Genomic DNA, 72,089 nt, shown 5'->3' on the forward strand with positions numbered 1-72,089 from the left:
GATAGAGTGTGACATACTAACTATTGAATGAACGATATTGTACACTTACCTTTGTGTTTACGTTTACATAGATCCCTCTCTGCAGTTCTGAAACTGCATCATCTCAACAAATGTTTCCACTGGCTGGCTAAGGCAGGATTCTTTCCACATTTTCAACTTCAAAAATGTGTTATGCTTGTCTAAGCAATGTATATTGTACATCGTTCTTTTTTTTGATCGTGAATCATATGTAGTTGCACGTGTTGAACATTTTTAGGATTTAAAATCGGTGTCTCGGTGCGTATCATCAAACGTGAAAGAAAATATCACATGGCGTTTTATATTTTGTCAAAATAAATATTGATGTTATCACGCGTTACAGAGTTCATTGCACTTTCTGACTGGGTTATTTTACACCTCTATAACTGCTGGGAAAGCATGCAATGTTGGAGTGTGACTTTTTTGGAACGTAAAAAAATGATTAAATTTTGAATATGTAGTTGAGCCCCAAGTCTGGGTAATTTAAGTTGTTCGCTAACTCGAGTGCTAGAAAGCCGCAAGTGATGTGAGTGTAGCTCGGTCGATTCTAATTGCATACTTACTGGGCTGAAATGGCACTTTAGTATGTTGATATCATAAAAGCCCTGCAGTCTGTAATTTTTGAGAAACATTTTTTTTCAAATCACTCAGTTTTTCAGCAAGTTAATTTATAGTATGTACCTAGATACATGAGAGGGGTCAGGTGAAAGTGAATTTTCATCTGTACGGCATTAACATTTTTCAGCGGTACAATTTCCAACAATTCTAAAATAGACCCAGCAATCAAAGTGTCTTTAAAAATAACAAACGCTTAACTTGTGGTCACTGAAATACACTGCATGTGAAAAATGATTTGAGTTTGCATGATTAGTGAAGAATAAGTCCAGTATTCTTGCAAGATTATGAGTAGGCTTAATAATAAGCTGATGTAATTCATAGTGGCAAAATAAATCTGTTTCTTTTTTATTAGGATCATTGAGGTGAATATTAAAATCATCAGTAATGACAACAGTATCACAATTATTCTGAAGTTGAATTGTTTTACAGTCGTTCATCGACTGAGTTAGGTTTTCTTTTGTTCTAAACCAAGGTACACTTGGAGTGATATAGGCACATACAATTAGTGAATTTTCTACTACAATACCAACACATTCAAAATTATCATTTGCGAATTTGAAACAGTCAGCAACAGACTAATGCTGATTTGTTTATACTGATCATACTTCATCAAACTTAACCAATTCAAGGTCAGACCCACTTTTAAAATGGCTAAATATGGTTTACAAATGGCCAGGTTTGGGAGTCCAATTAGAACTCGTATCGCTAATCGTATATTCATAAGTACTACCTTGTGCGTTGTGGACAGTCATGCCCTATGCCAAACCACTGGCATATTGTGTTCTTTCTACCTTGACAGATTTTGCTGTCACTGAGCAGGAAAACGTTTCTGTGACTGTTTTTATTAGAACGGAATCTGGATATTTGCTAAATTTGTTGGCTTCTTTTCCAGTATTAAGAGTCAAATTTCACATATATTGTTCCTTTCAATTGATCATATGGATTAATTTCTGTGTGAGTAATTACTATAGCACCATTAACAAGGCCATTTCCAAGATCTGTATTCTTGGTATGCATGTATATGTCTGTATTTCATTTCTGAGTCCACCTGTTTAAGGTTTTTTGCTAGTTACAGCAATATTTGCTCTTCTTGTATGCAAATCCATTTGAGTATCTTTTGTTTGTATAGTGATAATTTCAGAACTTAATTTTTCAAGCTGTTTGTTATTATATGAAGTGGATTCTGCATATGTCATAAACAAAGCTACACAGTCAGAGGGAGCTGGATCATTATTTTCCAAAACTTTTAAGGTGCTAATATCTGATTGATTGTGTTCACGTAATTTTGAAAGAAGACTAGCAAATTCAGGATCATTTTGTTGTCTGACAATCTCATTAAAGTCATGCAATTTGAATAGATGTTGCCACTCTGATCCAGCCAGAACAGTAGTGCCTTTTCTATTGGGAGTTTGGAACACAGGTCTCTCCAACAGGGTTTAACTGCATTATGTCTCCAACTGCTAATATGGAAAGACCACCAAATGGAATGTCATTTTCAAATATGTCCTGAAGAGTTAAATGCAAGTAAGTCAAATTATGGCTACCAACTATTGATATTTCATCAATTACAATCATGGTTTTGGTACTGCATATTTAGATCTCAGGGAATTCAATACCTGGGCAGCAAGCTTCGTATATTCAGTTGAGTGATTATTTCTTCTAATAAGGAGTTTGAATTCACTATGTAGAGTTGTTCCTTCGTTGTTAACTGTAGCTTTACCCGTGGATGCTGTCAAACAAATTGTTGGAGTGTCAATAGTATGACCTTGTCTACGTAGCAATCTAATGGAACTTTGGTATATAGTATGTACTGTATGACTTTTCCCTACATCACCACCACCACCAATCAGAAAGACATGGAAAGGTACAGGGGGGTTATTACCAAGGATTCCTGCTATTCTATTTTCAGTACACCATACAAATATAAAATCATGTATAATATTTCGCTGCTCATTTAAATTTCTTATTGACTTGTAATACTCGCTATCAGTTATCAGTTTAGCTTGCAGTTTTAGAATATGTTTTGATTTAGACGTAGTTGGTAGATTAAGCAGTATATGCTCTGTGTTGATTTGATCAGGGTTCTAGTTTGATGGGTCTAATAACTCATAATCTGCCTGCTCCAAGCTTTCATATTTTCTGGTTTGCTCAACATGTATTGGTGCAACTTGATCCCATAATTCTTCATTCATTTCATCTGCATCTGGAGCATTTTCCCATGCTTCCTGCACTTCTTCAAGGTTCATATGATGTTATTGTCTCCTTTAGAGAATTTTTTACCAGCAAAAACCAGCAATTGTTTTGCTTTAATTCTAATTCTGTTCGCCAGGATAGATACAGTATGAGCAGTCTATGATAGTATTTTTCAGTAGTATCTTTTTGCTTTGATCACTGTAGGTTTTTCTCACTTGTGATTTGAACCCAAACCATTCACAAGTTTGTATGTTCTGCGCTTTTTGTTTGATTGGGGGTCTGTTATATCATGGGCGTGGACTAATATATCACAGTGTTGACTCATATCTTCATCCTTCATCCTATCTTCATTCATCTGCATCCTGATTTGTAATGTTTTTATATATGTGTACTGTGATGAAAATTCAGCAAGGCAAATATTCTCTAGTTCTCTGGGTATTGCTGTATACTTATCTAACATATTTGGCAAATATACATTCTCATTGCTATCTTCCATTTCTTCAAGCTGGGATACACTCTTTAACATTCTAGTCCTCTCCTCTTCATAACCTGTTGGAACATACTAAACTGTCGTGTATGTTTGTCTTAGTGGTAACCCAATCAATTGTACATATGGTTAGTGTTGTGACACTTCACGCGATTTCAGAAAAGTATTTCCAATAGATTTGAGTTTGTCTGTTACTGAATCAGCTTCTTTTTACAGCATTTCTCACAAGTTCAGACATTTCCCATTCAGGTTTACACATGTATGAAGTAATGTATGCAATACATGCCCATATGTCAGTTATATTTTTGATATCCATATTGGCTCGAAGCGCTTTCAGAATATATGGATTATATGGATTTATATTGGCCTCTGATGTTTTTTTTTTAAATAACCGTTGTACGTTTCAATGCAATTGACAATGCTCTGTCGTACTCTGTTACAGGAACATCTGCTTCTGAAATTAACTGAGAGGGTGTTGTATCAGGTCCAACTTTCTCTAACATCTTCATAACTGTTGGCATCATTTTTTGGCTGGTGTAATTGTATCCTGGTCAGTTTCTTTTCTGGCAATAACAGTTTTTGATGAGGGTGTTTTTTTTTAAAGTGAAAGCGATATTAAATACCTTTCCTCTTTTTGCAGGTTCGTGTGTGGTGGTGTGTTTGACGTGCTACAACCAGGTCATGAAGGACTGCATCATCTGATATATATTCATCAGCAAATGTAACAATCTCTTTATCAGTGTTTTTATCTAGAATTGGTGCATCTAAAATGTGACCAGAATAATGAAAATGTTCTGTACCTCTACTTTGCATCTCCTTTCTTATATCATAGTTCAGAATTTCTCTTTGCGTCCTAGTCCATATTCTGTATCTCTTGTAAAGTGTAATTTTCTCCGTACTATTTTGATATTACTCGTATATGTTCAGGACAATGAAAGTTCTCTTTGTGCTCGTCATATTAAAGCGGAGGGGTTCCAAGTGGCGTATACAACAAATTGTTTATTTACATCAAAACACGTGTTTCGTGTAGTAGTAACATGGCCAAAAAATAAAAACAGCCGTTGTTCGGCCATTTTTGATCTGATTATGAAACACACTGATATGTATGATGTATGTGCCAAATTCGAATGAAAATAAATTGTGGAAATATAGTAGTAAGGCCAAAAAGTCAGATGGCTGTCAATCGGCCATCCTTGACCAGATTTTGAAACAAATTTTCATGGACATGCATCCTAACATGTATAAAGTACATGTATGTGCCAAATTTGAATGAAAACTGACAGAGCACGTCCAAGATACCGCATAAAAAACAAAACAAGACGCCCGACAGTCTACCATCTTTGATCCAATTGCGAAATAAATCGTCATGGACATGTATCCTAACATGTATATTCTATGTACAAAATTTGAATGAAAACTGACAAAGCATGTCCAAAACACGACATTTTCAAAAAACAAGATGGCTGCTAGTCGGCCATCTTTGATCCAATTGTGAAATAAATCGTCATGGACATGTATCCTAACATGTATAATTTATGTACCAAGTTTGAATGAAAACTGACAAAGCATGTCCAAAATGCAACATTTTCAAAAAACAAGATGGCTGCCAGTCGGCCATTTTGAATCGAATCGCTAAACCACTGTATGTGCATATGTCCCACATAAAGTACTAGGAACATGCAAAGAATGAACGGAATCGGTCCAAAGGATTCTGAGATATGACTCCGGACGGACGCACGGACGCACAGACGCACGGACGCACGGACGGAGACCGAATTATAAGTTCCCGTTTTCGGACTTCGTCCGAACGGGGACTAAAAAACAGCAGATGTAGTGATCATGTAGTAAGTGAATGTCAAATTTCCCTTGAACTGGATTGCAGTGTTTACCCAGAAAATTGTCTCAGGTTGGCGGCTAATTTGCATATTAATTTGCATGCTAATTAACATATCGTAGTTGTATTTTTTAAATAAAGATTTACTGTATACAGTGAAATACATCTTAATAATCAAAATGGGATATATTGCCAAAAATGTATTAGTTAATATTGTTAACTGTTTACAATTATATACAATAATATCTGGAGTTTTGAAAAAATATTGGACTATTAAATCAACATAAAATCAACATTAAAATTGAGGATTACGTGAATTTGACCCCTCCCTAATTTTGTTTCACTGCTCTCTTAATAGCTTCGCGCGTGTGCTGGTAATTTACATAGTGCATTGTCAACATTAGAAAAAAAAATATGGCCGCTGTTAAGAACTATCCATCTCAATTGGGGTCCGTAATTTATTTTCCTGCTCATAATGGAAATTAATTATGGTAGCTAAACATTGAAATTGCCACCCTGACTTAATCAGTACGGAAATAAATAGGTTCGATTCATCGATAAACTTCAACACGGGTAGGTCCCAGTAGAATCCGGAAGTCATCCACGCTCAGTGGTCAACGGGTCACGGGTGTAGTGATTTATCCAGCACTCGGGTACCACTTTTACTTCAAAAGTAATTTAAAAGTGGTGATAGATTCATTGATATTGAATTACAGTACTTCTCAATTTCATCATTGCTCTCAAGCAGTCACGGTTGGCCGAACTTGACTTGTGTTTTCTTGATAATTCTAGTCAAATATGTCGTCATGAAACTAAGTTTCACAATTCCTTTCAATCTGCTAGCAAGTGCCAATGAACACCGGAAAAAGCAATCGTTCATAACAGATTCACAATAAAATTATTAGATTTGCCTAATCGAGAAGGGATTTCTTTAGCGTTGCGGTCAACTCATTAGCGTTGTGGGCAAGCTCTCAGATAGCCACATATTTTTGACTTCAGCTATAGCGTGATCAGTGGACTATGTAAACCAACACTTTCAATGAGTAAATGCCGACCCAAATAAACTTGTTTATGGCTGTTTATGAACAGAGAGAACGCATCTCATAGAACAATAGCTGTGGAAATCATAGACAAATGTAAATATGCAGAAATCAAGCATAGCGATAATGATTTTGAGCGTGGCAGAGTCTGGCAAGCGTGGCCGTGTCTCAGAGCAGCATTGCGGCAACGCCACCATGGCGTTTGAGCACTACAAGCCTCTTAAATCACGAGGTAAACTTTCAATTTACACAATACATAATCAGTTTTTACATCAATAATAGAAAGGCAGTTTTTCTGGCAAAGCTCTCACCACGTTAGCAAGAGTTTCTCACGATCACCAAACCCGAGACATAAACGATAATTCAAAGTGTATAAATATCATAATAAGCACAGTTTCTTACTTTTGAAATTGACGAGACAGAATTGTGTCCATATAAGCGTTGCACAAATGAAGATATAATTCCGGGATACTATATACTCACTCGAAAATTACGGTGATTTCCACCGAGACGAGAACTGCGAATGCGTCCTCAAAACTCAGATTAAACTCGGGTAATTTCGGGAAAAGTGGGATTTTCCAGCAATTTTGATGGTAAAATGTTAAAAATCATAGAACAACACAGCGAAACTTTGGAGAATCAAACAAATAACTTGATGTGCACTCATAACACCATCAATTCCTGTCTCTTTACAAACTCTGAACTGAATTGGATCACACATGTGTGAGAAAAGCTGGTAATGTATACATGCACATACGGATGCAAAGACACGACCCATATTATAAGCCCCCACCCGGATCGCAGACCCGGCGGGGGCTAAAAAGTATTCCGTGTAACCCTGGTAGACTCTTGTGTTAGCTTCGAGATAGAAACCAGTCGTTCTGCTGTTTTCAGCATGGTGAAACAGTGTGTTATTTTTAATGTGATGATATTGAAATACAAGTGCAAGATTTATACAATTTTTTAGAACGTCAATATAAACGTTAAAAATCAAAGAGAATGGACCTGAAGCAGAAGATGTGTAGATAATGTCCGGCAATGTGATTTGTGTATTTTGATTTACCGATCGAAGCACCTGATGGATTTTATTGTACGAACCACATCTAGTATGAAAATAAACGGGAGATTGTGATTCGGCATAATCATTTAAATTTGAATACAACCTCCTGGAAACAACTAAAAGCATTTCGAAAAAAATGTGTTTATTTTATTTGTATTCTATCCATTTATTTTATTCATACATAATATTTTACAAAGTTTAATTCCCTCTATAGTTCATAAATGTGTATGTATTTCCTGGATGGATGGACAATAGTGCCAGTAACTTACACTCGGCTACGTTTTGTTCAATCTATCTTACATTTAAATGATCGCGCTTCCTGTTTCTGAAACATCTGCCATTATTTATTATTTATAATTTCGAATATATATATATATATATATGTATCACTCATCAGACGCTTTACGCTTAACATATATACATGTATTATAAACTTTACAAATTAACATATTAATTAAAGGAAAGTAGAAACGTACAGGTTAGTTAAAGTGTTACATAATAAGGCTTTTGATCTGTGTCGGCGTGATGATACAATTTTTTGTTTATTGTGGGGTGGTGAAGTCTAAAAATTATGATAAATATTTCCTTCAAACATAGAATGCATCGTTTGCTGGAGCTACTGTACGGGCTACGGGCAAGAATTTTCCATGTTATTGTTTGCTCAATATTTTTTTCTTTGAGTGACCAAACATGCTTGCTCAGTTCTGTCGCAATTCTAGAGGCCTGATTACGAAATGAGAACGTGTGGTTTCTGTACCTTGTTTTGAATTCATTTCCAGTAAGTTCGACGTATGTTTCGCTAGTTTATTTGTCTAATCGTGTAATTTCCGCTTGGTATGTGACGCCGGAATGCAAAAACTTCCCGTCCAGTTGACATGCCGTTTATTTCTGGCAATTGCATAGCTTATTGACTTTCGTTTTAACAGTCGTAGTGTTCTTATCAGTCGCATATGCAAATTTTGTGTTTAGACCAATTAAAACGATGAATCCACGCCATCAATATTTAAATAATAACACATGTTTGTAAGAGTAATATCACGATTTGTCGCCTGCCCAAGGAGTGGTAGCCAAAGCCGAAGGAAATTGGCCACTCGCGAGATAGAAATTGTCATAGTGCCTTGAAAGTGACTGAAGTTACTTTCTCACGACAGTACCCCCACCTTATATTCACAAGTCCCTCAGCTAAGAGCGTTCTCGGTGAGTACCAGCGTGACACGCGTAGAAATGCTCACAGCGTAGAACGCGCCGCAGCGATCCCGGTTGCGACGTTTCAGTGGTGGATTTGCCGTACTTTTTTGCTTCATATAAAAGACGCCCTAAAAATCAAAAACAGAGTATCATAATTAATATCCATTATGGTACGTTCACTGTCTATTTCGGATGGCTGAAGCTCCTTCAAAACCTTGAAAGTAACCCCGTAAGCAACAGCGGTCGGGGAAACACCAGTGCAGCGAACGACACTTTGTTATGCGCAGTAGTTTCAGTGACGTCATCCATGTGATATACCCATGTAATATCCACTTGGCGGGCAATATACCGTATAATATCCATTTTTATTCAATGTCATGTGACAGAGTCTCAACCAATCACAGCATGCGTTACTACAGTGAGACGTGACAAACTGGTATAATATAATGCACAGCTAAACGAAGTAGCCCTGCAACATGAAATGACTACAGGTTTAATGCAAAAATACATAAACCGGTAGTATTTGATTTTTAGGGTAATTTAGTGTTGATTTTTAAAAGAATATTGGAAAAATAACTGAATTAAAAACATCTGAAAAGTTATATAACCATAATATTGTTTTTTGTTAATGGCGGATCCAAGTTGTGAGCGTCGGTCGTTGAGTGATCGTCGTTCGCCACACAAACCTAAACCAACGTTCCTCAACACCGGTGCCTAAACGAACGCTAGAACGCTGTGTTCCCCGAATTGTGACTTTGAAATGGATTGCGAACCTCAAACAAAGAAAACATGATCTTTATGTTTAACTGGTGACCAAGTAGACGAGGTTGAGTGATTAAGGAACGAAAAAAATGCAAAAAAAACTACTAGGCAAAGGAAAAAATGTATGCAACCAATAACAACCGGAGTCTCGTAACGGCGTTGAGTATACCAAGCCCTATTATTTCCACTGTGACAAAAATAGACAATACACAATAAAGAAATGCTTAGTTAAGTTTGGCTTTTATGCGCTCGCGATGATATATCAGGTGATTATATGTACGTTGTTGACACGCCTAGCGCTGTGTTGTTGGTGTGTGTAGACTGCTTGGCCACAGTTTAGTCAGTCGTTGCAAATTAGGTGGTACAGCTGTAAATCGGTGAGTGTATTTGATATGTTTTTGTTTTGTGTTCTCTGCATAAGTGGTTGATGGGTTTGTTTTTATTGGTGATATATATCAAATAACTGATATTTATGTTTCTCGAAATTGTAAATTTTACGAAAGTTGAAATTTAGTAATGCTATCGTATATGTTACAGTATCGTCAACTCGACCTCTACTGAAAAAAAACGTGTCAGAAACAGAGAGCAGCCACCTCGCAGTAGTACTATATTTTAACTGGTAAACATTCTTAATAAATTTGGTAGTCTACTCATACATTAGGGCATAATACATATCATGTACAATGCCATCCAGTATCACATTCTCTGCTGTTGTGTATTTTCTTCGTTATTACGCCGTTTTCATGGCAACGTGCTTGAGTTCGTAGAATTCGTGACTACACCTTGGACACACAATCACCCATTGTATTACACCATTCCTGAATGCTTTCTAGTATGTACTTGGCCCTAGACTAAAGTAACCCAACTCGTACACTGCTGGGTAAATCAGCTAACAAATCACGAGTTAGTACAGTTAAGGCGTGAGTTCGCGCAATAGGTAATGTTTGATGTTTTTCTGTGAAAGTATTTTCTTCAATTTGAATCGCCTAGTAATGATGAACACGGTTGGCCGATCAGGTCAGTTATATACTTTTATTTTGCTAGCATGGAATAAGTTCCTTGTACGGAAAGTCATCTTTGATCATGATGTTCTTCATCACATTGTTCGGGGCCAACGCATGCGCTAACATGTAGAAGTAAACTGATGTACTTATGTCACATGAAAGAGGCTGCGCACTCTGCTGTATTTTCTTAAGCCTCGTTTTTATGACAACATTTCATAGTTTGTAAATGCCCGGAATACATTTTGTATCATGCGAATATTCTTGTTAAATCCCGAAGTGACATTAATTGGCATGCAATCTCCTCTCATGCGTTGGATGAAAGGTTTTAGTTTGTATATTATTACATCATCGCGCAAATCCCTTCATCTAATCGGGTAAACACACACGAACGTAGTGGTCCGATATTGCAGAATTTATCACTAAATCGCTTAGAATGCATCAATACCCTTAGTATGAAGGTTTCTGTATCTTGTTTTAAATTTCCAGTATGTCCGACGTATATTTTTCTAGTTTTGTTGTCTAATCGCATAACTTTCGCTTGGCATATGACGCCATACAATAATTAATTCCAGACCAGTGGCCTTCCGTTTTCTTCTTTGTATAGCTTATTTACTTTCGTTTTGTCGTTCGTGGTGTTCTTATCGGTCGCAAGTTGGGTTTTGTTTTTACTGTTAATTGTATCTTTTATATTGTTCATACAACTATAGATGACTTTGATGATATTTCCATTGACAATTTCCCTGAGATTATTCCCGGCTGGGAAGCACTTGTCGATTGAATCAAAGAATCGCTTACTGATGTTGTTACTGTATATTTAGCTCAAACGCCAATGACCGCCGTTTTGTAGCAGGCGACTCAATGGGTAGAGTGACTGTCACATCGTCTTTTGAGTGACCTCCTAGTAATATTGGCGATCCGCTCCGCTTTGATTGACTTTAAAATCTTTGAAAAAAATGCTTGCCCATCGTTGTCATGACGACATCCAAACAACATAGTGTTGAATAGCTTCGCGTCAAATGTGTCTCCTCCTAAAATTCTAGGATTGAATAACTCTGACGTAGCTCATTCTACTTCCTTTGAGTGTGGGCACAAAGTCACTATTTTATTTTTGAGAAATTTGACATAACAGTTTGGGTAACGTTTCACCAGGAACGGGATTTTAACTTTTCTGTGATTTTTTACGCTGGGCCAATTTCCTTCATACTTGGTACGTAGGTAAAACTGTAATTTTAGTTGGGTGTTAAGTTTGAAAAAAAGATCTGATACATCGTTGCCATGGCAACAGTAACTCTGAAACTAAAAACCGAGGACATTACTCATTTTACTCAGTTTGAGTGTGGGTAAAAAGGTACTGTTTTTTTTAAATCTATTTTGATTACTGAGTAATATGATCACAAAGTTGGGGTAGCCTTTCGCCTGGAATGGCTGTTAACTCTTCTGTGATTTTTTTTGGCGGGGTTAATTTCGTTCATACCTAGAAAGCATGTCATACCTTCTCTCTAGTTGAGTGGTAAAATCTGTAAAAAGTCCTGCCCACTGTTGCCATGGCAATAGCCAACAAACTGATTTTTGAATACTTTTCCACCAAATTTAACCCCTTGCATGTCTCGTAATAGCAGTGTTCAAATGATCATGCTTTTTTATTATAACTAAGTTGATCACCGACGAGTGGCCACTGGCGCCAACATTGTTACACTGTACCAACATAAGTATGAACTTTGAATAAGCTGAAAATGGTGCATTCAATCCAAAAAATCATAGAAAATACAATCGCATATTCGCGTTTAAGCTTTTGTGATGTTGCCTCTGCACAATACAGACAGTAAAACTTGATCGGTGTTCCAAGTCGGTTTCACATGATCAGTAAAGGTCCCAGAATAATTTTGACATGAAAACCTTGGAAACAAAACGTTTAGTGTATATAATTCCCTGTCGAGTAGAGGGTACGTGAACACATATATTTTGCCAAACTATTTTGCACGAAATTTGTATGAGGAATCATGGTACCATGGTCATAATTTGAATGGTTTACACTGTACGAGTCCTCAACAATTTGCTACGCAATGCGTGAATGCGTGAGAGTTGATTTTTTTAATTTTGTGGTTATTATTTATTTTGCATACAGAAATAAAGGAAGGTGGACCGAATACTCAAAATCTGCGTAATGATAAACTCATGAATATTCATTCATTATAAAATGACAAAACCCCAAAGCTACTGTTCTACATCAAGTTCAAGATTCAATAAGTGTGTTTGTCAGATCAACCGTTGAGAAATCTCTTCTTAGCATATTAAAACATGGTCAGTATTACATATGTGATGCCACGTTATTTTTATAAAAATCACTGAGAAAACAGAGTCAAGGCAAAACACTTTAAAAAGTTGGATTGAAAACAGAGCATTTAGTGCATATGAATTCCCCATTGATGCCCAATAAAAGTACGCTTGGAAATAGACCATGCTTTACGAATGATTGCAACTTGGCATAATCATTTGATATTGAACACATTCTTGTGATATTGACCTGTGCTTGTGATATTGACCTGTGCTTGTGATATTGACCTGTGCTTGTGATGTGAGTTGTTATCCTCCTCAAAAGTGTTTAGTTTCGACCATAACCAGGACAATAGTTTGATTTATGTTAGGTGCCGAGAAAAGTCAGTGTAGGCTAACATGAAACCAGCAAATGTCATTCGATGAATTTAACCTATTGTTTCGGGCATTTACACACACCACGGCATAAATGCATGATATGTATTTACTAGCCACTCTTTATGTATATGCGATGTGACATGTCGTTACAGCTTGAACGAAGTGGTTAAAAATCGGTGAGTGTATTTAATATGCTTATGTTTTTGGCTCTCAGATTGGTAGGCTTGTTGTTTTTCACTTTTTGTATTTATAATTGTCGATGTTAGATTGAGATTTGAGGGTGAGGACTCGTAAATATTTGTTTTACCAAATCTAAATTTTAGTGGACTACTTGTAGCTTAACGGGATATATAAGCCTCTGAGCAACACAGACGTTGTTTTCATGACAACGAGTTGCTTTGTAAGCAACTTCTATTGTGTTACTTCAATGGAGCTCAACTCGTAGTATGTACACTGCACTAGAAGACTAACCCTGTCAGCGTTGATGTCCTCGGTTATTATGCCAAAAACCCAGCTATAGTTAAAAACATGAACTGACTATCAGTGGAGTTTGAAAGAAACTCTTTTCAGCATCTAGACAGATAAATACTATTCGAGAATAGTCAACAAAACTGAGAGGTGTGTATGGGGACTAATGTATTATATTGCTTCGAGAGTGTCGGGAGGTGTTCTGCAATTCACATGATGAATGTGCATATTTTCTTTTGGATAGTAGCATATACTGAAGAAAATTCCTACCCCAATCGCTATAACCAGTAGTTAGTAAGTGAGTCCTTCAGTCGGTCGGTCAACTTGTTCTTTTGGTCCGTCCGTTCTGAAATTACTGTTCTATTCAGGAGAACCAGATTCACATCTGTATCAATCTTCTCTCCAATAATTTTAAGAGAATCCAACAATAACTTTCTAAGTTATGATTAAATATATTCCCGACATGGCTGTTTCCATGGTAATCGGGTTCACACTTAATGGATTGTTCGTTACAACAACAAAATTTTATGAAAATCCTCCAGTGATTTGTTTAGTTATAAATGACAAATTATTCCAAAAATGCCGGTAACCTTGCCCATAACTGTGCTAAAATTTAATGGACTCGTCCCCGTGTTAGGGGAAACCCTTCCTGAAATATTAACAAGAATAACTGGAACATTTCGCAAACAAACAAACTACCGCTATCAAAAAGGGTTGATTAGAGTAGTTTTGTCGAAAAAACGGTTCTACGAAATATGTTGTTCGTTAATTATTTCCTGTCTTTCCTATAAATATCCGACTTCGTTGAATTCGAGAATACATGCTTTATCATGCATGTATATCTTGTATATAGACACACGGTAATTTGTATTCATTTCAAAATGATTACGATGTTTTGTGTTCACACAATTTCTCATTCTACTGTATTGTTCACAAACGTATCATTATGTCGTCCGATAAACGGAAAAACTAGTCCTCTGGTAGACTGACAAATATGATTAATTGTCAATTTAGCTTTTTAACGTGATCGCGAGTACTAGCGTGACTGGGAAAGAAATCCCGACTGAACGCATCTGCAGGCGACCCCCTGCGGAATCACTTATCTATGTCTTATCCATATTAATGCGTCCAGTCAGGATTTAGTTAGTTTTCGTGATCACGCTAAAATAACTAAAACAACAATTAATTATTTCTTTTTTTAAACAAAAAGAAATCCCGACTTTGTGACGGTCCTCTTGAACTTGACAAGAGCGAGCCGCCCCTTTTGTAATTTTTCCGAAGCTGTTTATACGCTAAATGTCCCCAAACCACAGCGTTTCCGGGTTTCAGCGATTTGACAGAGCACTACGTCATAGGGTTTCCACCATGCTAAGAGGTTCCGAAATATAAAGCCGCTAATACATGGGTGTAGACAGAACACCGAGTACAAAATACACACCTTGCATTGGCCTTGGTTCCACACAATGTGTTACACAACAGTCACGTGAAATACCTGTACACATGTAACATTATGCAACGATTTATATAGACATCAACCCCTGTACCATAGTATGTACACTGGGTGTTGTCCCAATCTGCTAATCAGTGGCATTCATACAGAGATTAATCAGATTCGGTGTAACGTGCATAGTAGCATCCTATCAGTGGCCTCCACCAACATTAAACAAATTCGATCGCATGCCGTATGCAATGCCTCCCCCGTTGTATTTACGTATGTGTATTCATACAGGTCAAATGCCAGTACCTTAGCTTTCCAAAAACGACACCTCCCATAGCGATCATGAAAATATCCAGGTAGGTGTTAACCTATACAGTCTCCGTATATATTTCTTGCATTATTACATTGTTCCCTTCAGCATCAACTAGGTACAATAGTTTTGAAAACGAATGCTATATATGTTCTGTGCACCTGTCCACCTTGTGATTCCCAGTATGGTTTTGGTTGACACCTCACGACTGCACGTTTTAAAGCTCATGTCAGGTATACACTTCTTGACACTTCTCAGATGAGTTAAAATCTGACGTATGCCAAGAACAATCCTCAAGTGTTTACACTCTGGGCGTGCAGCGTCAAGCAAGTCAAATCCTACATGACAATGTTGTTATGCTATCACTGAGATAGTATGAATGTCGTCTCGATTAGTTGAATTGCACAACTCATCATGGAGTGATGCTTTCTCTAATGTAAGGAAGTCTTTCTTGGTTTTACACTTGAATAATACATTGAAATTCAATGTAGTAAATATTATAACAAAACATGCCATTGTCATAGTTATTTCATGTGTTCTGCGCAATAATGCCTACGGTGTACAATTATAAATACAGGACATAGCAACAGAATTTGCTACTTTGTGTGTTTACCATAATGATTTCATAACATAATTTGTTCGAGGGTTGAACATTCGACTTTGTCTACCATTTATTTATCAAGGTTTATAGCTTTATTTTGATTGTATGCATTATACCTGTCAGTGCTAGCATTTATTTTTATAAGTCTTACATTTTATTTATTTCCATTCATAATTATAATTGTTATAATTACACCTAATACATAAAATTAGGTATCTCGCTTAAAGTGATCGGTATTGGTGATGAGTTTGTTTTAATTGTGGTATTTGATAATTTGGATGGTTGCTGTGCATTTTTTGTAATTGCGTCGTTTTATGAAAATGAGCCTGAATTTATAGAATTCGTGACTTCATCTCTTCATATGCATCAACAGTTGCATCACTTCATTTGTGTTTGTCTCATAGTAAGTAAATAAAAGTATTCCGTGTAGCCCTGGTAGACCCGTAAGTGATATTCGAGTTCGAACCCAGTCTTTGTGTTTTTTTCAGCATGGTGAAACTTTGTGTCATTTTTATTGTGACGATATCGAAATACAAAAGAACAAGAACAAAGATTTATACAATTTTTTAGAACGTTAATGTAAACGTCAACAAACAAAGATTGGACCTGAAGCAGAAGATGTATAGATAATGTCCGGCAATGTGATTTGTGTATTTTGGTTTACCGAGAAGCACTAGTTGGATTTTACGGACGAACCACATACAGTTTGGAAATAAACGGGACATTGTGATTCGGCATGATCATTTTGAGGGACGGTGCCGAAACGAACGCTAGAACGCTTTGTTCCCCGTGTTGTGGCTTCGAAATGGATTGCGAACCTCAAACAAAGAAAACATGTTAACTGGTGACCAAGGAGACGAGGTTGATTTATTAAGGGACGAAAAAAATGAAAACAAACTACGAGGTAAAGGAAAAAAATGTATGCAACCAATAACAACCGGAGTCTCGTAACGGCGTTCGAATTCTAGCTAACAAAATAGCGGCCGGTGCATATATGTCATAAATTGTGCAATATCTCGTGGTATACCCGCCTTCGGTGGGGAGTTATTGCTTGAGTATACCAAGCCCTATTATTTCAACAGTGACGAAAATAGACAATACACAATAAAGAAATGCTTAGTTAAGTTTGGCTTTTATGCGCTCGCGATGATATATCATGTGATTATATGTACGTTGTTGACACGTCTGGCGCTGTGTTGTTGGTGTGTTTAGGCTGCATGGCCACAGTTTAGTCAGTCGTTGCAAATTAGGTGGAACAGTTGTAAATCGGTCAGTGTATTTAATATGTTTTTGTGGTCTCTGCATAGGTGGTTGGTGGGCTGGTTTTTATTGGTGATATATATCAAATAACTGATATTAATGTTTTGTCGTGGATGCTTATCCACTTGTGTTTTTTCTCATCGATTCATATTTGTTGTTGTTTATTCAGATTCAGACTCGAAATTTAGTTGTATTATTAGATCATCTTTTGCTTTATCTATTCGTCTTTATTGTGTTCAATTACGAGCAGTATTAACTGAGATATAGCCAGTAGAAGTTAATACATGTCAAGATTTCGCACTTTAATATATGTATCTCTTTTATAAAGAAACACAGATTCATTTTATATAAGCCAATTATTAATAATCAATTGGCAACACGAACGCAATAGGAATCAATTGCAAGGTCGATTTTAAGCTGATGTATCAATATTGAAAACCAATCACTGTGTTTCCCTCCTATTTTAATCCATAGGTGTGAATCCTGCTGAATCCTATAAAAGGGGCATTCTATCGTGTATTCATCAGTTGCATCCTTGTTACATTGTAGTTCCTTTGTTGTAACACTGCACGATTAAATAGTGTATTGTTTAGATGTACCTTACGCTGCTTTTATTATTTGAAGCTGATAGAATGTGAGCGAATATCATCCACATGTTTCTCGATCTTGTAAATTTTACGAAAGTTGAAATTCAGTGATGCTATCATATATGTTACAGTATCGTTAACTCGATCTCTACTGAAGAAAAAGTGTCAGAGAGCAGTCACTTCGCATTAGTACTAAATTTCAACTGGTAATAATTCATAATGAATTTGTTTTATCAAATTTGATAGTCTACTTGTACATTAGGGCATAATACATATCATGTACAATGCCATCCAGTATCACATTCTCTGCTGTTGTGTATTTTCTTTGTTATTGCGTCGTTTTCATGACAACGTGCTTGAGTTCGTGAAATTCGTGACTACACCTTGGACACACAATCACCCATTGTATTACACCATTCGTGAATGCTTCCTAGTATGTACTTTGCCATAGACTAAAGTAACCCAACACGTAACGCTTTCATCGTCGTCTGAGCATTATTCGAGTGAATCAGTCAACAAAACAGAGAGATGTATTGGGGACTAGCGTTTTATACTGCTTCGATTGTAAACAAAAAGGTTTCGGCAGTTCACATGATTACTGTGAAGTCTGTGAGTTTGATTACCAATAATCAGGTATATTACTGTAATTTTTAATCTAAATCTGAAATTCACGTTCTTATGCACCTTAGTAATAAATTAATTAATAAATTAATGATTTACAAGCGAAACTTAATCAGATTATCAGATTGTGAGAGAAACTTGGTCCCAACTATTGGAAATCGTTCGACAAAAAGTGTGGTTTGAAAATTAATATAGCAGCTATTAACGGCTTTTAAGTCAAGGGCAAGAATATCATCGAATTTGTGGGGGGAAAGATTTGAAAATCGCTTCTTTAATATATTATGTATTGTATGTTTGTTTCTTTTTGTTCTTTGTTACAAAGGTTCTATATTTGTTGAGGTAACAATAGTTTACATTAGGTGAAAAATAAATTACATCATGTGTGGTTCATGATCCTAGGTACGCAACTATAACCGCGCTCAATTCTGGGATATGTTAGTGTAGATGGATATGACAACACCGATATTTTATCAATGTCTTGTTGTTGATTAGTGTATACAAGTTCCTCTTGGTATCTAACGAGTGGTATTGTCATGTTTTTCCTCATACGTACTTGACATGCACCAGCGAGTTCAATAGATTTACTTTTATTAATGTTTATGTTGTGTTTTTGTAATAATTGCAAATGGCTGTTTCGATATCACTATTCCTTTACGCTGCCCTTTACTTTATTATCCCTGTTTATTTATCACACTCTATCGCTTTATTATATCTGTCTATTTCCGCTCAGTCCGGCACTGCGTAGTATAATAAATTTTCATGCTTGCAGTGTATATGTTGTGGAAGACAGGGTTTCTCCACTGCATGTTTTGGGAATATGAACAAATTGACCGAGCTATCTGCTCGTTCGAAATGTTGAAATTGTTAGTAAAAAAATCTGTTTACAGTTTACTTCGTCATCTTGAGAACTGTCAACTTAATTACTTTGATGCTTGGTATGGTTTGTAACAAGTCGATAACAAATGCAATCGCCATAGCAACAACTATAAAAACTACCATGGCTGTGATTTAGAACATTGTGGTGACAATAAGTATGTATGTATGCCTGTAAATGTATGTCTGTTCTACTAATATGTCATGAATCAATCATTAGATTGTTCATGATCTTAACTCATGATATTAATTGAACAATAATGACATAATTAAACAATAAAGTGTGCTTGAGTCCATTATTGGTTGGCGGGGAGCTCATTACCAAACGCTTCAGCGTGGTATTAAGAGTTTGTTTTCAGGGGTTGGTGATACCAAGGTGGAAAATGGATGCACATATGGGGGTAATTCCTGGAATTGCAATAGAGAGGGTTCAGACCGAAATACAATATATAGCGTTTTCATGTTTCGTCTGATATTTCTGTGGTATTCTGCTGCTGTAAATAATGCAAGATTTGTTCCGAAATTCAGTGTGTTGTGTGCACTCCAGGGTTATTCGTTTTTTGCTGAAAACACCCCTATTTTTTAATGGTAGACTCGAATAGTTTCACTCCCACTGGAAAATCGGGATTGTTGCTTGAATGAGAGCTAATTAAACACATTTTCCAGACCGGCGAAAGAGTATGCAACAGCCAATTTTAACAGCCTGTCACGTGATTTTACTCTGAATGTCAACATGAAAAGAGGCTCGTCCATTTTACGCAGGAATAATTGGAAGTAGAATATGTGAGGGATAGTATCAACAGAGATGTGTATACAGAAAAGTAATATCAATCCTTCTTTTGCCTCGCTTAGCATTTCTGTTTTAGTATACTGGTTTGAAAATGTTGAATTTGCATGATTTGCGATGTATTTTTATGAAACTCCCCTATTGATCGAATCCCGGGTATGAAAGAGAACGGCACACTACGTGATTCGTTTGAATACAATGGTGAAGGCACGCAAGCATGACTTACGTTGTCAGCAGTAGTGGCTGAGCTGCACGCTACAACTTCACTTGTGATGTTGCTTGTTAGCCGTGGATTGAATGAATCTTGATTACCGGTTAAAATGTTGCTTATTTGGCGTTGGTGATCTTTATTTGGAACTGGGTAACGTCGCAACATCGCCAGCAGAAACCTCCTGGTATTTTGATGTTGATGGTTGCGCCTCCATGGCAATCGCTAATTTTACTGAGGGTGGATCTTCCAAGAGCCCTTCGGGGTTTATAAAACTCATTCAACATACATAAAGTTCTCTCAATCGTAGTATTCCATGTGATGTACACCTAATGTGCCAAAAATGTTGCTGAACGATTTTGCCAATGAAAACGAGCCGGCAGGCTGGTTGGCGATCCACTCCACTAAAAAAAACAAGCAATATGTTTTCGGCTGTTGCCATGGTAGGACATGAACGTAAAGCTAACGTCGGTTTATAACTAAAACCGGGCACCGTATACAAAGTTCGCAAAAAAACATCCAGTCTTTAGAAGTCATTTTATTTTATTGCTAGGACGTATTCTGTTGTTAGGGATTGGTCAGTTACTTCGGCCTGGGGGGGGGGGCGGTGGATCAGTAGGGGGGGGTTACCCTGTTTTTGATTTTGCGAATGGGGGGTCACCCTGTTTTTGATATGAATAGGGGGGTCACCATGTTTTCCACAATTCACACACGCGCTTATGCATATATTTTTTTAAATTTTATTTCAGAACAAAATATAAAAAAGTTAATCGTACAAATGTGTTCTTAATAATAACTATTACCCATATTGCCTATAAATTTGTTGATGCAAAAAATGTTATAGGCTAAATATTTTGGGGTTGAAGTTGACAAATAACTAACAGATTATGCAATGCGGCAGAGCCCCATGCAATTATACAGTTAAGTTTTGAACACATCCCAAGTCCATGTGATATCAGATTATTTTATTTAAAGTCTGAAGTCACCATTGTATAAGATATTTACTGGATTTATCCAATTGTAGCTGGAGACGGAAAACACAGCAATTAGTACAAAGAGGAGTGACAGTTTTTGTTCAGCAAATCAAAAAAGTTAAATTTGTGAAAATGCATTGATTCATGTATATAAATAAATAGTTTTTTTGTTTTTTTTTTAACTTTTAAATATGCATATTTTGCTCTGTAAAATACCAAAATCCAACACAAATTTATACAAAAATCAAAGTTTCCTTTGTTTTCATAAGCACAGACTGTGCTTCAGGTGTAAAGCATTCCTGGTCTATAAAAGAGGAATGATATATTAAATCCATATTAGTTTTCAAACCGCCTAGATTCAAATCCTCTTTTCCTATCTTATAAGGGCGTTTATCAAGTGAGTACTCCACAGCTTTGTTTTTATTTACTATCTTTAGCAGCATAGATTTCCCTACTTCCTGCAGCCTTCTCTGTAGTCGTTGTTTGGCTTTATGCTTCCCCTCCCCTCCTAAGGTCTATTAAATGCAAACACTAAAAATTAAGGCAAACCATAATATTTTCAATGCACATCATACATTTTGTAATCATGTCAGAGCCAAAACTGTTAATGTTTCTTTGTTTTTCGGGGGGGTGAGCATGTTTTAAAATATAATGTTGGGGGGGTCGCCCACTTTTTTTTGATAGGGGTGGGTCAACTGAGATTTACAGCTGGCAAAATGGAATCTGCCGACCCCCCCCAGGCCGGAGTAACTGAACAATCCCTTAAATTTATTATTTCCAATCGATAGTATTTTCTAGATTGGAGGCAGCATTTACAGTTCATTCAAAGTTCAAAGTTGCGTGGGGATTACGTTGATAATCTCTTACCGGTGTGCAACGTAGCCAAAATAAAAGGCATGAATACAAGACTGGTAGGAGGTAATAAATTTGGGGTCAAAAGTATTCAAAAAACAGTGTTTGGCTGTTGCCATGGTAGCTGTGGACCAGGATTGTTTTTCCAATTAGTGACGGTATGACCTGCCTGTCAAGTATAAACAAAATTATCCAAGCCAAAAAAAATCTCAGAGGAGTTAAAACAGTAAATTGTTGCCCACACTCAAGCGGATTAGAATGAGCTACGTCCATGCTTTTTAATCATAGAAATGTAGGGTGTGATACATTTGGCGTGAAGGTATTAAAAAATTCAGTTGTTGGCTGTTTCCATGGAAACGGTGTTTTCAGATTTTACCAATAGTAACTTTGTGCCCACACTCAAGCTGAGCAAAATGAGCTAGGTCTGAGGTGTTGTATCCAAAATTTGTAGGAGATACATTTCCTGATAACTAGGGTGAAGGTGTGACCTACCTGCTAAGTTTGAGCGAAATCGGCCAAGCCAAACAAATCACAGAGGAATTAATACGTGAAAACACTAGAAATCACACACACACACACAGATACACAAAATTAAAGTGATTTTAAGGGCAATCCAAGTGGAGCGAATCGCCAATACCATGTTCATTTGCATATTGACCGTGAAAATACCAAAAACATCATTGTATGGGTGATATGCAAATTAGTTTTAGTCAAAATAAGTTACTTAGAAGTACCATTACTGTTGTTCAAATTTCATTTCACTCGGCAAATATATTCATGTACCCAAACGTAAAGTATCGTACTTCTAAATATTGTTTATTTCTGCTATGATTCGAAAAACGCTACTCTTGAACGGACTAATTTATTCGCTCTCAGACCTCATTTGCATATGAGGTGTGGAAGTACCGATTTTGATTTCAGGGACGAATCAAAATAAACTGCAGTATATATGTAATAATGTGGAATACTTCCTTTCACTGTGAACATTTTTCCGCTAAAATAAATTCCAGTGAAAATGCCATTTCCCTCATACTCTATTGAGACTTGACACAGCACAGTGAAAATTTGATTCACACCATATGCTTGAAAACTTTTCATCGAAAATAAATTAAGTGAAATTCTGTGTGATTTCATAAGAGTTGAAAATGAAAAAATTATATGACACCCAACACTACCACTCCATACAGAATGTAAACCACACCTCCAAAACATCCTTTCACCAGTGTATTCTATTTGACTTCAGGAGAAATTTAAATAAACAAATTATATGACAACGAACTTAATTATAATTTCAACCTCTAGTTCAGCACTGATTAAATAAACTACCTCGTCGTTATGCCAACTTGAAGTTATTCAATGCCTACATCAGTGACTTCAAAATCTATGTTTCAATTCCAGGAATTTCACTTGTTATTAATTGCATGGGAGTGCCAGTCTTTTATTTTCTATTGTAATGTCAATTTCTTGCGATTACTCGGAAAATGAAAATGTAACCACAGACCACAGTTCTGCAACTAAATTCTGGTATAAGCACCGGTTAGGCAGTCTTGAACTATGCATGTGAAACCAGCTGAGAGATATATCCAATCCTATAGATTTCTCCTTGTTTGGTAACTATTTGCTGCAAATGCAACAAAAATCAATACAAAAATATTACCCACACAGCATTCTACAGGTTACTTGTTATTGTTTTTATTTTGTAGCATTGTCAATACCACTGATTTCAAAGATGAAAATGGATTTAAACAATTGGTTTTTAAAATAAAAACAGATTCCAGAACCGAAAATGGTGTTTAAAAAAAGATTAACAAATAAAAATTAGTTTTCAAAATGTAAATGAATTGTAAAAATGGTTTTATAAAATGCCATGTTGTGAGCCACCTGGGTTGCCGTACTGGAAAGCTAGTGGGTGATTTTAATCCGACTGTATAAAAAAAACCCATACTTTTGTAACTAAGTGTTGTGTACGATCAGTACCCTGATTGAAACACTGCTTGTGAGCGCGAGTGCCTAAGAATAACTATGACGTCATTGTCTGGACGTGCTTTTCGTGTATTGTATTTTACTATGGACTGTATCGTTTATCTGCTTGTATTTTCATTTTTGTAATATCTTTCACATTTGAGTGTGTTTTATTTGAAATCTGTCAGCTGTGCTTTGGGAGAGGCTTTGCGTGACGGGTAACGTGATTGAGCAGGCATGCGCAGAGTGAAGGCAAGAGACAGGCTTGAGATTGTGACGTGGCTTTGAACGGTGCTCAGAAAGTTGTGGTCAAATTGCTTTGAATCGCGAGCCGCCGACATAACAGTTCAGATATGTGACGGTAAAGACACGCGGACTGCTTCCAGAGAATTTTGGGCCTTGGATAGCGAAGAACTGACTGCGATAGCCGCGAACTTCCAGTTGAGGTCAGTGCTTTGGAACCCATGAGGTGGATTCTGCCGTGTATTACCAATACACTTGACCTCGTTTACGATGTAAACAAGATAAGATAAGATAAGATAAATTTTATTTGGTACGGGGACATATAAAATGCCATGACCAAGATCAAGAGAGAAAAATTACATAACTACTAAACTAAAATAAACTGAGCTAAAAAAGCTCCAAAATACTAAAAACAAAGGCACGGTTCTAGAAGCCGTACCTACACACGAATTGGTGACGTCACAAAATACACGACCTTCAATCGGGGTCGTTTCCTCGTATATACGAATTGGTATATACAAATTACAATAAAGATACTTAAGACATTACACATAAGGTAATACAAATCACGTGACAATACAATGATAAAAACGGTAATAAATCCTAGCTTAACAGTTGAACAGAACGATCGTATAGTTAGTCGGGTCACGCACTTTGTTGCAAAATGGCCGTGTGGTTGAAACTGGGTCATGGCGTGACGGGTGAGGAAGACATTATTAAACACTCTCAAAATCACAATAAAACGGGGAAGTGGTGCATATTACGGCGTAGCCAACATGGGAAATAAAAAAACCGCCCAAAAAACGACATGGGTTCGAATCACACGAGATGCACACTCACCAGAACCGAAGCAATCAGAAACCAGCAATCGTTTTGGCTTTCCCGTTCAACTCTTCGGAACACTGGAGTAGTTAGAAAAATAAACACCACTCAACGACCAACGTGGTGGCGTGGTACACATGCGTGCCATCGAAATAAAACAAAATTAGCTTGAAAAGACAGTGGGTTCGAGTCCCGATCAGAGCTACCGTGAAAACGTAAATAAAATAAACTGAAATCCCTCAAACCGTAACAAGAAAACAAAGAACGTCGCGAATAAATAATAAACCTCACAATACTCCACCATGCAAAACTAAATGAATAAATAATAAAATAACTTACGTCTTAAACTGGACGACGCGCAATTTGTTCAACAGTTTCCACATTTTGACAAGAGATAAACAAGACCCAAGTCAAGGTAAGTTTTGTTGAAGTGTCGATGGCGTTCCCTATATTACGAAAAAAATTCAGGCAACAGAACAACATCTTCTGTGGTGTTGTGGAATTTATACTGTGTCTGTGGAATTGTTGATTGAGGGTTCGAATTCAGCAGTTAACATTGTTTTACAATTAAATCAAATATCCAATGATACCAGTATATTTATTTCATTATTTTAACAACTTGCAATGGTGGAAGTTGATCAAATACCAGTTCTTACACCCAAATAAGTATCAAATATTTGACGACACATTTATTCTCTCAATTTAACAACCTTGTAGAGGTGGAAATTGATTAAACGACAGGTATTTACTCACAAATATAATGGTCAATATTTGTCCACACATTTATTCTCTCAATTTAACAACTTGTAATTGTGGGAATTAATCAAACGCGAGTTGTTTACACCAAACTAAGTATTAAATATTAGTCCACACATTTATTGTCACAATTTAACCACTTGTTATTAGTGGAAATTACTTAAACGCGACTTGTTTAATCAGTTGACATCAATGCAACTAACCCGCAGACAGTGCACAACAGAGTATCATTATTGAGCAATTATTAACAGGAACGTGTCTTGGCATTAGGGTTAGGGTCGGGTCAGGTATGGGCAACGGAATTATTAATAGGAACGTGTCTTGGCATTAGGGTTAGGGTCGGGTCAGGTATGGGCAACGCAAATGGCAAACACCCAATTGGCATGATGTACATTAACGGGTTATGGCATGCATATAGTTTACACAAGTAAAAACACAAAATTGGCAATTTTTTGGACAATTGTAACTCAATAATAGAAATATGTTGTATTTCTGTATATATACACACTATAAAATCTCATCAAATGCAAACACATTGTGGTCTTGTGGGTCAGTTGTCTACACAGTGATCAGGAGGACCTGGGTTCAATTCCCATGCCTGCCAGTCTTTTCCCGCAAACACTAATTTGCAATAAAGCTAAATATGAAAAGAAATCATTCATTTGCATGACTACCCTTATGGTTCAGTGGATATGTACAATGTCATCAATGTGAGAGATCGCTGGTTCGAATCCAGTACGGTTAGCACTATTTTTGAATGCTATTGAAAACAGTGCCCCTGTAAGTAGGACTTAAATCCTATCACTTATAAGTTATATATAAGTTCAAATCACGGACAGAGCACTCCTCCGAGACAAGATATGAAAGACGTTAAAAACATAAACAGCAACTTCAGTATATCAAGAACAGTTGACAGCTGCGGGTCACGTGCAACAACAACAGACACGAGGACCAATGCTGCTCTCGAAATGGGTCCCTTCTTTTGTATTGACCCCCTAATCCCCCTTTCTAACTCTTCCCCCCAAAATAATATATCGCCCCTTTTAGAATGTATTGACCCACAAATTAATGAATATTCATGAGCACAGAAACTGCTACGTCATGAATAAATTAGCATATTTAAAAAAAATGCATAAAGTGTAGGTACTTCTTCTGGAGTCCTGCCAAAACAAATTTGGCTAAGCCTGAATAGATAAATTTATCGGTACTTGAAAACATTTCTGCAAATAAATTGTCATCCCCTATGATTTCAAGATTTGGTGCATACATAAATAAAGTTGTAAAAAAATCATTTCTAAAATAACTAATTTGACTGACCAGTCTCTATTGAATTGCTTGTATTCCAAGCCCTAAGGAGAATAGTGTTTTTAACATCTCCACATCTAAATCTTTGATAGTATTTCATCATACTAGTACAACTATCAATGATAAGTGGGTATCTACCAAATTCACCCCTGCATGCCAAATTAGTTGCCTTTCTGTGAACTCCCAGAATCTGTTTACAGAACTTAACAATATGGCAGCGCCCATGTAACGAGCTTGTAATCCTGATAATGCCGTTCGAGCGTGGATATTGCATAGAAACATTGTATAGTAGTACACAACGCAATCGGCATACTGAATCACCGTGTGCGAAAAATTTCCTGCATGCCAAAAGTGATCGTGACGTTCATCGTGCTTTGATTGACCAGTAATAGACCAGTTCACTGTAGCTGTGACCGACCAAGGACAATCAGTTCCCGCATCGCCTGTTGTGAACACGCACGTCGTGGACAGTTATTGACAGTTTTGGTAGCGTATTGCACAGTACTATCAGACAGTGTATTGTTAGTTTTGTTATCTTGTTTAACTGTGCAGCATTTACTGAGAATTAGTTATTACCAGTTATACTTATTATTACTAGTTAAGGAAAATATCAAAGGGGAGTATACCTCCAGTATATTTAAAGTGGAGGAAGTTGCTTTGATTTGTGTCCTGACTGTGTTGCCATGGTGACAGACCGCATATTTGAAGGTTAATTTGCATTGTTTTGGCTTATCTGTGGCAGGGTTGTTTTGGTACACCCCGGCTTTAGTAAATACCCTCATTGGGAACATATTCCGACAAATGCTTTGTATGTGACGGTCACCTGGGTAACTCAGGTCAAGTGCATGACTCTCTGAGCGCGCCCTCTAGTGTTATAATTCAAGTAAAGTGTATTTTGACTAATCTGTCATTCGTTATTAAACCTGTTGATTGATACATGACAATTGTCTTCACTGTGTTGTATGCCTTGCATGGTACCGAAGTCATCTGCGACGGTAGACCTGTCAGCCCTAGGATTATTATTTGTTCTCCCATTTATAGTCCCTTTTAGCCGGTACTGGGAAATGAGAAGGTCACACTTTCATTTATTTATGCAAACTGTGGCCCGGACTGTGACATTTACCGGGAGCCGACGCCAAGGAAATACACATCACGTCGGTCTTTCGTCGATCTCGTTTCGTGAATTGTGTAAGTACTACTCACTACAGAACAAGTTCATCTCTCTGGACTCGTAGACATACCCCACTTAGTTTATCGCATTTGCTTAGATAAATCACCCTCGGTTAACCTCACTTCATCTACACGATAGGGCGACTTAGTCAGGAGGCCACCAGGACAGCGAACGAACGCGCTTTAGCGTACAGAGCAGACGACGATGCTAACACAAAATTATCTAATTTCGATATTGAAATATGTTGTTATTGGCAATGGACCGTTTTATTTAATGCCGATTTTAGTATTAAATACTGGTATTTAACAATTTTAAAATATGAATATTTAGTAGTTATGCATATCGATCATCGTGGTTAATTGTTGGCAAGAAATATCACCACTTCGTTTCATTATATACACCACATGATAAGTGTCACCCCTGGCTATTATGAAAACAAATTTAAATTGTCTTATTTGTCATTGTTATAATATTACAAAAGTGACATAAATTGAACAAACATCCGTCTGCTTTATAATCATTAATCATGTTCGCGTCGGTATTGTTATGTTATCAATTTTAACATGCTGTATTGATTTATCCATAATGTTGGAAGTATTAACGTGAGATATCGCGCCGCCATTAAATTCAGTATTTGTAACTGTCTATATCGGAATAAAAGATTGTATGTGTATGTTGTAATGAAGCATATATTTTATTATCTATATTCTCGTTATTTGTATAACTACAGAAACATGAAGAATAAACATACAAATATATTGTATATGTATTGTCGAATTAGTGGAAAAGTATTTTACCAAAAAAAAAAAGAACTCGCGTTATTTGATGAAATAAAAATGGATATCGCGTTATTACATTAGTCACGTTAATTCGATCGGTTGTTTATTGGATTAAAAGGTCAAGACACACCACAAACGTTGCACGTATTTTACAAAAGGAGAATCGTGTTGCTAGTCAGTTCTATAGAAGTCTGAGCACAAAGATTCATACAATTCCTGAGGTGAAAGTAGTGATTTTTTGTCAACTAGATCATGTGTGTTTAACATAAATGTTGGTCTTCATCCATATTATACAAGATACTAATACAGCGTACATGTTAATTTCTGTGTATTGTGTTACTAACTGGGACTCGTTGTAAAGTTCTTTCACATTTGAAGTAATCATGCCCAACTGTTGTGTTAAATTTGTTTTTAGTATAAATTTGGTTAATTGCTGCACATATATAGATTTGCCTGCTCAGTTTTCTCTTTTGTCGCTACCAGTATATAGCGCCACCTAGTGGCAGCAGATTCTCAGTCTGCTTCAGTATTTTTGTTTTCTCGGCTGCCTTTTTCAGTTCTAGAAGTCCATTTACAGTGGTCAGACTCAACAGTGAAAGTTTTTTATCTTCGATTTTGAAAAGACCGCCCGCTCTGAGGAACGATCACGAAACAACATGGCGCGTCAGAATCTCGTGATACGACTCCACGAATGTCGGCTCTCAAAACCAACAAACACGCCTCCCGATCCACCAGCCGAGAACAGAAGGCAATGCTTGATTCTATACGACATGGAAATGACAGTCTAGGACTGGAAATCGAATTACAACGACAAATGCTCAAAAACAGCATTTTGAACTCAACGTTAACAGTAACACTGCTCCCAAAAAATCCATCCAAGCTAAAACCACCCGTTCTAAATATGACGACTCCATCTCCAAAACAATCAAGAAACCAAAAAGCAGCTCAAATCAGTAGATCATAACTCATCACCAGACATCAGCAGTAACTCTTCAAGCATAACAAATACATCCAGCTAAGATGAGACTGCCACCAAACAAAGCTTGGCAGCCTTGAAAAGAGGCGAATTGTATATAATCAGCTACATCAAAAGTAAGAAACATAAACAAAAGTACTTGATGGAACGTTTACACCTCTCTGAAACTTTGCCTGGGTTGAAATTCGCCAATTCCATGCTGACGTTTTGCGTACCATTGAGCGAGGTCGAAGGACATGGGATGATATATTTGAAAGAGAAAGGGCAAGATGTTTACATAGCAAGCTCACAAAGAAATCCAAATCTGCCACAGTCCGATATTTGCATATTAGAAAGGCAAGTGTTCAGAATTACGCTGACGAGCTGGAAATGCACATCTGCCATCCATGTTTAAAAATTCGCTCCATTCAATCATTTCACCAGGCTAAAGATTGCCCACACCATCCAAAGCATGACTCCCCAGTCTAGACTATGCTGCCCACTTTATTTCACCATCTAAAGAAATTCATTCTGCCACCATTGTTGCCTACATATGTTTACAATAACATAGCCACTGTTGCTGGACAACTATTACATAATGCCACTGATGCTACTCCCATGCACTCATCCGATAATGTAGCCACCGCTGCTGCCAACCTGTTTACCTTCTCCTAATAACTTAGCCACCAATGTTGAACCACTGTTACGTCTTGCTACCGATGCTGCTCCCATGCATTCATCTGATAATGTAGCCACCGCTGCTGCCAACCTATGTTTACCTCCTCCCAATAACTTAGCTACTGATGCGGAACCACTGTTACGTCTTGCCACCGATACTGCTCCCATGCACTCATCTGATAAAGTAGCTACCGATGCTGCCTACCAGCCTCCATCTGATAGTATGGCCCCCAGTGATAAACAACTAAAGACAGACCACCATGACACCGATGCTAATCACTTGTCTCCAACCAACAACATAGCTGCCAATGCACCACAACCTGTCAGAATGTCACAGTATCCAGTCACTTCTGCTGCTCACTTGATGCCGCCCATTATCACAGTCACCACAACTATACCAACTATATCCACACTACAGCGCTGATTCTTGTCAATCCAATGCTACAACATTTGCAGTTACTTTCACTGACAATAAACCAGATCCATTATCAGACTGGCCACCTATTTTACAAAACAATGCAGACAAACTTAGTAACACACACTATATTGTTTATTCCTTGCACCAACCAAATTATGGTTGCAGTTGTATACCAGAGCCATCCACATTTGACATTCCACAGTGGCAAAAAGCATTAAACGGCTACCATAACAGTACCGTAGCAGACTTTTTAGAATATGGTTGGCCTATTTATTATGCAGCAGATATGCTGCAAGTTACAATGCCACATCACAATTCATCAGTACCATTCGCATCTCATGTTGACAATTATGTCTTGACAGAAGTCAGGTATGGAGCACTACTGGGACCCTAAGAGACAAACTCATTTAACATTCAACTAGCCCACTCTCCTTTAACGACAGTCCCAAAGAACGCAGAGTAATCATGAACTTTCCCACCAACACTTCAGTTGTTTGGAGAATCATTGGAAAAAACATTCAAGCTTAGGTACCCATCCATTGATAACCTTGTTAATTTAATCAACTGCAGTGGACGTGAATGCCTGTTATTCAAATGTGATATTCAGCGATGCTATCATTGGATTCCAGTAGACCCACTAGACTTTCATCTCCTAGGAATATTACCTGGAGAGGTCATATTTTTATTGACACCAAGCTCCCATTTGAACTCCGCTCATCGGCAATGGCTTTTCAACACTACACTAATGCTCTGATGTTCATTTACTACCAAACAGGTTATGACGCTGTAAATTACATCACTGACTTCGCAGGGGGCCACTACAATGTGCAATGAACATCATCGCATATATCTAAACAATGAATTCCATTAGGACATTAGATGGTGGATAGTTTATATGCGTGGGTACAATGGTGAACAAAAAAAATCAAGACTTTGCTGAACAAGTAAGCACAGCTTAAAGGGCAGAGTTTAGACCAGGCACTTTCAATAATCCCAATTGAGTTCTTTCACATCCTTTTGCCACAATATTGGGCATACTCCCATCCCTGGCTCCCCCATAACACTCATTATGTTTGCCGGCTTTCTTTCTAGGTATTTTCGTAGTATCCAGTCCATTCGCAACTATATTTCCAGCATCAAAACATGGCACAATTTTTCTAATTTTGATCCTTGCAGCTTTTTAGATGTAGTACTCAAGCTTACCTTACAATGCTTAGATAAAACCATGACTAATCTCCCTAATCCCAAACTTCCCATTCTACCTCCCCTTTTGACGCCACCATTTGGGTTTGCATTATTTTCAGTTTCTTCGCTTTTCTTCGCAAATCCAATTTGGTCCCTTTTCACCCTTATCGTTCAATCCCATGGAACAGTTGTGTAGATCTGACTTCAGGTTTGTGCCTCAGGGAATACGTATTCATGTGCAGTGGTCTAAATCTAGGCAGTGCCACTACCACGTAAATGTTATTCCAATTTTAGCATTACCACAGTCAGGTCAAATCCTTCAGACTATGCCTTTCGCAGTTTACGGCGTGACGGTGCAACTGTGTTGGTATGGCTGGCGTACCAGACTCTTGTGATTGGCACTCAATGGTTTACAAAGAGTACAGAAGCTTTCCAGGACAGAGCGTTTTCACTTCACTTCTGCCATGGGTAGTTTTATGATTAGTTAATTCAGTGCCTAGTCCAGCTTTTCATTTTTGACTTTAATTCATTTTTTTTTGTCAGTGTTTGTCCTTAAATACCATCACTTTGTTTGGCAGCTCCGCCTTGGTCTGGGGTACTTTGTTCAGGCCTAGTTTTGTATTAAAGTACCTCCTTTCAGCCAAACAATTTGTGTGTGTGTGTGTAATTCAGTTATCCATTTTTCTAGCATACAGTATAAATTTGGTTAATTGCTGCACATATATATAGATTTGCCTGCAGTAGCCACCAGTATATAGCATATTGTAGCAATTAGATTCACATGTACATACTCATTTCATTTGGCTATACGAATCAAATAATAAAGTCAACCACTCCAGTTATACCATATGTTTACACAAGAAATGTAAGAGAAACGTGTGCCATATAATCAACACTAAAAAACATTCAGTCAAGAGCGGTTCAAATATTTGGCAGTTCTTTACCCCAATATGCAATTGTTTTGTGTGAATAATAGTTTATTAAAATATATACATCCACATATGTGGCACTCAGTTATTTGGCAGTAACAAATAATACAAACTTATTATCAAGGTTTGAAAGCATACCAGATTTTGAGCCTATTTTAGTAATACTATTGTTAATTATTTACTATTATTTGAATTGTTTATAATAGTGTTTACTCAGTTAAACCAAACTTCAGTGTCATTTACATACAGCTTTGTATTATCTGCGAATACGCTATGTCAGTATATAATTTCAATGTTGATAGTTGTTTTTATTAAATAATATAATCTTTCTATTTCAGATTTCTGCAAAATGAAGTTAGCTGGTTCACTGGTGGTCTACACGGCCATCATTTGTGTAAGTGTAACATTTCACCATCGACCAGCTCTACTATTATTAACTAATTTTACATCAACCTATTACCCGTACTTTATTTAGTTCCAATTTTATCAAATAGCACAAGTTGGTATTTTATGATACAATTTCCTGTGCAATAGTCTCTACCTAACCCATAATGTTACTCATTGTATCAAACTTTCCTCTGCGTAAGCGATCAAAAAGATATATATATATATAAACATGCCAACAAATTGAATCGATATTTAATCGTTAAATCCCTTCTGCCAGTACACCTGTATATTAGAAAATAGTAAATATAAGTTTTGTTTTCGGTTAAATCAAAATCAATGGTATTTTAAGTGCATTTCAATATAGTTAATTGTATGTATCCATTAAGTCTGTTCAGTCTTCAGTTAATCATGTTAATTCATGTTTTTTTTTCTATAAATCAGCAAACCCAATTACTGCAATCTGTAACTGCTGTCGCTGGTGAGTTAAATTCCTGGCTTTTGCATCCATACACAAAGTTCCCATGTGCTGAAGTCATTACATAGGAAATACAATGTGCTCTCGCAAACAGAAACGTACCGGTGCACCAATAAATAATATAATTGAAACAAATAACATAAACAAACTACTTGTGTCTTTCTCCAGACTTTGTATGTATTCATGGCCTGTTATTCGAGATATTCAGATGTTGAAATCAATATTCCATTCAATAAAATGTGCCTGGTAATTTATAATTATACACACAGGGTGTTACAATGGTTATTGGACTGAATGGTTTGATAGAGATAACCCTGGCGGTACTGGCGATTGGGAGACTACATCACTCGCCATAAGTCATTTTGGAGATAAAATGTGTTCTGACCCTTCTGATATACAAGTAAATACTCTAGGTGGTACTCGAGCATCAGATACTGGCGAAGTATTCTTCCTGTATTCGGTTTCTGAAGGATTTGTATGTAGAAACATAGACCAACCTGATAATATCTGTCTGGATTATAAAGTCAGATACTGCTGTCCAGGTAAGACAACACAGCATGATTGCGAGATGAGTTAAGAGGTAAAATGCACATAGCAACGTACAGAAATAATATTCAAATTCATAGTCAAAATGAAATATATAATTGCTGTATATGGCTTTGTCATAATGATGGTTTATTTTCATTTGATCTTTGTGACAAAACATTTCACAAGAAATGGAAAGCCACTAACACAATTTTATATACACACAGTGTGTAATGATGGTTATTGGACTGAATGGTTTGATAGGGATGACCCAAGCGTTACTGGCGACTGGGAAACTACATCACTTGCCATAAGTTATTTTGGAGATAAAATGTGTTCTGACCCTTCTGCTATACAAGTGCAGACCCTGGATGGTATTCCAGCTATGACTACTGGTGAAAAATTCTCACAATATTCACCTACTATGGGATTTGTTTGTGAAAAAAGCGTTCAACCTGATAACACCTGTCTTGACTATAAAGTCAGATACTGCTGTCCAGGTAAGATAACGTGTAATTACAAACGAGTTTAAGGTAAAATGCAAATAGCAACGTACAAAATAATATTGAAATTATGATTTAAAATAAAATATACAATTGCTGTATAATGCGTGGTCCTAATGTAGCTTTATTTCCATCTGTTTTTTGTAACAAACAATACAAAATAATGCAAAATATATTTATTAATAATAGCTTTATTTAATACTCAAACTCGAGTTAATACAATAATTACACTACAAAAAATGAGTTATTGTGATCTGATATTGCTTAAAGGCTAGTCCTGCAGAACCCAAAGTAACATTAATTGTAATTATGAGCGCTTTTAATTAAAATTCTATATGTGAACATCTACATGTGATAAATTTGTCAAGTCTCTGGAGGATAACAGTGAAAAGTTTTGAAAAACAGCCACTTTTTGTGTTGCAGACAATGAAAGGGAAGACGTATAGTGGCCACGTATATAATCACTATATGTGGAGATTGTTTTGTCAATCTTTGAAGATAGGTTAGAATGAATAATTATAAAATAACTGTTGAAGACCTTATTGATTTCTCTAGGACTAGGATCTTTTCAATACCAATCAAGTCTTTGAAAATTCTCTGTTTCATCAATGCATAGTAGCATTTTTATGTTCTTTTAAGTATAGTATTTATTAACCTCAGTTTGGTCATATTTGGATAAAACAGTATTTTTTATATAATTTATGTTTTGTTTCGTTTTAATATACTCTTTTTTTTCTTGCTGACGTAATCCACGGTTGTGTAACTCGTCTAACGTTACATTTCATGTTCCTGGAACTTCATGGTACATGTTTGTTACATATTTCCTTTTATTGCGAAAACACGTCACACATATACATATAATCGAATGACAGGTTCATACAAATTATCTAAATCAAAATGTTCTCTACAAAAACCTTTCCTTTATGGTCAATAATGGTGCTACTTGGGCTAGTTACACGAGTTGGCACTCGCATATGGCTACTTTCAAATTTATTCAGATCAGTAATAGTTTTTTATATATAATGCCAACGACCATTATCTTTTTGTTAACTGAAGTTTTATCAAGCTTTAATTCGTGGTCAATAATATTATAGTCAATCGACGAATGTGTGTACGCTTCAACACCTCTTCCCCTTCCCATATTTCCTACAATTTTGTTTTAAGAGAGTATGGCGGAATTCTGAATAAATTTGAATTATCAATTGCACTTACTTCATGGACTCCAATTAGCTTAAATTCTCCCCTATGAAATTTTGATATAATAAGTTGAAACTACAGTTTAATGGATAAATGATCGGACTGAAAAAATTGATTATTACTGTTGTTCTAAAATGCTGCATAGAAACTAGAAACCACGTCAGTGCAGTTGAAAAAAGATTTGAGACTTCATAGAAACATATGAATGGTGTTACAGACAAGAATATGCAAAACAGCATAAATCATTTGCTAATATCACCTGTACAATTAATGTCTACTATTGGTGTTGTTATGTTTTTGCGTGCTAATATTTCTGCCGTTTATTGTCCACAAGAAATTTTTAGTATTTTATCGTCCGCCTGTCGTTTTCTCATTCGCTGTGTTAGGCTATCATTAATGTATACGTTGCTGTCTTCCTTGAATCGATATTGTTGTGCAGTGTTACTCCGTAGTTTCTTCTTGTTGTATATATCGTTACGAATTCGTCTGCCAACGAAGTGAAAGATAATTGGACGATACCTTCTGTTTGCCAATTTGGTGAACAATGTCAATTTCGTCTCTTTTTATGCTAATATCCATTGCACTTTAAGTACTATATCAATCCTGTACTCATTGGCATTTTCAGGGATGTCGAGAATTAATTGTTCAATAGCTTGAATACTTGTATCTTGGTGCTTTCTAGTATATTTACTTGTAGTTGGAATTTCTCGATCGTTTAATTCCTCAGTACAAATATTCAACTTCTGTGATCGTTTATAAATTGCCGTTAGCTGCATTAACACATCGGATGATATAGTTGCTGGTGATAAATGCTAAACAGTTCTGTCTGAGGTTTACCAGCATTGTTTATTACAGGTACAGCTGAAAAGGACGCCATATTTGGCTAGTTTTCTTCTTACCTTTGTTCACGAGAATTTGTTTCTTAATGCAAGATTTGCACAAAATTTTGTTGCCTCAGGTTGTGTCACAAGACACATCTCAAACTGTCACTGTAATATCAAAATAACAAGGCAATCCTGTAGAATTAAAAGGGTTTTTTTCCTTTTATATAGGTACATGTAGGCCAAATATGTAATAAGTGGTATATGTTGAAAAAATGGTATTAAAGCTTAAATTAATCACAACAACATCCCATACATACGTACATGTCTCTATGAGTTGAATTTTCTTGATGTTTAATGGAATGATTATAATCAAATAAGCTATTGACACCCATCGTTTAATGAAACATATATGCTATAATTAAAATCAGCAGCTAAAAACAATCATTTGCAGGATTAATATTTGCGAACCTCGCCTTACTAAAGAGCGTACTGATAATACCCGGTGCGAATTGACTACTAAAGTGTGTCTTGTGTTTTTAGCTGATGTGGACTGCATAAAACATGCTTCCTGCTGCCAGGATGTATCATACATTGAAAAAACAAACTTGAAACATGTACAAAATCATGGCCTGTTATTGGGAATAATTGGGTTTATAAATAAATATATGTTCAGTTTGAATTGCTCACTAAGAAACAAACACGTTGTGAGATTCATCTCTGGTTATTTACACAGTATCACAGTGTGACAATGGTCATTGGACTAAATGGTTCGATAGAGATGACCCTAGCGGCAGTGGCGACTGGGAAACTACGGCACTCATCCAACATCAAATATGTTCTGCTCCTTCTGCAATAGAAGCACAGACCCTGGGTGGTACTCCAGCATTGGCTACTGGTGAAATATTCTCCTCTTACTCCCCTAGTGCCGGATTTGTTTGTAGAAAAGTAGACCAACCGGATAACACATGTTTGGACTATAAAACAAGATACTGCTGTCCAGGTAGCACAGCATATTTGAAATACACATACTTTATTGTTTTAGGGGTTAACAGCCGTTGTCAATTGCATCGATCAATTCGAACATTCAATTAATATATACCATGATCATGCGATTAAGATAAAAGTTTTACGCAATTGAAATGAAATTAATCTTCTTTTGAATTGACTGTATTAAGTGTCGTACGATTTTATTCACATGGGTTTTAATTCTGCCGGTCGATCATCCATCCAATATATTCGCCTGAACGTAATCTAGTTCCTCGACCATATTTATGTGGCCATCAATACCGAGTGTTCTTATACTATTGACGTTATAAAAAATGAAACGAAATCCTAGAATTGTCATGAATATTAAAACTTTGTGAACTATTTTGCAGGTTTTGTAGTTGTGTATAAATGCTGGCAGTTCGGAATATAGATTAATTACTTTTTTGTTTATATTCACAGCTTAGAGCTATGGAAGAGTTAAACTAATGCCAAAGCAGCCACTGGAAACTTGAAACGAAGCTATATATTCGACATAAAAGAAATGCATGAAATAAATAAATACTAGCTATTCTGTGTTATATTGCATTTTCTATAATCCCGTTGGTTACATTATATGTACCGATAAATGCAATAAATTAAAAAAAACGTGCACATATACTATTGTAGTGTTATTTGATGAGATCCCATATAGAATGATTTACAAGCTTTAAATGGGGCGTGTGTGTGTGTGAGTGTTTGTATACACACCAACAAAGTGGAGGCTGTTGCACAAGTACAAGTGGAGCCGCACACAAGGGGACTCACAATGTTTGGTTTATTTAAGGGGACAGGTATGGTAAAATGATATGTTCAGCCACGGGATATTCAACTTTTATTAAACTTAATTAAAACGCAACCCTATATAGGAACGCGTTTTAATCGAGTTAATATCGTAACTATATTAAGAGTTAATTCAGCTATATTAAAGGTTAATCCAATGTATGGCGTGACAACTACGGTAACAACGGTAACACCTGTATGTGTGTTAGTGTCTGTGTGAAACACGAATGTGTCATTCGTCACACTGACACTGACACGTATCAGCCTCACAAATACACAAACAGATCATTCCATCAGTAAGAATTTAAAACTTGTGCTATCAACATAGGGGGATTGGCCCTCAACATAGACAGGGGTTATTTCTTTCTCAGCAGTGACACAAACGTCTTGTCTTCCCAAAGAAAAAATAGTAATATTTAGCAACATGTTCTTTATCCTAGGGCCTTTATGTAATGTATCTGTGTTCATTTTCATCTGATCGTTAATACATAAATAAATGTAAATGTTTAATGGTATTGCAACTTGAAGATGAACTAACAGTAATTTTCTACCATCAGGTGTCAGGCTTCTTGAATGAAACTCTGATACAGCGTCAACTTCGCGTCCCTCATAGGAGTGTATCCAAGTTTGTGGTATTTGACAGGTGTCAATACAAGTGGCTATATGATTTACCCTGAAAATATTTTGCAAATAATTGAAGTTAGTTATTAACAATCATATTTATTCATACTTTTTTTTTGAATTTTTTTGTTTTTCTTCCAACTAAAATTTAAGGGACACTTTGTTTCTCACAAAAACTTAGAAATATTAAGTGTGTAAGTGTTCTTCGTGACGTCATATATACACATAAAATGATAAACAATAATTAAGGAGCTATTCATTATAGTTGGATCTCCCTGTTGAATTGCATCCTTGTCGTGGCCGGGCAGCTTGCGCGTCTTTTTGACCCATAGAGCTATACCAGCAGGAGATTTATCTCTTGGTAGCCCCCCCCCCCCAATACTGAACAGACCAAAGCATAGAGGCGAGAAAAAAAGAAATCCACTGGTCATCAAGGTTGGGGGTTGACCCTGTTCCGTAAAACAAACTGAAGGATGTGATGGACGAATGCCAATGGTAAAAGCCAAAAGTAAGCCAATGGCAGGAAGGTGGAAGTTCTAAATGCCAAACTTAAGAATAGGATAGGATTGTTGAATGTACGAACAGTGTATGATACAGGGAAACTAGCACAACTAACATCAGTGATAAGACGGTACAACCTAGAGGTACTTGGAATAAGTAAAAGCAGACCAGGATCAAGGAGACTTACGACTAGCAGAGGGTCAACAGTATTGTACCCAGAGAGGGGTGACGAACGTCACAGGGAAGGAGTAGCCATCAATCCAAATAAATGAGTACAGAATCGATTGATAGAGTGGGAACCTGTCAATATTGGGCTCATGTCGACCAGCCTGAAATGGAAACAAATCAATACAACTATAACCTAGTGCTATGCTCTAACGAATGACAGTGATGATACTGTTAAGGACAAAAAACTACAGGCTGCGTTAGAACATGAAGATTGCGGTGGGGGACTTGAATGCCAAGGTTGGAAATGACAACACTGATCATGAAAGGTCAATGGGGAAAGAGGGCTGTGGTGCTGAGACTACAAGTGGCGAGAGGCTAGGAGAATTTTGCACCACTTATGATCTAGTAATTGGGCAAACACTTTTTCAACACAAAACCATCCACAAACTGACCTGGTACTCCCCAAATGTAACTTGAATGTTAAACGGAGAGCTGATATTGGCAGCGACCATCATCTGGTTATAGCTGCGCTCAAAATAAAGCTGAGAAACACGGGAAACAAAAATACAGGCAGACAACAGTTTGACGGCAAATTACATGACCCAAAGGTGAAAGGCTCATTGTGCTACAACTGCTACTCGTTGAGTATATCAGTGACCTGCACTTACAATACTACATGAATAAACTGGCCAGGAAAATAATTCTACAAATTAACAACATAATTTAATAACTCAAGGCCCAGGACTATTTAGTATGTGTGTATGAATGTTTGGTACCTGACGTTTCCCGAGATGCGTCTAACAGTATCAGTCAATGTCATCGCCCAGTTCCATCAACTGGAAATAACGAGTTAGCACATCTACAATGCCAGGGCTTCCTTCCAGTTGGATTTCAGACAGATGTATGTTAAACACATGAATACGGGTATGGTACAAGGGTGACACGAGTTCAAATAACAGGAGGTACTTTCTGTTTGTGTAGTGTCAAATACGTCTACCTATTATAAAATCTAACTCTTCGCTGTCATCAATTCATACTATGACAATAAATTAATAGATACATAATTACATCTCACGTGTATAACGTATTTTAACAAATTGTGTCTTTTTAACAATACATAATTTAATATTAGATGATACGATCCAAGCGCCTCGTAACAGACATGGTTGACATGGACCACCTTGACTCCAGTGATACGATGGACGAAGTAATTGCCCTTTCACAGCGGTGAACTTACATAGACATGTTCGAAGAAAACAATACATGCAACAGATTGACAATATATCCATTTTCTATGGAACCTCCGTAATGTGGATCCAATTCAGAGACAATTTCACGTTGGTGATTCACAACGATCCCCAGCTGACGAACTTGCAATCTGTGAGTTTCCAGAGCATTGTCTTGTCCTTTCTACCACAAGGTGATAAAATTTAGGTTATATTTATTTGGCAATGTTTCAACAAATATGTGAGACTTATTTTGGTGTAAACAACACTTGTTTAATTTCCGCTATTACAAGTTGTTAAATTGAGAGAATAAATGTGTTGACGAATATTTGAGACTTATTTTCATGTAAACAACTGTCATTTATTTAATTCCCACCATTACAAGTTGTTAAATTGAGAGAACAAATGTGTCTACAAATATTTGACATATTTTGGTGTAAATAACTCTCGTTTAATTCCTTTCCGTCATTACTAGTTTGTTGAATTGAGAGAATTAATGTGTTGACGAATATTTGAAACTTATTTTCGTGTAAACAACTATCATTTATTTAATTCCCACCATTACAAGTTGTTAAATTGAGAGAACAAATGTGTCGACAAATATTTGACATATTTTGGTGTAAATAACTCTCGTTTAATTCCTTTCCATCATTACAAGTTGTTAAATTGAGAGAATAAATGTCTCAACAATTATTCGATACTGATTTAGGTGTAAACAACTCTCGTTTTATTAATTTCCATCATTACAAGTTATTAAAATGAGAGAATGACTGTCTCAACTAATACTTCAGATATATTTCGGTGTAAAGAACTCACGTTGTTAAGATAATGAAATAAATATACTGGATCGTCGGATATTTGATTTACTTTAATAAACTTTCTAAAAATGTTAACGGCTGAATTTGAACCCTCAATCAACAATTCCACGGAAAGTATAAATACCACTAAATCAAATAGGGTATTCATCTATATTCTGAATTGTTTTCGTAATGTTGGGCACACCATCGTGACTCTTCTGTTTCTCTCTTGTCACAATCTGGTAACAAATTGCGCCACGGTTAGTTTAATTCGTATGTTGTTTTATTATTTATTCATTTAGTTTTGCATGGTGACATTTTGTGAAGTTTATTATTCTTTTGCGGCATTCTTTTTTTTTACTTTTTATGGTTTGAGATGTTTTAGTTTATTTTATTTAGTGTAGCACTTTAGTGGCTTTGATTCCACTGCCTTGTCAAGCTATAATTGTTTTATCTCCATGGCAAGCTTTTTTACCACGCCACAACTTTGGTCGTTGAGTGGTGTTTATTTTGCTAACTACTTCAATGTCCAAATTAGTTGGATGGGAAAACCAAAACGATTGCTTTTGTTCCGGTGAGTGTTTATCTGGTGGGTTTTGGTTGTTGTTGTGTATACACGTTCATCTGAGTATCTAACGAGTAAACTTGTTATGCTTATTTTCATTGTATACGCATCTGACGTGCACCAGCGAGATTCGTAGATATATTTTTAATACAGTTGTGTTTCTGTGATAATTTCAAATGGCTGTTTCGATTATGTGAAGTGTCGGTAAATTTAGACCTTAGCTGGTATAACCTCAATAACACATGCACATGAATTATTCATACACGCAGTGAAAACAAAACTGTGAACATTGTCATATCATTAATTGTCACGTGAATTGTCCTTGTTGGTTCGTGCTTTCTGGTCTATACACACTGTTGTACGTTGAACATTGTACGCCGATCTGCTTGCATCGGTCGCCAGCACTGTAACTAGACCAAACTAGGGTACACTATTACTATTGTTATATTGCAGACTTGAATTTAGCAAAAAGCCAGCCGACTGACTTACTCATTACTTCATTGATCACGCTGCCCATCACTATTTTATCGTTGTTTATGTCACGCTGCTCATCACTGTACGATCCGTGTCTATTTATCACACTGTCCATTACTTTATTATCACTGTCTATTTATCACACTGCCCATTACTTTATTATCACTGTCTATTTATCACACTGCCCATTACTTTATTATCCTTGTATATTTATCACACTGCCCATTACTGTATTATCATTGTATATTTATCACACTGCCCATTATTTTATTATCCTTGTCTATTTATCACACTGCCCATTACTGTATTATCATTGTATATTTATCACACTGCCCATTACTGTATTATCACTGTCTATTTATCACGCTGCCCATTACTTTATTATCACTGTCTATCTATCACACTGCCCATTACTTTATTATCCTTGTCTATTTATCACACTGCCCATTACTTTATTATCCCTGTCTATTTATCACGCTGCCCATTACTTTATTATCCCTGTCTATTTATCACGCTGCCTAATAGTTTAGTATCACTGTCTATTTATCACACTGCCCATTACTTTATTATCCTTGTCTATTTATCACACTGCCCACTACTTTATCATCACTGTCTATTTATCACACTGCCCACTACTTTATTATCACTGTCTATTTATCACACTGCCCATTACTTTATTATCCCTGTCTATCACACTGCCCATTACTTTATTATCCCTGTATATTTATCACACTGCCCATTACTTTATTATCACTGTCTATTTATCACACTGCCCATTACTTTATTATCCTTGTCTTTTTATCACACTGCCCATTACTTTATTATCCCTGTATATTTATCACACTTCCCATTACTTTATTATCCCTGTCTATTTATCATGCTACCCATTACTTTATGATCCCTGTCTATTTATCACACTGTCAATTACTATATTATCACTGTCTATTTATCACACTGTCCATCACTTTATTATCCTTGTCTATTTATCACACTGCCCATTACTATATTATCTCTGTCTATTTGTCAAACTGCCCATTACTTCATTATCTCTGTCTATTTACCACGCTACCCACCACTCTATTATCCCTGTCTATTTATCACACTGCCCATTACTTTATTATCACTGTCTATTTATCACGCTGTGCATTACTTTATTATCCCTGTCTATTTATCACACTGTCAATTACTTTATTATCCCTGTCTATTTATCACACTGTCAATTACTATATTATCCCTGTATATTTATCACACTGCCCATTACTTTATTATCCCTGTCTATTATCACGCTACGCATCACTCTATTATCACTGTATATTTATATACACTTCCCATCACTCTATTATCACTGTATATTTATATACACTTCCCATTACTTTATTATCCCTGTCTATTTAACACGCTGCCCATTACTTTATTATCACTGTCTATTTATTACGCTGCCCATTACTTTATTATCCCTGTCTATTTATCACGCTGCCCAATACTTTATTATCCCTGTATATTTATCACACTGCCCAGTACTTTATTATCCCTATCTATTTACCACGCTACCCACCACTCTATTATCCCTGTCTATTTATCACGCTGCCCATCCCTTTGTTATCTCTGTGAAGTTATCACACTGCCCATTACTTTATTATCACTGTCTATTTATCTCACTGTCCATTACTTTATTATCTCTGTCTATTTATCACAATGTCCATTACTTTATTATCTCTGTCTATTTATCACAATGTCCATTACTTTATTATCACTGTATATTTATCACACTTATTTACCACTATCAGTCAATAGTATAGTATAATAGTATCACTGCATAGTATAATATGTGGTTATTACGAGGTTATCGGGTTCGGTCAAACTGCCATGTTTTTATTATTAGAGGACGCTTGCACGCGTAATCGTTCCATATTCACATTTCCAAATATGGTAAAATGAAAATACACAGTGTAATAATACATAATTACGACACGCTGCAACTTGTGGCGTTACAGTGACAGATGTATAATAATAAATAATTATACTTGCATTTTTTCTAAGTTATATGTTGTAGAAGACAAGGTTTCCCACTGTTTATTTTCAGAATATGAAAAAAGTTGACCCAGCTATCTGTCCATTCGAAGTGTGGAAATTTGATTTTTTTAGTAAAACATCCTGTTTTCTACTTCTTCCTGAGAACTGCCAAAACAGCAATAACTATAAACACTACCAATGCTGTGGTTTACAAGATTGTGGTGACAATATGTATGCCTGTATATGTTTGTCTGTTCCACCAATATGTCAAGAACCAATAATTATATTTCAATAATGCTTTATGACAATGCTCATACATAATAAAGAAAGCTGTGTGTGTTACTATTAATAGTATTATACACGATTCTATTCACAAAGGAATGTCATTTTTTGACAAAAACTGTTGAGTAACAAGCAAAGTTTTGGCTAAATTTCAATAAAGAAGATTAAGCTAGTCTATTTCTTGATTGAAAATTAAATTAACGAATTTAAACATTTGCAATTTTAATTACATTCGTAAGAGCCAATGGTTAACTCTAAAAGATATGTTGACTAACAACGAATATTCAGTAAATATGAATTGTCCGCATGCTGTATTCTATGTTTTTGTCGTATTACCACAAACCCTGCAAATAGAAGTGTGCATGGAATCACGGGAAGAAACGATGTGCACCACCTCAATGATAAATGTCATTACGGTGATTGACAGGTCCTATTTGTTTACAACTCTGGAAGGACAATTGGAATCAACCAGGTATGCTTGTGATGTTTACGATCTACTGACTTACCTACGTGAGACAGCTGCTACCAAGACCAAATTCCTGATTGGGTCATTTGGATACATAGGTGGTGTTCCTGAATCTGGGTCATTTATGCCTATAGATATGCTAGACTAAGGACAGTTGTGGTCCACCATTTCAACTGAGTACCCTTTGTGTTTCTGCTGCCATATTGTGAGACAAGTGACACACGTGTATGAACTGAACTGCTCTGCGATATCTTGCTATCAGCGGTGCTCTCCAAAATGACTCCTGCATTTCTTCGTCGTTTTGTTGCAGAAGTCATTGACTGTCATCAATTTCCACATCCTTGAACTGTGAGTTATCCCCAAAGCACAGTACCCTAGACAATCCCCTATTTTAGTGAATTTATTCATTGTATTAAGCTGTGCTTTGTTTCTTGTAAATACTTTGAGAGGTATTAAAGCAAGGATCACTAACTTGATAAGTACTTTTAGTGTTTTTCTCGTTAAAAATATGGTCATATTAGTTCAGCTATATTTGTTTGTTTTTGGCTCTATTGTGCGAGGCAAACTATGCAGACATTTTGTTCCAGCGATATATTGAAAATGCTTCAATTAATGTTGATGCAATTTGGCTCACAGATATATACTCTAATGCAGGACTATTTAAAAAAAATTGAAATCTGTTGTTGCTAAATATGTTTTTAATCAAAATGGTGAGTTTTGATGAATGTCTCCCCAGAGGAAGAATTAATGCATTGTGGGCGAACACGGCTGAATCTGGTTTACATTAAGGAAATGATTGACTAATAAAGTTATTAAAGAAGAAATGTTAAGTGAAGCAGCACAATATCACAGATGGGTGGTTGCTGTACATTCTTATAAATGATAGTAATGTGAACTCAATTACTATAACACAATACAAATATATTTTTTAAAAATGTTAATTCAAGGAAAAATCATTATCATTATGTATGTGCAGATTTTATTTTCATGACGTGCCTGGTCATTAGTAATTTCACAAATTTTTAAGCTGAATTATTTTCAAATTGAAGACTATAGACCCCGGAGAATTTTGGCCACTTGAAACAATACATACTTAATTTAGTCATGTATATTATCACATTTTGCCATAAAGTGCAGTGTTATGTTGTTTCTAATAAAAATCAATATCAATGTATGCTAGAAATTGTATTATTGTCGAAAAAAGGAATGACAAATTGACATCTATTAATGATATGCATTAGTAGCTATTTTTAAACAAAATGTTCAACCGATAAAATTAACCATATTAATCGGTCTAGGTCTGTGCATGGTACTGCATAAACGACACCTGAATCTCCTTTTAGCTCATTAGCTTATCAAGCAAGACGTTACAGCTCATATTTCCCCCATACTTTTCGACACTTGGTTCACTTTTTTGGGAACAGTGAAAGTTATCGGTGAGTGTTTGTGACGCTGTGTATATGACCTTGGCAGTAATCACTGCCAGCACGTTATGATTATTTGTTGTCACGAGTTTTAATGGTCCAGAAATAGTTAAACATCTATTTAGAAGCGAAGACGTAAACAGCCCAGCTTGCTGTCGAGTGACCTGAAGTATTTAATCTTCGCCTGAACGCATTTTGTTTAAAGGAAACTATACATTCATTTTGTTTTCCAGTCAGCTTCATTGGCTGGTGTACAGCAATGTACTCTCTACAACTTTACCATTTTGCCAATAGGGTTGCGCCGCGGCTTTACTGTCCGGCTTGCACTAAAATGTTAGAGCAAAAATTGTTCGTTTCGCTGTTCTTGGGTTGTGTTATACGAAAAATTATCATACCTATATTAGATTAGACACTGTAGTCTATATTGTAGAGCAATGGGATAGATTAGAAGATGAAATTACTAACCAATGTTTTGTAGGGTCAAGCCCAAAATTCACGTCACCCTGAGTATCTCTGAATTGGTGAGTCATTATATACATAAACAATTTACTTATGTCTCATTGACTTACTTTCAATAACGTTTTTGTTCTGTGTCTTCAAATAATTTCAAATTAATAGCTAATTTGTCGTGTTTATTAGATGGACAAATGTGTTCACGTTTGTTCTAGTTTGTCAGATCTGTGATTTGTAACGGCATTATAGCTAACATGTACTTTTATGATGTTTAGTCCTAAAATCTCGAGAACGATTTTTATGATTTCATGTTACAAGCGTATTTTTGAAGCTTGGTTTATTCATAATCTTTGAAAAACACACTATAAAAGTATGATTTCATCGCTATTTAACGAATGACTACATTGTACTAGTATGTGTAGTACTTTTGTTCTCCTTTTGTTCTTTGTTACAAATGTTCTACATTTGTTGAGGTGAAAATAGTTTGTATGAGGTGAAAATTATATTATATTATGCCTGGTTCATGATCGTAGTTACCCATTGCAACTATAGACGCGCATAATTCTGGGATATGTTAGCGTAGATGAATATATATGACAAAACCGATAGTTTTATCAATGTCTTGTTGTTGACTAGTGTATACACGTTCCTCTGAGTATCTGAGTGACATTGGCATGGTCATCTTCATTATACATGAACCTGACATGTAACAACGTTGTGTCTGTGTTTTGATTTATGAAATTGACGGTAAATAGCTGATATAATCCTAATATAATGTCAGTTTTATATAAATATATCGCGGAAAACATGAACTAGCAGAACCATTACTTTATTAGTCAAACTATCCCTGTCTATTCATCACACTACCCATCACTTTTAATTGTTATCCCTGTCTATTTATTATTCTGCCCATTACTTTTATTTAATATCCCTGTCTATTCATCACGCTGCCCATTACTTTTAATTATTAACCCTTTCTATTTATCACACTACCCATTATTTGTAATTGTTATCCCTGTCTATTTATTACACTGCCAATTACTTTTAATTATATTCCTTGTCTATTTTTCATGCAGCCCATTACTATATATTCTATGTCTCTTAATTTTGCTTGTGCTTTAGCCATATTTTACTCATCTCGTACTCAAAATACAATGACATTATGTCTGGTATATAATCCCTGATCCATATCCATAATGGTACAACATTTCTGTATGACAAAATAGTCAATATATCAGTTTTAATTATTCCACATTTCCTTGTATGCGTTAGCGAGACATTTGATTGGTTTGTAATATTGTAATAGTTATTTAAATAAGTCACAACGGTATTAAAGGATAAACTGAACTGTATATCGAATGCAATATTTCTATTGTTCAACTAGAAAAGTATTTTAGATCAAATAAAAAGGTGTTTTCGTTTTTGTTCATTCGTAACCTATTCAATATATGACGAGAACATTCAATATATTTTGAGTATTGTCTGTGCAGATATTTTGTTCCAACGATATCTTGAAAATGCTTCAATCAATGTTGATGAAATTTGGCTCAGACATAAAAAAAATATTTAATCTGTTGTTGCTAAGTATGTTGTTCATAAAAAATAAATTGTATCGGTGCTTGAAAAGGTGAGTTTGTTGACTACCATTACAGAAGGATAAGTGATGCATTGTGGGTGAACATAGCAGATAGCTGAATCTGGTTTGCATTGAGGAAATGATTGACTAATAAAGTAAAAGAAGTGTTATGTTAAGTGAAGCAGTACAATATCACAGATGAATGGTTGCTGTACATTCTTATAAAGGATACTAATGTGAACTCAATTACTATAATACAATATAAATATATTTTTTTAATAATGTTAATTCAAGGAAAAATCATTATCATTATGTATGTGTAGATTTTATTTTTATGACATACCTGTTAGTACTTTTTAACAAATTATCAACTTCAATTATTTTCAAATTAAAGACTAGTAGACCCCGGGGAAAGCTGGCCACATAAAACAATACATATTTAAATTATCCATGTATATTATCACTTTTTGCTATAAAGTCCAGTGTAATGTTGTTTCTAATAAAAATCAATATCAATGTATGGTAGTAATTGTTTTGTCGGAAAAAGGAATACAAAATTGACACCAATTAATCGTATGGATTAGTAGCTATTTTCAAACAAAATGTACAACCGATGTTAACATTAACCATATTAATCGGTCTAGGTCTGCGCTTGCTACTGTATAAAGGACGCCTGAATCTCCTTTTAGCTCATTAGCTTGTCAAGCAAGACGTTACAGCTCATATTTGCCCATACTTTCCCACACTTGGTTCACTTTTTTTGGAGGACAGTGAAAGTTATCGGTAAGTGTTTTTGACGCTGTGTATATGACTTTGGCAGTAATTACTGCCAGCACGTTATGATTGTTTGTTGTCACGAGTTTTAATGCTCCAGAAATGATTATACATCTATTTAGAAACGAAGACGTAAACAGTCCAGCTTGCTGTCGAGTGACCTAAAGTATTTAATCTTCGCCTGAACGTATTTTGTCTGACAGAAACTATATATTCATTTTGTTTTCCAATCAGTTTCATTGCCTGGTGTACAGCAATGTACTTTCTACACCTTTACCATTTTACCAACAGGGTTGCGCCGCGGCGTTAGTGTCCGGCTTGCACTAAAATGTTAGAGCAGACAGAATTTTTTGTTTCGCAGTTTTGGGGTTATGTTATACGGAAAATGATCATACCTGTATTGGATTAGACACTGTAGTCTATATTGTGAAGCATTGCGATAGATTAGAAGATGAAATTACTAACCAATGTTGTGTATGGTAAAGCCCAAAATACACGTTACCCTGAGTATCTCTGAATTGGTGAGTCATTATATACATAAACAATTGACTTACTTTCAATAACATTTTTATTCTGTGTCTTCAAATAATTTCAAATTATTTGATTATGTCGCAATTGGTAAATTGTCGTGTTTATTAGATATACACATGCATATTGTTCTAGTTTGTTAGATCTGTGATTTGTAACAGTATTATACCTAAAATGATCCTTATAATATTCTAAAACTTATAGAACGATTTGTGTGATTTCATGTTACAAGCCTATTTTGAAGCTTGATTTATTCATAATCTTTGAAAAACACACGGTAAAAGTATGATTCCATCGCTATTTAACGAGTGACTACATTGTTAGTGTAGTATCTTTGTTCCTTTTCGTTCTTTGTTACACATTTTCTACATTTGTTGAGGTGAAAATTGGATTACATTATGCATGATTCATGATCTTAGATACCCATTGCAGCTACAGCCGCGCACACTTCTGGTATCTGTTGGCGTAGATGGATATGACAAAACCGGCTGGCTGTTTCGATTTTTTGAAATTGACGGTAAATTAAAAGCTTTAGCCGATATAACCTAAATAAAATTTTATATAAACATAAAAAATATTATATCATATTTATTAGTCACGCTATCCCTGTCTATTGGTCTTGCTGGCCATTACTTTTAATTATTATCCCTGTCTATTTATCACACTGTCCATTACTTGTAATTGTTATCCCTGCCAATTTATCACGCTGCCCACTACTTTTAATTATTATCCCTGTCTGTTTTTCAAGCTGCCAATTACTATTTATTCTATGTCTCCTAATTTTGCCTGTGATTTAGCCATTCTTTACTCATTCCATGCTCAAAATAGTATTTGTCCACAATGACATCATGTCTGGTATATAATCCCTGATTGTGGCACTTCTTTTTTTAACAGTAACAATTGATACAAATATCAAGGTTTGAAAGTATAATAGATGTCTGAGCCTATTTTAGTAATAGTAAAAGTAATGTTATTTATTTACTATTGTTTGAATCTTCACAGTAACAATACAGTACAACACAGTGCTTACTTTCCTAAGTCGCACATCTTTGTTATTTGCATACAGGTTTGTATTATCTGTCAATATATAATTTTAATGTTGATAGTGGTATTATTAAATAACATATTTTTCTTATTTCAGGTTTCTGAAACATGAAGTTAGCTGGTTTACTTGTGGTCTACACGGCCATAATTTGTGTAAGGTTACCAAAAAATTCAACGTCGATCAGCTTTATTATTATTCAGTAATTTTACATGAACCTATTATTCGTAATTTATTTAGTTCCAGTTATAATTATTATTCAAATAGCACAAGTTGGTATTTTATGATACAATATTTTGTGCAATAGTCTCTACCTAAGTCATATTGTTACTCACTAAATTATTATTATCACTTGGGTTACTAAGCTCTATCAAACTTTCCTCTGGGTAAGCGATCATAAAGATATTTATAAAACAATAAATGTAATCGATGTTGGCTAAAACACTTCAGTATATTAGCCCTCCTGGCAGTATATTAAAAATAGTAAATATATGTTTTGTTTTTTGTTTTCGGTTCAACCCAAATCAATTGTATATTAAGAAAATTTCAATATAGTTAATGGTATGTGCATGTGAAATGTGTTCAGTCTTCAGTTAATTGTGTTAATTCGTCTTTTTTCTCAATACACCAGCAAACCCATTTACTGCGATCTGTAACTGCTGTCACTGGTGAGTTAAATCTTATGCCTTTCACCCATCAAGTTACCATGTCCTGAAGACATTACATAAGAAACACAATGTGCTCTCGCAAACAGAATCGTATCAATGCACTAATAAATATTAATAATGAAACAAATCACATAAACTAACTACTTGTGTTGTTAATGTGCAAATGCCTCTATATATGCCTCTATGCCTGTATATGCATTCATGGCCTGTTATTAAAGATAGTCAGATGTAGATATCAATATTCGTTCAATTTGCCAACTAAATAAAAATTTAGATTCATCACTGGTTGTTTACAATTATACACACAGGGTGTTACAATGGTTATTGGACTGAATGGTTAGATAGAGATAACCCTAGCGGTACTGGCGACTGGGAACCTACATCACTCGCCATAAGTTATTTTGGAGATGAAATGTGTTCTGACCCTTCTGCTATACAAGCACAGACTCTAGATGGTACTCCAGCATCAAATACTGGCGAAGTATTCTTTATGTATTCGGTTTCAGAAGGATTTGCATGTAGAAACATAGACCAACCTGATAATATCTGTCTGGATTATAAAGTCAGATACTGCTGTCCAGGTAAGACAACACTGCATGATTGCGAGATGAGTTAAGAGGTAAAATGCACGTAGCAACGTACAGAAATATTATTCAAATTCATAGTCAAAATGAAATATATAAATGCTGTATATGGCTTTGTCATAATGTTATCTTATCTTTGTGACAAAAAGTTTCACAAGAATTAGAAAGCCACTAACTCAAATTTATATACACACAGTGTGTAATGATGGTTATTGGACTGAATGGTTAGATAGAGATAACCCTAGCGGTACTGGCGACTGGGAACCTACATCACTCGCCATAAGTTATTTTGGAGATGCAATGTGTTCTGACCCTTCTGCTATACAAGTGCAGACCCTGGGTGGTATTCCAGCATTGACTACTGGTGAAAGATTCTCACAATATTCACCTACTATGGGATTTGTTTGTAAAAACAGAGTTCAACCTGATAATAGCTGTCTTGACTATAAAGTCAGATACTGCTGTCCAGGTAAGCTAACAACACGTAATTACAGACGAGTTTAAGAGGTAAAATGCAAATAGCAACGTACTCAAATAATATTGAAATCAAGATTCAAAATGCAAAATATATTTATTACAATAATGACACCACAAAAACGAAAGAGTAATTGGATCTGATATAGCTTAATGCGCTACTACTGCAGAACCCAAAGTTACAATTATAAGCGCATTTAATTAAAATTCTACATGTGAATACATTTGATAAACCTCACCTTACTAAAGTGCGTACTGATAATATCTGACGCGAGCTGTGCGAATCGACAACTAAAAGTGTGTCTTGTGTTTTTTGCTTATATATAAGGCATACAAATCATGCTTCAAAATCATGATTTATATAATAATTAATCATATATATCCACAGAATGTAATTATGGTAAATGGACTGGCTGGTTTGATAGAGATAACCCTAGTGGTACTGGTGATTGGGAACATACGGTACACGTGCAAAATAGAATTTGTTCCGCTCCTTCCGCGATACAAGTACAGACCCTGGGCGGTATTCCAGCATTGACTACTGGTGAAATATTTTCTGAATATTCTCCGGACGTGGGATTTGTATGTAAAATGGCAGACCAACCAGATAACACTTGTCTTGACTATAAAACAAGATACTGCTGTCCAGGTAATAATACAGCATAATCGATTTCATTTCGTGGACAATAATTAATGAAGTTAGATATTACACCTAAGACAAACTCCAAACGAAGCAGGGACTAAGGTGATTACTTATAGAAGAGTAGTAATACTATTTTTTGGCTCGTCGCTATTCGGTCTGTTAAAACACATCTTTTGTAGAAATACGAACGACCATCATCAACCAACTATCATTCTGATGTACATCACGGACAATAAAAATGTAGTTTAGAATGGTGACACTGTTCGTATCTTTTTAAATAAAACAGAAATTGACGCTGTTTATTTTTAAACTTTCGAGCTGAATCGGTTTCCACGGACAATATTTAATGAAACGTGAATACTGTACCACATATTTTAAAATCAGAAAAAGCAAAAAAAATTGTTATGTGACATTTGTTAGTAAAATCATGTAGCTCCAATAGGTACAACTCTTCTCGTTGTTATTGCAGTTGCCCACACGAGAATGTGTGAGGTTGAAATGATATCTACCATTCAAGATTCAGTCGTCAAAACGAATCAATAAAGTTTCTTATGAGTATTATAAAGAATAATTCGAAATTGCTGTAATATTTGTAACTGATTATATGTTCATTCATTTGTCGGCAATAAATACACTTTTTCAATGGTAAAGTTGTATCATTTAAACCTTTTAGATATTCCGCCGACGAGAAACAAATTTTCGGTAGAAAAATCACTGTAATCGAAACATTTTGACCAGTTGTATAACTTAATGTGCAATTCCCCCGCCTCTATAGTCTTTGTATGCATTTTTTCTCATGGCTTATTATCGGAGATATTCAGATTTAAAAATAAATAATTGTTACGTTTGTCCACTAAATAAAAAGTGCCTTGTAATTTATAATTATACACACAGAGTGTGGTGATGGTGATTGGACCGAATGGTTTGATAGAGATGACCCTAGCGGCACTGGCGATTGGGAACATACGGTACACGTCCAACATAACATCTGTCCTGCTCCTTCCGCGATTGAGGCACAGACCCTGGATGGCATTCCAGCATTGACTACTGGTGAAGTTATTGCTGAATATTCTCCAGACGTAGGATTTGTTTGTAAAATGGCAGACCAACCAGATAACACCTGTCTTGACTATAAAACAAGATACTGTTGCCCAGGTAATATTACAGGATAATCGCTTTTATATAACACCAAAAGCAAACGAAAAGGGCTCTAAAATGAATACATATAGAAAGGTAGTAATATTATTATTCGACTCGTATATATCTTATACATTCAGTCGGAAGAAAAGCATTCTTTTTAGATAAAACATTGACTAATATTGAAAGTCGTTCAATCTTATTTACAACAAAGACGGATACAAATGCAGTTGTTAATATTGACACCCGCCATATTTTTTGAATGAGCAAAAGTACAACAAAACAAAAATTGTGCACAACTTATTTTCAGCTTTTCGCGCTGATTTGGTTTCCGCTGAAAATATTTAAACAAGTATTCTATTCTATCATTTCCTTCACGATAGTAATTTCCAAAAGTTTTATCCCGGCTTCCAATGATCTGTAAAAGACCTCTCATTGTAATCGAAACATCTTAATCAGTTGTGTTAAATTATTGTTTCAGACGTTTTTCAGTTCCCATCACAGCTCTTCCACAGTGACCAAAATAACAAATATCTCTAAGAGTAAATAAATAAATAACATTCAATAGAAATATCCTTAATAATTGTCATTATGCAATTCCCTATTTATCCAGACTTTGTATAAATTCATGGCCTGTTATTGGAGATAATTGGGTTTAGAAATAAATATCTGTTTGAATTGCTCACTAAGAAACAAACACGTTGGGAGATTCATCTCTGGTAAATTATAGTTATACACACAGTACCACAGTGTGACAATGGTTATTGGACTGAATGGTTCGATAGAGATGACCCTAGCGGCAGTGGCGACTGGGAAATTACGGCACTCATCCAACATCGAATCTGTTCTGCTCCTTCTGCAATAGAAGCACAGACCCTGGGTGGTACTCCAGCATTGGCTACTGGTGAAATATTCTCCTCTTACTCCCCCAGCGCTGGATTTGTTTGTAGAAAAGTAGACCAACCGGATAACACCTGTTTGGACTATAAAACAAGATACTGCTGTCCAGGTAGCACAGCATATTTGAAATACACTTACATTATTGTTTTAGGGGTTAATATCTGTTGTCAATTGCATCGATCAATTCGAACATTAAATTAATATATACCATGATCATGCAATTAAGATAAACGTGTTACGCAATTGAAATGAAATTAATCTTCTTTTGAATCGACTGAATTAAGTGTTGTACGATTTTAGTCACGTGGGTTTTAATTCTGCCGGTCGATCATCCATCCAATATATTCTACTGAAGGTAAACTGATTCCCCGACCATAATCAATACAATATTTATGTGGCCATCAATACTGAATGTTCTTATACTATTGAAGTTATAAAAATTAAACGAAATCCTAGAAATTTGTGAACTATTTTGCAGTTTTTGTAGTTGTGTATAAATGCTGGCAGTTCGGAATATAGATTAATTACTGTTGTGTTTATATTCACAGCTTAGAGCTACAAAAGAATTAGACTGACGCCAAAGCAGCCACTGGAAACTTGAAACGAAGCTATATATTCGACACAAAAGTAATACATGAAATAAATAAATAAATAATTACCAGCTACTCTGTGTTATATAGCACTTTCTATAATCAGCAATCACGTTGGTTACATTATATGTACCGATAAATGCAATAAATTATAAATCGTGCACATACATAATTGTAGTGTTATTTGTTGGGATCTCATGTAGAATAATTAACAAGATTTAAAGTGTGCGTATGTGTGTGTTTGTATAGAAGTAGAAGTGGAACCAGTGGACCGGGTACACACCAACAAATTCACAAATATAACATTCAATCAGTAATAATTTAAAATTTGTGCTATCAACATAAGGATATTAGTCCTTAATATGGACAGTGTGCTACAAGAGGGGTTATTTCTTTCTCAGCAGTGAGACAAATGTCTTGTCTTCCCAGGGAGAGAATAATTATATTTAACAACATTTTCCTTATTTTAGAGGCACTATGTAATTTATCTGTGTTCATTTTAATCTGGTCGTTGATACATAACTTAAATATAACTGTTTATAAATATTACAAGATGAACTAACACAGTATATTGCCACCATCAGTATTGTAAGCAGATGTCAGGCTTCTTGAATGAAACTCTGTTACAGCGTCATCGTCGCGTTCATCATAGGAGTGTATCAAAGTTGGTGTTATGTTGTTAAGGATGTGATGGACTTCCAGATGTTTCGACGAATGCCAATGGTAAAAGCCGAAAGTAAGCCATTGGCAGGAAGGCCAAAGTCCTAAATGCCAAACTTAAGACTGGGATAGGATTTTGGAATGTACGAATGTAACGTAAGTGATGAGACAATACAACCTACATGTACTTGGAGTAAGTGAAAGCAGAGAGACCTAGTACTATCGAAAGGTAAACAGTATTGTAGAGGGTGGCGAACTTCACAGGGAAGGAGTAGCCATCATTCTAAAGAAAGGAGAACAGAAAAGCTTGATAGAGTGGGTACCTGATAAACGATCTGATGATAAATGGAACATGCAGACGCTCACTACTTGATGTAAAAATTAAACGGGGAGCTGATATTGGTAGCAACCATCACCTTGTCATAGTTGTGCTCAAAGTAAAGCTGAGGAAAACAGGAAACAAAAAGACAGGCAGACAACAGTTCGATGTTTGATAGCAAATTACATGACCCAAAGGTGACAACTCATTTGTGCTGCAACTGCTACTCGTCGAGCATATCAGTGACATGCACTTAAAATATTACATGAATAAACTGACCAGGAAAATAATTCTAGAAATTGACAACATAGTTTAATAACTCAAAGCCCAAGACTATTTAGTATGTGTGTATGAATGTTTGGTAACTGACGTTTCCCGACATGCGTATCAGCTTCCCAACAATATCAGTCAGTGTCATCGTCCGGTGAATTTTAGGTAGCCAGCGACTGAAGTTAACGAGTTGAGGGCTTCCTTCCCAGTTGGACTTCAGACAGATGTTACACGGGGGATGCGACTGTGGTATTATGTGGGTAAGCTCGCCAGATTGTTTTGTTGAACAAGATCTCGAGCAGCAACAACCCCAGAACCACGCAGTTTTTAATTACCATAACGTCAAACAGCCAATTGTGTCAATTGTTAATTGCCTCGCGACACATGTTCATTCATCACACGGATACGAGTATGGCCCAAGGGCGACATCCAGTTCAAATAACATCACGTACTTACTGTTACTGTGTTAGTGTCTACCTAAAGGACTATAAAACCTACCTCTTCACTGTTATCATACTATGAAAATAAATTAATAGATACATACTTACACCTTACGTGTATAACGAATAATAACAATTGTGTCTATTTAACAATACATAATTTGGATCTTATGATTAGATGATATGATCCAAACGCCTCATAACAGACATGGTTTACATGTATCACCTTGACTCCAGTGATACGATGGACAAAGTAATTGCCCTTTCACAGCGGTGAACTTCCATAGACATGTTCAAAGAAAACAGTCCATGCAGCAGATTGACAACAGATCCATTTTCTGTGGAAACTCCTTATTGTGGATCCAATTTAGAGGCAGTTTCACGTTGGTGATTCACAACGATCCTCAGCTGACGAACTTGCAACCTCTTTCCAGAGCATTGTCTTGTCTTTTGTACCACGAGAGTCTTCATACAACTGATAGAATTTAAGTTATATTTATAGGGAAACTTTTTTCATTTGAGAGAAAAAATGTGTGAGATTAATTTTGGTGTAAACAACACTTAAATTATAAAATTTATTGTTACCATTGCAAGTTGTTAAATTGAGAGAATAAATGTGTTCACAAATATTTGAGACTTATTTAGGTATAAGGAACTCATGTTTGATCAACTTCCACCATTGCACGTTGTTAAAATAATGAAATAAATATACTGGTATCATTTGATTTAATTAAAATGTGAACTGTTGAATTCGATCCCTCAATCAATAAATCCACAGATACAGTATAAATGCCAGTAAACCACAGAAGATATGCATCTGTTGCCTGAATTGTTTTCGTAATAAAGTGAACGCCATCGTAACATTTTAATAACTAGCAAAACTTACCTTTAGTCTCCTGTGTATCTCTTGTCATGATGTGGTAACTGTTGAACTAATAATTGCGCGTCGTTCAGTTTAATTCGTAAGTTATTTCATTATTTGTCACGTCGAGTTTTGGGTGGTAGTTCCGCGAGCTTTATTATTATTTTTATGGGAGGGATTATAGTTTATTTGACGTACGATTTTTATGTTGCAACAAAGTCCGTGACCCTTCGCGTGACCCACGTTCTGATCGTTATGTTCAACTGTTAAGCTAGGATTTATTACCGTTATTATTATATCGTCACCATTATATTGTCACGTGATTTGTTCCACCTTATTGATAATGTTTTAAGTACTTTATAACCATTAAAGTTATGTTATTATTCTTTGTCTCAGGTGCAACCTGTTTGAGGGCGTGCGTCACCTGGATCAAAGGTGAGACTAACAAGTGGTCGTTTGTTTACTACCTGGCGGCTGCATACCTATGGCTTTATTCGGTGTGTATTTGAATGTTCTAATCTTGGCGTTTTCCAGTGATTTCTCTAGGTGCAATCCAAATACAGTAGGTGTGTCTTGTTTACCTGATATTTGCCACAGTTTGAGCTGGCCAACGTTTTTGTTCATGTGGTTGATTACTGGCATGTTGATTTCCCATTTTTGAGCCATGTTTTCAACGTTGTACATTATTTTCATATAGCAATCTGCTCATATGTTAACATTGTCATCTATAGAGTTCCAATTAGTGGTATAAGCCCTACCTACAACGAATTGTGTGACCCTTGGCGTGACCCGACTGCCTGTATGATCATTCTGTTTAACTGTTAACGTAGGATTTATTACCGTTATTATCATATTGTCACGTGATCTGTTCCACCTTATTGGTAATGTGTCTGTAGCGATTTTGAACAAACTCCAAGATTACTGGAGTCCAATATGTGTGTGCTGTGACTCGTGAAAATGTTCACTGCTACTAGAAGGTCAGCTGAGTGTCTCGCCAATGCGTCCCTTGCCAATGGATGAAACAAACCAATGTACACAAATATGATTTACAACAAATTTATTCCAGTCCCAATGTCGCATGACAAGTAACGATTGACATTGTACATAACAATTCATACAGTAAATTACAGCATACAATAAACTACATGACTTGGGAAACAGTGCCCTCAAGCGGTTAAATTCACATTCACTAAATTCTTACAGTAAATATTTATGCAGGGCAAATCTTACATCAACACAGAGAATACTGAATTAAAAAAACATTCTAGTGTAACATCAACGATAATGAATAAATGTGCTGCAAATAGCCGATAGTTTAATCGATCATACACAATTATATGATCATACACAATTATTACCAAACGCTTCAGCGTGGTATTAAGATTTTGTTTTCAGGCTTGGGTGGTACCAAGGTGGAAAATGGTTGCACATATGGGGGGTAATTCCTGGAATTGCAATAGAGAGGGTGCAGGCCGAAATACATATATATAGTGTTTCCATGTTTCGTCTGATATTTCTGTGGTATTCTGCTGCTGTAAATAATGCAAGATTTGTTCCGAAATTCAGTGTGTTGTGTGCACTCCAGGGTTATCCGTTTTTTTTGCTCAAAACACCCCTATTTTTTAATGGTAGAGTCGAATAGTTTCACTCCCACTGGGAAATCTGCATTGATACTTGAATGAGAGCGAAAGTGTATGCAACAGCCAATTTTAACAGCCTGTCACGTGATTTTAGTCTGAATGTCAACATCAAAAGAGGCTAATCCATTTACGCAGGTATAACTGGGAATAGAATATGTGAGGGATTGTATCAACAGAGATGTGTATAATGAAAAGTAACATCTATCCTTCCTTTACATCGCTGAGCATTTCTGTTTTAGTATACTGGTTTGAAAATGTTGAATTTGCATGATTTGCAATGTGTTTTTTTACTGAAACTCCCCTATTGATCGAATCCCGGGTTTGAAAGAGAACGGCACACCACGTGATTCGTTTGAATACAATGGTGAAGGCACGCAAGCATGACTTACGTTGTCAGCAGTAGTCGCTGAGCTTCACGCTACAACTTCACTTGTGATGTTGCTTGTTAGCCGTGGATTGAATTAATCTTGATTACCGGTTAAAATGTTGCTTATTTGGCGTTGGTGATCTTTATTTGGAACTGGGTAACGTCGCCAGCAGAAACCTCCTGGGATTTTGATGTTGATGGTTGCGCCTCCATGGCAATCGCTAATTTTACTGTGGGTGGATCTTCCAAGAGCCCTTCGGGTTTATAAAACTCATTCAACATACATATAGTTCTCTCAATCGTAGTAGTCCATGTGATGTACAACTAATATGCCAAACATGTTGCTGAACGATTTCGCCAATGAAAACAAGCCGGTTGGCGATCCACTCCACTAAAAAAAAACCAGCAATATGTTTTCGGCTGTTGCCATGGTAGGACATAAACGTGAAGCTAACGTCGGTTTATAACTAAAACCGGGCACCGTACACAAAGTTCGCAAAAAAACATTCAGTCCTTAGAAGTCATTTTATTTTGTTGCTAGGACGTATGCTGTTGGGATTGGTCAGTTACTTCGGCCTGGGGGTGGATCAGTAGGGGGGGTACCCTGTTTTTGATTTTGCGAATGGGGGGGTCACCCTGTTTTCCACAATTCACACACGCGCTTATGCATATATTGTTTTAAATTTTATTTCAGAACAATAGATTAAAAAGTTAATCGTACAAATGTGTTCTTAATAATAACTATTACCCATATTGCCTATAAATTTGTTGATGCAAAAAATGTTATAGGCTAAATATTTTGGGGTTGAAGTTGACAAATAACTAACAGATTATGCAATGCGGCAGAGCCCCATGCAATTATACAGTTAAGTTTTGAACACATCCCAAGTCCATGTGATATCAGATTATTTTATTTAAAGTCTGAAGTCACCATTGTATAAGATATTTACTGGATTTATCCAATTGTAGCTGGAGACGGAAAAACACAGCAATTAGTACAAAGAGCAGTGACAGTTTTTGTTCAGCAAATCAAAAAAGTTAAATGGATTCATGTATATAAATAAATAGTTTTTTTGTTTTTTTAACTTTTAAATATGCATATTTTGCTCTGCAAAATACCAAAATCCAACACAAATTTATACAAAAATCCTTTGTTTTCATAAGCACAGACTGTGCTTCAGGTGTAAAGCTTTCCTGGTCTATAAGATATGAAAGATATATTAAATCCAAATTAGTTTTCAAACCGCCTAGATTCAAATCCTCTTTTCCTATCTTATATAAAGGGCGTTTATTGAGTGAGTACTCCACAGCTTTGTTTTTATTTACTATCTTTAGCAGCATAGATTTCCCTACTTCCTGCAGCCTTTTCTGTAGTCGTTTTTTGGCTTTATGCTTCCCCTCCCCTCCTAAGGTGACTGGTCTATTAGATGCAAACACTAAAAATTACGGCAAACCACGATATTTTCAATGCACATCATACATTTTGTAATCATGTCAGAGCCAAAACTGTTAATGTTTCTTTGTTTTTCGGGGGGGTCAGCATGTTTTAAAATATAATGTTAGGGGGTCGCCCACTTTTTGTTGTTGATAGGGGTGGGTCAACTGAGATTTACAGCTGACAAAATGGAATCTGCCGACCCCCCCCCCCAGGCCAGAGTAACTGAACAATCCCTTAAATTTATTATTTCCAACCGATAGTATTTTCTAGATTGCAGGCAGCATTTACAGTTCATTCAAAGTTCAAAGTTGCGTCGGGATTACGTTGATAAAGTGTAACAATGTCGGCGTCGGTGATCTCTTACCGGTGTGCAACGTAGCCAAAATAAAAGGCATGAATACAAGACTAGTGGGAGGTAATAAATTTGTCGAAAGTATTCAAAAAACAGTTTTTGGCTGTTGCCATGGTAGCTGTGGACCAGGATTGTTTTGCCAATTAGTGACGGTACGACCTGCCTGTCAATTATAAACAAAATTAGCCAAGCCAAAAAAAATCTCAGTAAATTGTTGCCCACACTCAAGCGCATTAGAATGAGCTACGTCCATGCTTTTTAATCATAGAAATGTAGGGTGTGATACATTTGGCGTGAAGGTATTAACAAATTCAGTTGTTGGCTGTTTCCATGGAAACGGTGGTCAGAATTTGTTTTCAGATTTTACCAATAGTAACTTTGTGCCCACACTCCAGCTGAGCAAAATGAGCTATGTCTGAGGTGTTGTATCCAAAATTTGTAGGAGATACATTTCCTGATAACTAGGGTGAAGGTGTGACCAACCTGCTAAGTTTGAGCGAAATCGGCCAAGCCAAACAAATCACAGAAGAATTAATACGTGAAAACCATACCATGTTCATTTGCATATTGACCGTGAAAATACCAAAACATCATTGCATGGGTTAGTCAAAATAAGTTACTGCTTAGAAGTTCAAATTTCATTTCACTCGGCAAATATGTTCATGTACCCAAACGTAAAGTATCGTACTTCTAAATATTGTTTATTTCTGCTATGTTTCGAAAAACGCTTCTCTTGAACGGACTACTTTATTCGCTCTCAGACCTCATTTGCATATGGGGTGTGGAAGTACCGATTTTGATTTCAGGGACGAATCAAAATAAACTGCAGTATATATGTAATAATGTGGAATACTTCCTTTCACTGTGAACATTTTTCCGCTAAAATAAATTCCAGTGAAAATGCCATTTCCCTCATACTCTGTTGAGACTTGACACAGCACAGTGAAAATTTGATTCACACCGTTTGCTTGAAAACTTTTCATCGAAAATAAATTAAGTGAAATTCTGTGTGATTTCATGAGAGTTGAAAATGAAAAAATTATAACACCCAACCCTACCACTCCATACACAATGTAACCACACCTCAAAAACATCCTTTCACCAGTGTATTCTATTTGAATTCAGGAGAAATTTAAATAAACAAATTATATGACAACGAACTTAATTATAATTTCAACCTCTAGTTCAGCACTGATTAAATAAACTACCTCGTCTTTATGCCAACTTGAAGTTATTCAATGCCTACACCAGTGACTTCAAAATCTATGTTTCAATTCCAGGAATTTCACTTGCTATTAATTGTATGGGAGTGCCAGTCTTTTATTTTCTATTGTAATGTCAATTTCTTGTGATTACTCGGAAAATGAAGCTGTAACCACAGACCACAGTGCTGCAACTAAATCCTGGTATAAGCACCGGTTAGGCAGTCTTGAACTATGCATGTGAAACCAGCTGAGAGGTATATCCAATCCTATAGATTTCTCATTGTTTGGTAACTATTTGCTGCAAATGCAACAAAAATCAATACAAAAATATTACCCACACAGCATTCTACAGGTTACTTGTATGATGTAGTGTTTACTGCATGTTCACAAGTTATTGCATCATAATCATAAGTTTCAGCACATATAAAACACAGCAAATTGCAAAACAATAGTATTCTCACCGTATTTGTAGATTGACCCAGCAACCAACACAATTCTGAGGCTTTCAATCAGTCAGGAATTAGGAGTACTCGATGGCAGTAAAGCAGACGAACTTTTACTTCTCTGTCAGCCATCAATTGGAGTCACTGACCTCTGACCTTGGCTTAACCAAACCTACCACAAGAGGCGCTGTTCACCCATCAGGTTAAACTAACAATTTACATACATATGCATGTGTATAATAAAGTACACTAACTATTTCTGTGGCGACTAAACATAGTCTCAATAACAAACATAAATAACAATAGATAACTCTATATTTTGACCATAACGGTGTCTTCATTGTAATATTTGTATATACTAATTTGTAAATTCCGAACACAAGACCCCGATTGAACGGCGACATCGCCAATTCATTTGCAGGAACGGCTACTGGAATTGTGAGCAAGTTTCATCTGTGATTACCAATATAAATATGTTGACTGAATTAACTAATATAGTAGCGGGCAGCAATATTTTCTGTGGTAAACATGTCATTTTATCAAGATGGCATGTGACAGTCATGAAGTGTTGGTGAAGGCAGTTTCCTTTCGCAGAGCCGCATGTATCAGCCTATACCAAAGACCAGATATCCTAATATGATCGGCAAAGATGACCGAATGTTCTGGGTTTTTTAAAGATGTACTTCATCTTATAATAATAACGACGAGGAATTGCTTTGCAAAATCAGAGGCCATAGGAAATCAAAAAGTTTAAAGACAAGTACATTTTACTACTATTTTTGTTGAATGAAAATTGACAGCACACAAGGTAATTGTTAAAGGAGCAAGTGCCCACAATGATAACGTTATTTATTTATTTTCCAGTCTCAATTTTTATTATTAAAATAATTCTATAATTCTCAATAGAAATTGTATTCAGTATTTATTCAATGACTGTTATGATAAATGCCCATGAGTGGAAATTTGTCTTATGCACTTCCCCGCAGCAGACCCTAAAGCCAATAATGTCAACTCCTCAAATTTTTCTTTGAACATTGTCATCAGCAAATATCAGTGCCTCATTTTTATTTCTGAACAATGGTTGCCCAATTCTATGGCGTCATCTAAAACATTTAATTACAACTGACCAGGAATATTCAATTGCTACACAAAATTGCCTATGAGCATATAGAGTTAACATCCTTTTCTATCATGCGAGTCAGCCTTCCAGCTCAGGTAAGTTTTTACATAGATCAAAACAGTGTGGGAGGTGGTTCACTGAGTGGTTCCATAGACCTTTGCATAGACGAGACTTTTTAATGCATGGTGTACCCTTATGAACTTTGTACTCGTATATTATTACTGACAGCCCATGTCAACTTAAAAGAAAAATAACAGGCAATAATATAAATATTATTATATTTGCTTTTATTTTAGTCTTGGAGAAAATAGATATAATAAAGTTTTGATTTCATCTAATTATTTAATAGAACAAAAACATGGATGTTAATTTTTCAACATATTTTAAACAGTTCAATGTATATGCCTTGAAGGTCTTTTAGGATTGATAAACCTTCCCCTGAAAGAAAACAACAACATTTTAAACTGGCGTGCACAACAGTGAATCAGTGGCTAATGCTATGCAATTGGTTGGGCCTCCCGAATCCACTGAGGCCGCCAAGTTTATCAGACTTGAGAATCGTTTGATTTTAATGATACCAATACATTTCTTTTTATGTACTTCTAATAATGTATTGGTTTTCCAAACTCATCATTTTCTCTAATTTATTTTTCTGTAGAAAATATTTTTTTGATGTTGTTCGCTACCAACTGAGACAAGGAGTGCACTTTATTTTAAGCGAGAGACCGGCTTGATGCACACATTAGTAAACACGGGGCTAACAATGGTCCCACTGTGAGAGAAGGTATAAAGAAAACAGCATCAAGAAGCACTGGATGCTTCAAACGTAGTAGAAGAAAAATTTAAAAAAAGCAATATTCACATATTATATACCAATAGAGCTTGAATGCAATATGTGTGTAATGATTGTGTTAAAAACTGTTGTGGCTTTGTTAATTAGAATTTGTTAAAACCCAGTACAAATACATTCGTTGTAAGTTCAATATGTTTTCTCCTTATTTTCTGATTTCACTGCTTCGTCGCATAATTGTAAGGAGAGTTGATTTATCAGATTCTCTGGTAAGGACAGCGATCCTGACTTAAGTTTACTTACAATTGTATGTACCATTGCAGTAACCACAAAACCGTTGAACCTCCCCTTTACCTTTAGATTGTCATCTTTTTCCATTTCCACTACTTGAAAACCAGTTCTGTCTATAAACAGGAGCAGACCTAGATGACACCTTAAAAACAATTTCATATAATGAGGATTTGATGTGTACACATTCCCAGGTTGATAGTGTCGAAATAGTTTCTATCTAACAAATATGGAAGGAAATTATGAAACAAAATACACAGAGGAAATTGAAGAATATATAAAGTATTCCATGATCTGTTTTTTTTTTCGATTTTTCTGTATATTTAACTTCAAGGTAGTGGTCATCTTATAGGCCAACAAGGCATGTATCAATTGTATAAAAAATAAAATATACACACTGTAGAATACATAAGATTTTAATCTTTGTTTCTTTGCAAAGTGAAGAAATTCCACCTGCAACTGTTGTGTAACTAGATTATTGTGCATAGACTGCCTATGCTCAGATATAAACTGCTGCGGTCAGATAGAAGTACATCTAATTGCGCAATATCCTTAGAGTAGAAAAGAGTAGAGTTCAATGGTAAGATGATCATAGCCACAGAGTGACTAAAAGGGTTCTAAAATGAATACATATAGAAAGGTAGTAATATTACTATTAATTTCTGTTTATAGCTACATCTTAAAGCTCGGGGAGCATTAGATTGATGCCAAAGCTGCCACTGGAAACTCATATGTGTGTGTCTCTGTGTGTGTGAAGTACGTTATTCATAACACTGACACATATCAATCTCGCAAATTTATCATTCCATCATGAGTAAGAAATTAAAACTTGTGCTATCAACATAGGGGGATTAGTCTTTATCATAGACAGTGTGCTACAAGAAAGGTTATTTCAACAGTGAGACAAATGTCTTGTCTTCCCAAAGATAGAATAATTATATTTAGCAACATTTTTCTTATCTTAGGGGCTTTATGTAATGTATCTATGTTCATTTTTGTATGATCGTTAATACATTACTAAATATAAATGTCTAATGATATTGCAAGATGAACTAACACAGTATATTGCCACCATCAGTATTGTAACTTCAATTAAAAACTTTGAGAAACCAAACACTGCCTAAAAATATACCTACAGACGGATTCAAGCCGTCACACCGTGTTTGAATGCGTCTAACCCATTTTCATATCATGCAATGTAATCGTATGTGACAGGGTTGTAACCAATTAACACGGGTCTGCCTAAGCTCTTATACAACGTCATCTGTACCTCATGGGAGAGAGAGTGTATCAAAGTTGGTGGTATTTGACAGTCGTCAATACAAGTGGCTATATGTTTTACCCTGAAAATAAGTGTTCTTTTTGGTTGTATTTTGTAAGCAGTTCAAAACTGTTAATTATGCATTTGCATACTTTTCATTTGCATAAGCTTCGTTCATTTGTTTCATTTCTACATGGTTATTGTAGCCCATTTGCTTCGTACTTTTTACATGCACTGTTTACATCGCACGCTGTCCGTGTCCCGTCATATCTGTTAGGGTTATTTTCTTTTTTTCTTGCTATATGCCAAGAAGTAAGCGTCGCTCAACATGCTCTGGCTGCCAGCTCGATGTGGAAGCCCACACTTTGGGCAAGTACGAAAAATTCTGCACCGGTCTACCACCGGGGGAAAAGAATTGTCGTTCATCGAGCGACTTAACTGTCGTCCCTAATCGTCTCCTTCCATCTCAAACCTCCGACGTCATTCGCCTACAGTTTCACACACGGATCCACACGGACCTTTGACGAGTATAGTCTGAAAAAAGTGTTCTCTTTGACGTCATATATTTACATAAAATGGTAAAGCTGAAATGAGGAACAGTAATCAATTCGAATTTATTGTTTTGTGTGATAAAAATGTTAGGGTCTCTCAAAAGAAACAAATAGAAATATTGAGAGCAAGTGTTCTTTATGAGGTCATATATACACATAAAATGATAAACATTAATTCAGGAGCTATACATTACGGTCATTCATTTAAACCTGACGTGTATGACTTATGATATGATATAATTATTGCCATCCAAGTTATGACGGGTTTATATTTAAATGCGCGTGATAAATTGACAACAATGAAAAACATAGAGAGGATATTAAAGTAATGGATTAATAAATTAATGATTAATAAACATGAATAGTTGAGTAATGGCAGCATAATTGTTATGAGGTCACAGGGTCAGGTCAAATATTAACCAAATAACCAGTATTATATTATATTATAGCATTGTCAATACCAGCGAACTGTATGACGTCATTGCCACAGATTATTCGCGATAATGTATAGCATTATTGAGCATCAAGGCCCTGTACCATGCATAGGAAAGAATGTTGAGAGGCGGGCATATAATAACAAGGAAAATTATTAGATGAAAACGATTAAAATCAAAACTGAGAATGAATAACTCTGAGCTATATGAAAAATAATTATTTGTTCTTAGTTTACATGACAAATGTCATTCCCGCCATAACGACAAACACAAATCGTCGTCTGGCTTATCCCGACTTCGCGAGAAACACCCGGTACCGACGTCCAACGCATAAATAAAGGTAGGAAAAGAGATTCTAGTGGTAGCTGTATTGTGCCCAATCTATTGTACTGGTGGGTACATTCTGCCCAATCTATTGTACTAGTGGCTACATTGTGCACAGTATATTGTACTCGTGGCTACATTGTGTCCAGTCTGTTGTACTGGTGGCAACATTGTGCCCAGTCTGTTGTACTGGTGGCTACATTGTGCCCAGTCTATTGTGCTGGTGGGTACATTGTGCCCAGTATATTGTACTGGTGGGTACAATATTCCAAGTATTTTGTGCTGGTGGGTACATTGTGCCCAGTCTATTGTACTGGTGGGTACATTGTGCCCAGTCTATTGTACTGATGGGTACATTGTGCCCAGTATATTGTACTGGTGTCTACATTGTGCCCAGTCTATTGTACTGGTGGGTACATTGTGCCCAGTCTATTGCACTGGTGGGTACATTGTGCCCAGTTCATTGTACTGGTAGGTACATTGTGCACAGTCTATTGTACTGTTGGGTACATTGTGCCCAGTCTATTGTACTGGTGGCTACATTGTGCCCAGTATATTGTACTGATGGGTACAGTGTGCCTAGTCTATTGTACTGGTGAGTACATTGTGCCCAGTCTATTGTACTGGTGGGTTCAATGTTCCAAGTATATTGTGCTGATGGGTACATTGTGCCCAGTCTATTGTTTTCTACATTGTGCCTAGTCTATTGTACTGGTGCCTACATTGCACCCAGTATATTGTACTGGTGTCTACATTGTGCCCAGTCCATTGTTTTCTACATATTGCCCAGTCTATTGTACTGGTGGGTACATTGTGCCCAGTCTATTGTACTGGTGGCTACGTTGTGCCCAGTCTATTGTTTTCTACATTGTCACTAGTCTATTGTACTGGTGCCTACATTGCACCCAGTATATTGTACTGGTGTCTACATTGTGTCCAGTCCATTGTTTTCTACATAGTGCCCAGTCTATTGTACTGGTGGGTACATTGTGCCCAGTCTATTGTACTGGTGGGTACAATGTTCCAAGTATATTGTGCTGGTTGGTACATTGTGCCCAGTATATTGTACTGGTGGCTACATTGTGCCCGGTCTATTATATTGTTAGCTACATTGGGCCCAGTCTATTGTACTGGTGCCTACATTGCAACCAGTTATCGTACTTGTGGCTACATTGTGCTCAGTACCTTGTACTGGTTGCTACATTGTGCCCAGTCTATTGTACTGGTGGCTACGTTGTGCCCAGTATATTGTACTGGTGTCTACATTGTGCCCAGTCTATTGTACTGGTGTCTACATTGTGTCCAGTCTAGTGGTCAAAACGCTTTCCGTATTCGACGTGTCTTTTAATATATCTGCATGACTATTCATTTGGTGTTCCTTACAGTCTGATTTCAAATTATTAGGGTATTAACCTGATTTACTCCAACCATTAATTATTGGTTGTAAACAATGAAAGAAGCCTCTTTGGGGACTAAATAACACACGGTGTAATTACACATAGCTGAAAGAAATGATAAGTGACTATGCAACAATTATAGCATTATTGTATCTATGTTCATTATGCTAATGAGGGCAGTACAAATATGTGTTTAAAACATATTTTACACACTCCATTATGCAAAAGGTAAGGACGTGCTTGTTTCACTTATTAAACATATTATATCCAAGAATAATCCGACATCGTGTTGGGTTTTTCATTTATATTATTTTATGTAGACTACGCCATATTCTGCTGATCAGCCATTGAACACTGCGGGTAAGGCATTCACTAATTCAGTGTACGATCATTCACTTACATATTGTACAAGATGGACCAGTATGTAGCTTGGAGTATGTATGTGAGGCGACCAACGGAGATTAATTACTAATTTTGCGAAACATGTGAGATTCACTGCAGTAGTCATGTTGAATATTCAGGAGTGAGTGATATATTGAATTAGGTCTAAATTGTGTTTCATTTGGAGTATATGACATGGTACTGCCATCACCAAATCAAACTAGCGTCAAGTGAATTCATTCTGAAATCAGTTGCAAAAAAGCTACTCTATAATTTGGTAAATGTGGCAAAGTTTTTTCTCTGAAAATAATACATTTTCCTGAGACGAACTAGGTTAATAAATGAATAATTTGCTGGCCTATGTTTTTTGACACGTGGGTGATTCAGCTGTTGCCAAAATAGCATTCGGTCCCATCAATTGAGATACTGTTTGCTTTTTTGCAATCCAAACAAAATATGGCAATACAAATAGACAGCTATCAATCCAAATTCATGGTTACGTGTCAGTTATGTATATGATTAGTATTGTTTATATCATGTGGTTGACGACTATGTGATGTTACAACACCCAATTCATGCATGATAACTGGTGGGGTAGTCAAAGCTGACATAAGAACAAGAAAGTTTCTGGATAGGTAAACATCAGACGTTTAGAAATGCAGGTCATTTCCGTCTGAGAAATTACCAATCAGCTGAGTGGTCTACGCGTAACTGGTGTACACGTGTTCACGGCGTGCAAACCATGCTGTCGATTTGTACACTTAGGACTAATTTGTATTAAAGTAGAAGTTTACTCATAATCTTGAAAAAGTTGGTCATAAATCACATGACAATGTTCATTGGTCTATTATGTAAATAGCATTCATTTGTATACAGTGATGTCTTT

General features: G+C 36.1%; 1 protein-coding gene and 1 pseudogene across 2 annotated transcripts; both read left to right on the forward strand.

The window, feature by feature from the left end:
- The first annotated feature begins 12,461 nt into the window (after window positions 1–12,461).
- On the forward strand, window positions 12,462–38,593 carry LOC144341600 (mucin-5AC-like). The gene is made up of 7 exons (XM_085494807.1): window positions 12,462–12,505; window positions 33,377–33,432; window positions 33,867–33,903; window positions 34,170–34,442; window positions 34,653–34,925; window positions 37,683–37,949; window positions 38,396–38,593. Exons 2-7 carry the CDS (start codon window positions 33,388–33,390, stop codon window positions 38,398–38,400), a joined length of 900 nt encoding a protein of 299 aa, XP_085350933.1. The 5' UTR covers window positions 12,462–12,505; window positions 33,377–33,387; the 3' UTR covers window positions 38,401–38,593.
- A 13,182-nt stretch (window positions 38,594–51,775) lies between these two features.
- Window positions 51,776–56,733, forward strand: LOC100377399 (mucin-5B-like; annotated as a pseudogene). The gene is made up of 8 exons (XR_014928047.1): window positions 51,776–51,820; window positions 52,297–52,333; window positions 52,642–52,914; window positions 53,114–53,386; window positions 53,780–54,040; window positions 54,929–55,189; window positions 55,914–56,180; window positions 56,620–56,733. The product of XR_014928047.1 is annotated as a mucin-5B-like (transcript).
- Window positions 56,734–72,089: the final 15,356 nt, after the last annotated feature.

This window comes from Saccoglossus kowalevskii, chromosome 21 (genome assembly GCF_978046115.1).
Source record: "Saccoglossus kowalevskii chromosome 21, keSacKowa6.1, whole genome shotgun sequence".
Taxonomy (NCBI): Eukaryota; Metazoa; Hemichordata; class Enteropneusta; family Harrimaniidae; genus Saccoglossus; species Saccoglossus kowalevskii.

Coding starts and splice junctions, on each gene's coding strand:
- LOC144341600 (XM_085494807.1), top strand. CDS start 33,388: ATGAAGTTAGCTGGTTCACTGGTGGTCTACACGGCCATCATTTGT. Junction 33,904..34,169: donor ATCTGTAACTGCTGTCGCTG/GTGAGTTAAATT, acceptor TTATACACACAG/GGTGTTACAATGGTTATTGG. Junction 34,926..37,682: donor AGTCAGATACTGCTGTCCAG/GTAAGATAACGT, acceptor TTATTTACACAG/TATCACAGTGTGACAATGGT.